Genomic DNA, 69,508 nt, shown 5'->3' on the forward strand with positions numbered 1-69,508 from the left:
TTTGCAATTTATCCATTTCTCATAATGATGTTAAAGATACCAGAACATGGATTCAAAACTCGCATGGCTTTTATACCTCAAAATTTGCTTATTCGTGGTTGTCCCTTAGGAGAATTGGTTTCGGTCCTCATAGGTTATTTTGGAAAATTATTAGGAAGTTAAAAATGCTCTCTAAAATCAAAGTCTTCAGCAGGAGAATTGTCCATAATATTTTATCTAGTTACGACAATATTGCCTGCATCCTTTATAACTTCTTAATAGCTTGTCTAAGATGCAAAAACGGTGATGAAAAGCTTATCCATGCCATGAAATAGTGCCCAAAGGTTTGAGAGATCCTCATGTTCGGTGGGTTAAACAATAGGCTGATTGATGGTACATACGAGTGGTGTATTGACTGGCTGGAAAATGTCCTTTGTGAGCTCGACAAAAAAGCTGCTGCCTACTTTTTTACTCTTCTTTGGAGCTACTGGAATGATAGGAACAAGATGGTCTTTCAGGGTAAGGATGATACGACTATGGTGGTGTGGGAAAGAGTGCAGCCCCTTAGCACAGAGTTCAAAATTTTCAACCTGGCCAACCCTTCTGTTCTCCCTCAAACACCAGTGCATAAAAGCTGGACGAAACCTCCAAATGGTTTTATTAAAATAAATGTTGACGCCACGATTTTGAATGGAAATGTCGAGTACGAGACTATCACCAGAGACCATGATGGATTCATTATCAAGGGTAGTTATGGTTATACAAATAAATACCTGGACGCGATTTGGGTGGAGTTTGAAGCTTTGGTTGAAGGTTTAAATTTGGCTTCAAAGTTGAAAGTGGAAAAGCTTATTTTGGAGTCTGACAATGCAACTTGTAACACCTCATACCCATATCTGACGCCAGGACAGGGTTTTAGGCATTATCGGACTTAAACATAAACATTCATACAAAACTAGGCCATAAAATTTGGGCCAAATCAAATTCATCCAATCACATGCATATCATCCTTTATACAGGCCCAGAGGCCCAAAACATATGGTGGGAGTGGTTCAGGATTAAACCGAAAACTTTTGGAAATTTTACTATACTTAGAAAATTTTCATACTTTGGAGAGTCACACACCCGTGTGGCTTGGGACATGCCCGTTTCTTCAACCTGTGTAACTCTCTGTTTATGACGTCATGCACAATTTGGGGTCACACGGCCAAGTCACACGCCCGTGTCTCGGGACTGTGTCCTTCACACGACTAAGACACATGGCCGTGTCTCTGCCCGTGTGGCCAAGAAAATGGCTATTTACCAAGCCATTTTCCACCCTCATTTTCACACTCACATACACACTTTCAATGGAACTTAACATGACACAATTAAGCTACCAACACAACCATAATCAAGGCTTAAACATACCAAAACAATTATTTATTATTCATAACAAAACTGTCCACTTGAGTCATAGTCACTAAATTATTTATATCTTGAGCTGAAGAACTCTAAATTAAGATCCACTTAATTTTTATGAAACTAGACTCAAGTATGACAGTTTCATAAAATTTTTAGAATTTATGGTTTGGCCAATAAGTATATTTAATTATTCAAATTTGTCCCTGTTTTGTTGTTTAACAGGTTCGACCTTTCTTCACTAACGATTAAGTATTTCTTAGTACGGGATTCAGATGATGTTCCCATTTTTTTTCTATTTAATTTAGACTCATTAAAAAAATTAAACATATAAATTTAAATCCCTAAATATTTTTATACAATTTTTAATGATTTTCCAAAGTCAGAATAGGGGAGCCCAAAATCATTCTGACCTTGTCTCACAAAAATTTAAATATCTCATAAAATAAAATTCTTTTTCTTACATTGTTTCTTCTATGTAAAACTAAACTCAATAAGATTTAGTTTAATATTTTATTCAACCTATAACTCGGTTTCCAAAATTTTTGGTGATTTTTCAAATTTATAATACCGCTGCTATCCAAAACTATTTTAATATCAATTTTACTCTTTCATGATTCCCTTATACTAACTTTCATTAACTTATAAACCACATCATACAATGACATTGGCATAGGCATATGAGTAATTAATATGCTTGCAACCCATTAGCAATATAAGCCAATTTATAAGGCTACATACCAAAATCAAATCCTTATTCTTTACAAGCCAATACATTTGGCCATATCATAATGACACATACACAAAATGACTAAGTCCCTGTACATGCCATAGACTCAAGGGTTTGCGTTCATTTACCCAACATGATAACTTGATAGTGTGATAGAATCTCTGAAGATCTCCAACTCGAGCTAGCTGAATAAATCTATGAGAAGTGGGAAAGAAAAAGGGGTAAGCTATATAGCTTAGTAAGTCCGTATGAAAATAATAGCAACTCGTACAATCATATACCATGTCTAACAATATAAACACAAGTTAACATAAAGTAGCTATAAATCTCAAGTTGTAATGTAATCAATTCCCAATGCTTATTATTTTGATTTACCAACATAATTTCACATAACTTGACTTAATCTAGCAACAATAATATCTCAAATTAATTTGGCCTACAAACCTTTTTCATAAGCATCAATCAACTTAACCATGTATTTATACATTTTACACATAAACCAATAATCACAAGGTTAACTCAAAGTTGCTTTCATAGTTATCACAAACTCATAATATCATGAAGCCATAGGTTATAAACTTTACGTACATACCTGTACCAACTCATAACACAACTCATGCTCATTTTTCTCATTGACTTACCCCTTAGGTCTTTTGTCAAGTTACTCTATAATTCACCCGTTGAACACTTGGAATACTATCAGATACATCAGAATCTTGCACCTAGGTTCCCCATATGTAGCCATCGCTACCTCATATCACATATCACATGTTGCTCGCTTTCGAGCTTCTCACGGGTCTGTCTACAGCAGCTGTCAGGTATCCGTAACACATACCAGACTACCCAGCCATTAGTAAAACATACCAGACCAGAACCCGAAATGCCATAACATGTGTCACATATATCATGAACTCAGACCACAACTCATGAGTTCAGATCACATATTTCCTAGTGACATGTCACTAGTATCCTAAACTATTCCTAAGGTTCAAACGGGATTTCTTTAATTACACGTCTTCGTTGAACTTGTCCAGAGGACCAATCATATAACTCATGATAATGATTAATCACATAATTCTTCATAATGATAATAATAAACATAATCACATTTAAACATGAAATTAAAGCTCATCACAATGTCATCAAGTATCATAAACATATTTTAGATCATATCATTGCATAGCATATTATAAAATCTCATGGTCATTTCCGTAATACCGTACTTCATAGCATTCGCATTTCATTTTAATAATAAGGCATTTATCGCAATTATATCAATTAAACATTTATACATGTATAATTTAATGCTTATTAAACATACGAACTTACCTTGATACCAAAAATGGTGAAAAAGACCTAACCGTCAAATACGCGTTTTTCCCCGTTCTAGGTCTAAATCTCATTTTCCTTGATCTAAAATATCACATTTAGCTTATTTATTAGTCACATTATTCATTGTGACCCAAAAATCATATTATGGAAAAATTATGTTTTTACCCCTAAACTTTGTCATATTTACACTTTTGCCCTTAGGATCGTAAAATGAAATTTATTCAATTTCTTTGTACTTTAAGCCTAGCCGAACCATTTTCATAACTATAACAGCACACAATTTCCACTAGAACACACTTTTACTACATATTTTATAACTTTTACAATTTAGTCCTTTTAAGCATTTTCACCGAAAATCACTTAGCAAAAGTTGTTTCTCCAACCATAAACATGTATAATCTACCATTAAACATCAAAATGCACAAATTTATAACATGTTTCAAACCCTAGACCTTCATCATAACTCAAATAAATGGTAGAAATAGGTAGATCTTGTTACGAGGATTTCAAAAACGTAAAAATCATTAAAAACGGGGCAAGAATAGACTTACAATCGAGCTTGGAAGCTTGGAAAACCCTAGCCATGGTTTCTTCATGTAAAATTCGGCCAAGGAAGAAGATGGACAAGAAATTTTGGCTTTTATTTGTTTTTGATTCATTTTAATTATTAAATGACCAAAATGCTCCTAACTTAAAAATATTCTATTTCACCTATTTCATATCCTTTTTTGTCCAAAAAATTAACCAATGGTCTAATTACCATTTAAGGACCTTAAATTTAAAATTTCATAACAATTGGACACCTCTAACATGTAGAACTCAACTTTTTCAATTTTTACAATTTAGTCCTTTTGACTAAATTGAGTGCCCAAACGTTGAAATTTTTGAACGAAATTTTCAAGAAATCATTTTGTGAAATTCTAGAACATAAAAATATAATAAAAACAAAATTTTCCTTATCGAATTTGTGGTCCCAAAACTACTGTTTCGACAAGGCCCAAAATCGGGCTGTTTCACAACTTTAGTCAACACGGTTAAAAAGAGAGACCATGACATCACCATTTTGGGCTGTTGTGTAAAAAAGGCCTATATGATTTTTAGAAATTTTCACTTGGCCCAAATTAATTGGATCAATCATTGTAGAAATAAGGCTGCTGATTTACTTTGTAATCTAGCCATTAAGGAAAAGTGTAATTTGTTTTTAAATATGGATTATTCTGTGGAAATCCATAATATTTACATTAATGATGCAATAAAATGAGGTTGACCTTAGTGTCATTTTTATAATAAAAAAAGAATGATAAAAGTCTACTTGATGGTCCAAATTTGGTGAGTGAAAATCCATATGAGGTAAAATTGGAGAGTTCTCAAGTAGAAAAAGAAAAAGAAAAACAAGAAAATACCGATACAAAAGTGATGAATGATTATGTTTTAACTAACCCTAAATCAAATTTGTTTAGTGGTGTTTCTTTATTACAGGATTTCAAGGATCCATTGATGGGCTTCCAATTATATTACTCTACCATCGATAGACGATTTTATTTATGGGATGGAGCTAAGTTGAACATTGATACTTCTCCACAAATGCTACAATGTAAGAAAGGTAAGAAAACATTAGAAATTGATTTAAGAAGGCATACTTTGAATGTTTTTTATAAGTATGCTACTGATTTTGTTTATAAAATATTTTCTTACAATATGTTTTCTTGTTGGTCAAATTTTATTAAACCTTGGTCTGAAAGTTCAATTGATTTTATGGGTGTAGGAACCCATTTTTGCTCGGTCCCGTGAAATAAAATAAACAAAAATTTATAAACCAAATTAAATAAATAAAGTGTCCCTGTTAATGTCCAATTTACAATAAACAGGCCTAAAGGCCTGATAACCCAAAGCTCGGTTACATTTTGCAGCCTAATTAGTCTAAACCAAAGTACCCATTAACCCAATACCCTTTTTCACTCGTGACCTAAGAAACTACCCGGTTACACCCATTAAACCTCCTAACCCAACAAATAAACACGGCCCAAAGGGCCCAAACCATTAACAAAATCAGAGGACCTAGGGTTTTCTGAAACCCTAGGCGCCGCAAACACCCCAACACCAGGCCTCATCTTGCGCCGCAATTGGCGTGCCAATCCCTCGTCACCGGGTCTTCACTCGCTTGTAAGAGGAAAGAAACAGCAGAGACAATACAAATATAGCAAGAAATAAAATCAAATATTGTAAATATTATTTTATGTTGATTTTCAGTGGCTATAAAAGCTCGAATCGAAACGATGTAATGGACTACGTTTTCTTACATGCACATATACAATAAAAATCAGGAAAATACAGAGGTGATTTACATCTACAAACCCTGTTTAATCTTTGCTTTAGTTTTGATAATTTCTTATTGGTCTTTCTATGCTAACAATGAAATACACTATCGAAAATCAATTTTTTTTATTATTTATCGAAAGGAAACCCAACTTTTTTGTTTCTTTTGAATCTTTTTATACAAACTATCGTCAAAAAGGGAAAAAGGAATAGATTACCTATGATTTGACTCGAAAAAGAGTGTTTTTGGCTTTCAGGCCACCGTGTGTGGCTGCGCCGATGGTGGCGCATGGGGCGCATGCGGTGGATGCTCGTGGGGCCGAAGGCCTGATGTTAAACCGGAAAAGAGGAGGTTTCAGAGGATTTTCAGAATTTTTTTTTAAAGGACGAAGTTCAAATGTTTTTTTAATAAAAAAATAACTTGTATAATGATATGAAAATGACGTTATTTTTACTTAATTCAATAAGTACCAAAACGACGTCGTTTAGGGCTAGGATCCGCATGTTAACCAGATAACCCGGGGAGGATCCGCGCATTTTCTATCTTTTAAATTAAGTTTATTTCATCCTTAAATTTTGGCCCAGTGATTTTGTTTCGATTTCAACTTCGTCCTTGAGCCCTTTAAAGCGCAAACACTGGAACGGTGCCGTTTTGGGGTTAAGGTATATTTACCCAATAAGCTCCTATGTGTAGCACGCGTTTTCAATTTGGTCCATTATACTCCTATTTTAAATTAAATTCTTTTATTTTAATTTAATCCTTATAATCTAGATTTTAATTCTTCTCACTTATTTAGTTTTTATTTTCCGTTTTATTCCTAATTATTCTAATATATATAAATTATTATTATTTATTACTTATATTATGCTATTTTATTAAATTTTATATCATTTTAAAAATTTGTATGTTATTTCTATATATTATATTTTTTAAAAAGATTTTTTTGGTATATCATAGTTAAATTTCATGTATTATATTTATTTATTAAAAACCCCAATGTATATATTATATATTATTTTACATTTTGTATATTGTATAATATTTTAAAGTAATTTGTTATAAATATAAAATTTTATATCGCTCACTTTTAAATATGTTTTTATTTATAAAATATATATTGATTTGTTATATTATATATTATTTTAAAATTAGTATTTTATATAATATTTAAATTGTTTTATAAAATGTATATTTTTTAAATATTATTACATATGTGTTCCCTATATATGTTTCTTTGTAGTTAAAGTTTTTATAAAATATATGCTTTATTTATTTTATCATAAATTATCTATCTTTGTTTTAGTCATATTTTTTTTAAAAAAAGGCGTGTTTATAGTATATATGTTAATTGTTTGGTATATGTCACCTACCTTATATTATTCTTATATATTTATCTAGTGTTTAAACGTTTATGTTTTATTTTATTCATGTTCATAATATTATGTTTTATGTTTTATATTTTATATTACTTACATTATATGTATAATTTGTCATTTTTTTACGTTAGTGCTAATTTTTAATATGTTGGGTATCTTCTAAGTGAATTGTTTTTATGTAATAATACAACATTTTGGCTCCAATCATTGTTTTAAAAAGTATATTTCATTTCAACCGCCATATTTTATCTAAAAGATTTTTAAGAAATAAGGCAATATTTTGGTGTTTAGAAGTTCGGAAAATAGTGCCCTAACGTGCTGGGTTGCGATTTTCCATTTGATTAAACAACTAAATATCCTTTTGATAAATTTTCAAGATCATGGGATGATTTTGGTTACGAGAGTTTAGAACATCGTGTCCTAATGTGCTGGATGTGATGTTTGTATTCTTTCGAAACAAAAGAATCTCGAGTTTCAACTTAAAGCTCAAAGTTTAAAAAGAGATCATGTTTTAAAAAGCCTTTCAAATTTTCGAAAATTAGGACAATAAATAATCAATTCGGTACCGATTTTGGGTGTTACGAGGGTGCTAATCCTTCCTCGTACGTAATCAACTCCCGAACCCGTTTTCTTGAATTTTCGTAGACCAAAATCAATTTTTAATAAATAAAACGTTTTATAAGGTGATCCAATCACACCTAAAAGGATTGGTGGCAACTCCCTTTTTCGTTTTTCAAAAAGTTAAGCGCTGTTTTTTAAACTCATTAAAAAATGGTTTCGACAATGGGCTTATCTATGTATGTCAAGGTTACTTTTGTTGCATTCTATAGGTTTATTAAAGAACTTTATGCATTTGATCTTGCAACAAAATTTTCTACCTTAGACTTTAAATATGAATTTTTAAATAATAATATTAAACTTCTGAATTTTGATTATTATGTGAAATTATAGACTAATCTTTGGAAATTCTTATGGATGACCATGCATATTCAAAGAAAGTTACAATTTATTTTTTACTTGAACACTTTTGTGGCTAACATTTCTTTGTTTAGTGTTGATACCTTATTTTTAAAGGAGACATCCATGATCAAAGCTAATTTGAAGGATCAAAATAATGTCTTTGATTTTGGAGATAGTTTTGGAGATAGTTTTGGCATTCAAGAAACTTAGGCAAGTAATTTTTTTATTTTATCATTATTTACTCTAATCCTTTTTCTTTTTGTTTAGCTAAAGATTTGGGAATGAATCTTCTTGAGGAAAGGGGAATGATGCGAGTGTCAAGGCCCAAAATCAGGTTCATGAACGTGATGGGCTCAAATTTCCTCAAGGCCCAATAATGATGTTGAAGGCCAAGCAAATCCAAGCAAGATTGAACGAGACTATCCAAGACTTCGTTACCAAGGCACTAGATGCACACATAACCAAAAAAGAAAATCAAGATTCACTTTCTTGTTTTCAAGAAAATCAAGAAACCGAATCTTGGTCCAATTTTGTTGTTTCAGACAATTTCAAGAATTAAGAAAATCAAGATTTAAAATCTTGGAAATCTTGGTCCAAGAAACTGAATTTTGTGGCCAAGGCGCATTGGATTTCATGTACGATCTTGAACGAGCCAATTTTGAGAGCAAACGGATCACAAGACTAGGTTCTTGAAAAATATGGCCTATTAAGTGTCTACAAGCCATCTTGAAGTTTGGAAAGTAATTTAATTGAATAGCAGGAAAAATTATCAAAGTGGCCTAAATTGTAAAATATTTAAACTATAAGTCCAATTTTATTTGAATAGGTGGATCATCATATAAGAATTCAACCAAAGTAATTAATTCCTTTGGCTGAATTCCTATTAAAAGCCAACACTTAGAATTTTTATTTTATTTTATTTGATGAGTTGTCATATTAGTTATTCCATTAGGGTTAGGAAAACTTATTTTGGGGGCCTATAAGTAGCATAAACGTCCACCGTTATAGAAGAGCAATTTATTTTTGTTTTTTTAAAGTTAATAATAATTCTCTTTGAGTTTTTCTTCAAGGATTGCTCTTGGGTTTCTTTTAGAAGCTGTTTTAACAATCTTTTAGGTTATGGGAATCATCTTCAAGATTTTTCTTGCCAAGATATCTTTCTTGGAAGGAATTAGAGCCATTGAAAGGAGTTGTGGATTCCTAATGTTTCCAAGGCTTCTTAGGACATCATCTTCTCTTTTCTAGTCTTAATTTATCGTTTCTTGTTTATTTTTATTTAGTTCTTGTTGTTTTGGCTTACTGATTTTATTGATTTTCATTCTAGGTTAAAATTGTTTTAATAGAGGCATTGTCCTATATTGTTCCATCAAGAAACACATCAAAATTAGGAGTTTTAATCTTTTCTTGCTGTTTCAAACATTCTTACACAAAACAATTTGCTTTTGTTTTTAAAACCACTTCTAACAAATCTGTTTTGTGTTTATTTTTCTAGATCTGGTTGGGGTATTTTCTTGAGGTCCAAGGATGATTTCTTTCCATCCAAGAAACCCTAATTCATTATTTGTTGGACTCTTTACCAGCCGGTTTATCTTTCTTTTGTTTTAATTTCGTTTGATTCTCCTTTGTGACAACTAATTTATTTTCATTGTTTCTCATTTCAATTTACGTTTGTCTAGAATCTAGGTTGAATTCACAACTTAGATAAGCTGCAATCCTATTCTGCATGCGTGTCGTATCATTCCATACAAAAAATGGTATATGGGCTAACTATGGTTGATGTTATTTAGTTGATGATATTTAAACTTGCATATATCATATATGTATGCTAAGAATTGCATACAGAAGAAATAGTAAGTTTGGAATGCTAAGCATGAAATGTAGCTTGTATGTTTGGTAAATTGTCAGTTAAGTTCATTGATTGTTTGGAAGTAAGTTTAATGTATGCCTTGTTTTGGTTCAAGATAAGGTCTTATAGGTTCATAGGGTATAAAATGAAATGAGTAGGTAAGTTGAAATAAAGTTAAATGCCGTAACTGAAATGCTTTTGTGAACAAATGATTTGATTAGGTCTAAATGATGAATATGTAATGAATGTCATGTTAAATGATTGATTAAAATTGTAATAAACTTTTTTGGATGTTTTGGTTAGGTAGAATTGCTGGTTAGGTGTTAATGTTGAAAGGTTTGGTTGGGAGCTATAGGATAGGTACCAAAATGTGGATTTTACCAAAAACAAAGGTCACATCTCGACAACAAACATCCTATGTCGCAATGTCCATCGTAGTAAGTGATGTCGCAATGTTAGTATGCATGAAGTTTTGATGTGACTTACGATGTTGACGACATTATGACGTGAAAATTGTAGGGATGCGACGTCAGCCCGAGATTTTCCAAACTTTATAATTCGGTCTATTTCATGCTTGTGTTAATAAAAGAGCTTTCGTAAGCTCGTATAAGACCTGTAAATGATTGTATAACATAATTTGAATTTGATTAATACTTAATTACATGTGTGAATGATTAAATGTTGCATAATTGACTGCAGCTGCTCTGGCAATGAATGTAGCATCCTTTAGCTCAGACTTGACGATCGGGTCAGGCAAGGGGTGTTACAGAGAGGTTTTTAGAGTAAGATCTTAGGTGGAAAATAATGGTGAATTTGGAATTTAAATGAAAATGAAGGAAGAAAGCAAGAAAAATGAAAGAAAAAAAAGGTATTCTTCCTCTTGTAAGGACACAAGGGGGAAAATAAGCCATTTTTTTATTTTTCTTTTATTTTATTAAGCTATATAAGACATGGCCAAAAGTCAACAAATATAAAAACAAGTAGTTCTAATTTAACCCTTAATTTTAAAATCCCAAATCTATCTCTCATAACTCCTAACACTAGCAAAAAATTGTAATTATAAAATCTAATTATAAACTCTTGTAAATTAACTGAATTACCTCTCTAATGGTAAAATTGTACTTAAACCTTCTTCCTCATAATCACTTATCACTAAGCCCATATTTTACTTAATGAAATTATTACACTTTAGTAATAATTCACTATGTCACACTCCATTATAAAATCATTAATTAATCCAAACTTTATTTTTGAGAATTTATGGTACTCTTCCCAAAATAGTGCCACTTAAAACATCATTAATTTTGAGATGTTACATCTTTTCCCACCCTTATTCAATTTGACACCTTTCTACCCCACTTCAATAAGCTATTTAGATTGAAAAATAAAATTATTCACTATCCCTTCCATCCTTCATCTTTTGCTTATAAATGCTATGCTAATTGTCAACTTCACTTATTAACACACTTACAATTATCATCTCATATCTTGATGTAAGAAAGATGATTGATAAAGTCTATTTCATTTCACCATTCACCTACTTTCATAAGTGGATTACATGTCATGATATTGCTTAGTTAACCTTCCACCACTTTATCACTTAACGATCATATAAATTTCTTTTTTAATTAGTTTCTAACCTTTGCCTCTCATAATATAAATGTCTCTTTTACTTAGATTCTAACATTTGTCTCTCACAACATTGTCCACATGCTTAGGGGAGTAAAATTAGAAGTTTTCACAATTTATTTTACCCTTTAACTATGGTCAAACCACATTCATGTTCTCCAATTCCCTTTCAAATTTCAATTTATACATTTTAACCAACTTTCGTATTTTATTCCCATAGAAGTTCCTCTATTGTATTAATGATAATATTATTCTCAAAACACAAAACTATATCGTTATATTCTCAAAATTATAAATTATTCCAAAATGACAGGTCATGTCCTAAATTAGTATAATTACTAGCATTAGAATTTTGAGAAATTTACATTAGCATATAAAGTGTTTTTTGTACATAAATATAACCTCCACCACATCAATATTGTATAAAGTGCATCATATATGACATGGTATACAAGTATATCCTCTACCAGACTGTATTTCACATAGTGCATATTAATCTCATACTCTCCCATGCCTCATACACAATAATACACAATATTGTTCAATATTCATATTACCATGCCAATCATATCCATATCTATTTTCATCAATTTTACACAACATTATATCCATTCTCATATCAGTTCCCATTAAGAGCACATACACTCTCTTAAAACATTCTATACATAATTCTTAATACATTAGCTCATTTCTTTATCAATTTACTCATTGTGTTCATCCATGGGATCATATATTATATTATCCATCATTTTCCAATTTATTTCAAGACACACATATAACCATTTCAATATGCAAATATAAGCAATCCATTCTTTTAACCAAAAACAACATATTCTCATTTTCCAATAACCATAACAAATACAAATTCACGACATTTCAATTCACCTTATTTTATACACATATTACCAACAAAACTTAACTATTACATTTATCATTTTAACATTTTTTACATATACGCTTTACAATTTTAACACTATTTATATCAACCAATATACATATTTACAAACAACAAAATCAAGTAAAATATGGGGCAAAGGGAATTCATTAATAACTTATAACTTTAGCTCCTAAAATGACACCAAACCTTTAATCTTCTTCGATAAAAAACCTTATATTTTCCTTTTTTTTCCACCAAGTTTCTCTACTTTTTTTCTCTTTCCTTACTTCATTAACTTAACTTTAATACTCAAAACCTAATTCTCTTTACTTTAAAACCAAGCTTCAACTCTTTTAAGTAAATCAATCGGGAGAATTTTTTTATATTTGAAAAGATTGATTAGCATGAGGAACTATGGAGAAATTAAATGAGAAAAATGAAAAATGAAAGAGCACTTACCTTCACTGGTAAGGAAGAATAACAAAGAAAGTTATACTTTTCTCCATGAATTCCAACTAATATTTAATTCAATGGTCAAAATTTCATCTTACATAATTAGTGGAAATCCAAGGGTTGAGATTTAACCTCCTAGTTATCAAATTTCATTAAAAAATATAATATATAATGTCTTTGAAATTCCACTTTACCCCTTGCTTTAATTCCATAACATAATTTAAGCTAAGGCTAATATGTCATTTCTCAATTAATAAAAATATTATTCCCACACAAGCCCCTTAACTTTTCCATTTAAGACCCGATATTATATAGTTTGTATTTCTAAAATTCACTATTCATCTCATAATTAACTACTCATATCTCAAAATAGTATCGTTATGGACAATGGAGTTTTGAAGACATTTTTCCAGATTTAAGGCCTAATTGTGTTACGTTACTAATTTTGAATATATAAATATTGATATTAAAAATGTACATATCATAGTCAATAAAACTTGTGACATATAAAGACCCAAAATTCTCTAAAAAAGAATGGCTAGAAACAATTTGCTTGGTAAAGACTAAACTAAAACAACGAAATTAAAGCCACTCTTCCAATTCTTCTCCATTTATGGAAAGAGAGAGACAGAGACAGAGACAGGACGACAGAGTTCCTCCAAGAGAGGAAAAAAATTAAATCAATAATTAAAGAAAATCCGACTATTTCCCTACCTCCCTCTTCTGCTCGCTAAAGCTTTAACTCTCTTTTTCAACTATTTTTAAGAATTTTCTTTTGCACAATAAACTCTCCAGAATGGTTAGTTGTTGCTTCTTCTTTGTATTTTCCTAAAATATTTTGATGTGTTTGTTTATGTTTAATTGTTGCATTTTATAAATAATTTTTTGTTAGTCAAATAAGATTAATTAATTGAATCTTATAATGCATGTATTGTGTGATAAATCTTCTAAGCTTTTGTCTTGTAATATGGTTTTCTTGAAGCAGGACCAATTGGAAAATGATAAAAAGGAGTTAGTGGAGCGGTTCATGTATGTAGCTGGAGAAGGGTAATTTGATAACTTTTGCAGTTCCACTCCTCCTGGATTACTTTCAATATATTTTTGAATGTATAAGTAGTTTGAAAATTGTTTGCAAAAAAGGTTTATAATCAAAGACAAAAATTAAGGAACAATAGATGTTCGATAGAATAGATAAGATAGTAATGAAAGTAAAAAAATATTGTAGAAAACAGTAGAAATTAAAGATCAAAAAACTTAAATATGTAGCATTGATGTTAATGACTAAAAAGGTTCTAGGTGAGCCTTAACAATTACCCTTGTCATGCCTTTTTTTTGTGGATTTGTAGACTATTACAAGAGAGGAATATTGGTTTTTCATTTTTCTTATTTTCTTTCTAATATCAAATTAGCCTTTTGTTTAAAATCCACTTAATTCAAATATTTTATCATTTGTACCCAAAAATATTATTTTTGTTGCTAGAAATGCTTTAATGTCATCATCATTAGAACAAAATTATTTCCAAAATCTTATCAATGCTAAGTGATAAGTTAAATTATTTATTTATCATCATTTAGGACAAAAATTGAATGCTTTTATAGTTCATAGACCAAGTCATCAAGAGCTTAAAAGTATGAACTTACAAGTTTAAAATAGAAAAATATAAGCTACAAATGTATTTTTAATAATTTTAATTTATATTACACAAAATTAAATTATAAATATAAAAATAAAAAGTTACTTTTGGAGTGTCAATTTAATTTTGCTTAATATAAAAATATGTACAAATGTATATGTTGAACATAAAATTTTATGGTATTCCGTCTTTGCATATATACACAAAGCACATACAAATATGCATGCTCGCATTTATGCATTGGTGCATATATATTCTCAGGTCATGCACTTCATCTGCTTACATAAAATATTCTTTAAAGATTTTTGTTATTTTTTTTAATTATGAATTTTATGAGAATACTTTAAAATCCTACCTTATTATATAGTCCGTTTTGTCAATGGTTCGATTTTATCTTACCAACATGAAAATTTCTTTTTAAGGCAAAATGTATAATTTCTTTATTTTTTTTTTCAAGTTTGTTGCTCAATATGCATTTATTAGGAAGTAGAAAGTTTGATACTGTCATTATTTGACTAATAGAGATAAAGATATTGAAAAGAAAACGATCTAAAATTTAAAAAATTAAGATAATTTCAATCAAACGAGACTATTTTTATGTCAATAACTTCATAGAAAGTGTGATTAGATATACAATTTGTTAAATAGATCAAATTTAGTTTACACAAAAAATTCAATGCTTTTGTTGTCTAAAAAAGAGTGCAAAATCACCTTAAAACACTAAATCTGATATTGAAAATCAAGTTGAGTATACTTGTGATTTGGAATGATCAATATAGATACTTAGTTTTGGTTATTAATATTTTATCTCTTTTAGAGATAAAAGAAATTATGTTCTAGAAAATTATAGTTCCAAAAATAATAATAAAGTTAACTCAAAACAAGTATCAATGTTGCTGTCCTTTATATCTTTTTAGAAGAACAATTCATTTTTAGAATAATAGTTGTTCAGAAAAATCACTATTTGGGAACAACCATATCTAGAACTAATATTTTGAGAACAAGCTTTTAGTTTACAATAGTTGTCATCTAGTGTAGTTATAATTTAAGAATAACTCTTGTTGAGAATAACTAATGTATGTATGAAATAACTCTTGTTTAGAACAACCTTTACTAAGAACAATCATATTAAAAATAATTGATATTTCAAAATGTTAAAATAATATTTATTTAAGAACAACTTTTCTTTACAAACTATTCAAGTTCCAAGAAGAATACTACAGAAAATGTGGAGGTAGTTAAGAGGTTTCCCTTATCCCTTTCCTATAACATTTAATGTGGCTTCCGTTCATTTAGAAACATTATAAACTCTTGCTCACTATTCACCATTATTACTAACTTAAACTATTTTTGATATACCATTAATATATTTGCAACTAAAAGTCTCATTCATTACTCCTATTAAATAGCAAATTTTGTAACTCTCATTCTCCACACCTATAAATGAGTTCCCACAGCTTATTTAGGATATTATACATTTTGAAATTCTATGTTTGAAAACTCTCTAAAGCTCTCTCAACATCCTCCTTTACTCAGCCACGCTTAGCCTTTCTCTATTCTACAAACTATGACCTATTGTTGCATTCAATGTTACAAGGTTTGCTCTAGTATTCCTCTCCATCTACATTCCATTCACTTATTTGTAATGCTTCTCTTTACCAAGGAACACTCTACGATAAATGGATTTAGATATTATAAAAGCTACAACACTTTCTTTAGAGATTTTCTTTAATATACATTTTATATATGTATATATATTATTTCAAATAATAATAGATGTGAGCTTTTCCTTATATTTTAGGATGCAATGGTGAGCTTTATACCTTTCTTTTTAAAGAAAAACCAAAAAGTACTATGTTCTTCCCACCTTTTTATGGAAAAAAAAAACAACATGCAGTTCTCAGTTTCTTAAAGGAAATATAAAAACATGTTCTTCCCACTAATTTTAAGAAATAGAAAAATAGGTCGTTCTCACCTTTTTAGAGAAATAAAGAGCATGTTCTTCCCACTATTTTTAAGAAACACAATAGAGGTCATTCTCCCTTGTTTGCAGAAACAAGGAGCATGCTCTTCCTTTTTTCTAGGAAAGGGTTAAATGTAAAATTAACAGATTAACTTATCCACTTTTCTTAAATTGATACCTATAATTTTTTTGTCTCAAATTAGTATTCGAACTTTTTTTTTTGTCTACTAGTTTGGTAACTGAGGCTAGCACCGTTAAGTCTGAAACAGGTAGTAGTATCTGATAGTGGTATGTGTCATTAGTGACATCACAATGATGTCATTATTTTTCGTTTCTTTCATTTTTCTATTTCATTTTTCCTAGTTTTTACCCTTCCATTTTTCTTTTCACGTTACTGGTAATCCCTCCCCCCTTTTTTCTTTCATTCACCCCCAGTGTCTCTTTTTCTTGCCTCATCGCCTTTGTCAACGTCGTTGTTTCTCTTTTCCAATTCTATGTTATTATAAAAATCTCAACACTTTCAATTTCTAAAAAAGTGCATCATTTTCTTTATAAAAATAAAAAAGGTAAAGTTTCTAGAAATCCAAGAGGATTTTCTTTTATTTTCCTCCACTTTCTCACTAACCAAACAGAAGGAAAAAATCAAAATACAAAGTTTACACCTTTAATCAACCAAAAACGAAAAATGCTCTTTAAATTAAGAACAAAAAAAAGAAGGGATTACCTGAGCAGACAAATCAGCAGCTACATAAATAGCCAATGAAGTATCGCTCTTGATTAAAACAGGCCATGACTTCACCTTTCCTAAATACCACCTAACAAAACCCATCTTCCCGAATGACATTGTTGAAGATGAAAAGGAAGAAGAAAACAAGGAACTGAAAAACAACTAGGTCTCGATGGTTTTTTCCCCAATCTTTATTTGGTTAGAAGATGGTAATCAAATAATGCTTTGAACAAAAAAAAACCCCATGATATAACAATATTATTTTCCACCAGATTTCATGATGTATCAAGGACACAACAAGTTCATTAAAATACTAAAAGAAATGCATTTCTCTGTGTTCTTATAACTTCCAACAATTTCAAGTCTATGAGTTTCCATTATTATTTTACAGGTATAATGTAAAATCTAATTGCATAATCTTAATCTAAATAGACTGAAATAGCAAATATTCAACTACAGAACAACTCTGGCTAGAAAAAAGAAAACAACATATCAGCCACTCAATAGTTCATAACAATAATCTATTGAATATATTAAAATGAGTGATACAATTTGCCAATACTTAAAGCGATATTTGATGGTTGAAGCTAGCAAAATGAACACATATTTGAAAATAGTTGCCATATAGATAGATCTCATTTTCTCTTTCAAAGGTGTCTTTCAGCATTGAAAGGGTTTTCGTGTGGTAGATGAACAATGCCTTTATAACACCACCTATATCACGTCTCCGTTACCGGGTTAAGGATCAAAGTGTTATAGATCCAAACAGAATAATTTTTCTCAATTCAAATTAAGTATTCAATTAATTAATAAACATAAATCATTTTATAGAATAAATATGCACATAGGCCTTAATTCGGGTTTTTGGGGCCTTAAAATTAGTTTAAAAGCAATCGAGGATCAAAATGAATCAAAACATAAATTTTAAGGAAAAGAACTTGAAAAATTGGAAATAGGGGTTACACGGTCGTGTGACACAGACCAGACTGTGTGGGTATTTGAAGTAGAAACACACGGCTATGTCTCAGACCGTGTTTGAAACCATGTAACTCACTTGGCTCACATAGCCATGTCGCAGGTTGTGTGCTAGCCCGTGTAACTCACTAACTTGAGATACATGACCGTGTCTTAACCTGTGTCTCAAACTAGGTGAAACCTATACTAAAAGTAAAAGATCACAGACGACCGTGTGGGATGACTGTGTGGGGCACATGGCCGTATGACAGCCCATGTGCTTCTAAATTAACTTCTTAACAAGATAAAATCAAGCCAAACTTTCCCAATAAGTTACACCTAAAAACACAAACCATCCCATGACAAAACAATCAAACATACATTTAAAACATATCAAAATTAATAACCTAAACTTCTAACTAGTGTACCATTCATAGGAACCTCAATTATAACCAAACATTACCTCAAAACTTTATCTATTAACACACCTCATTTCAACTTTCATAATCAACCACACTATTATCTTCTAACATACTATTAAAATTTACCATGCCACATTACATATTATGATCACAAATACAAAATAACTTTTCATAACTTAGAAATTTCTAATATTAACTTTCATACAACAAAACCTATATACATGCCACAACCTTAAAAAAGATAGAAATGCTACCAAAAGTAGGGGAATAGTGTGAGCTTTTTTGTCTATCCTTCCAGCCGTTCACAATTCTTAACTACAAAATAACATGAGATAAACCAATAAGCTTAATAGCTTAGTGAGATTATTGTGTATAATTTTACTTGACTTGCTTTAAGTAATTTAATCACTTAAAAAATATAATATGAAAATTAAAATTCTAAATTGCATTGCCTATAAGTTTTCAAGTATTTCATCATCATTACAATATATCAATTCCATGTAATCCTTTGTATCTTTTAATCAAGTTCATCAATAATCGGTTCACATATTCAGACCTTATTCCATATTTCAAAGCATTTTAGATACAAAATAGGGACACCAAATTGCAACAAAAGCATGGGTGTACATTCATGGGCACCGTAGTGCTCATAGAGGCATGAGTGTGCAAACAGGAACACTAAGTCAAACAGGGGTACTGAAGTTCAAATTGGAGTACCAAAGTACATACAAGAGTACCAAAGTACAAACAGGGGTACCGAAGTCCATACAAGAGTACCAAAGTGCAAACAGGGGTACCAAAGTCCATACAAGAGTACCAAAGTACAAACAGGGGTACCGAAGTACATACAAGAGTACCGAAGTACATACAAGAGTACCGAAGTACAAACAGGGGTACCGAAGTATAAATAGGGATACCGAAGTACATACAAGAGTACCGAAGTACAAACAGGGGTATCGAAGTACAAATAGGAGTATCGAAGTACATACAGGAGTATTGAAGTACATACAAGAGTACCGAAGCACAAACAGGGTACCAAAATACAAACAGGAGTACCGAAGTACATTCACATATATGTATATATGTATAAATGAATTAACTAAAGATAAAAAAAATATAAAACATAAGCAATTTCATTTACGTATGGAAATATTATAAAGTTACCTACAACACTTCTGATTTAAACATAGAGATCTATTCTGCAATTTTCCCTTTTCCTTGATTTAAGTCTTTTTGGCCTGATTCTTGATCTATATAATAAATAATTGTAATCCATTAATTTTATATACATTTCGCATTCAAAGTAATGCATATGACCTTTAGCTTTTCAATAATTACACATTTTTCCTAAACTTTTATATTCATCACAATTTAGTCCATAATTCATAATTCCCATAATTCAGAATTTGCACAAGAGTGTCTACTAAAGGAATATTGACCTGAAGTTGCTTCAGTGTGTAATAGTTGGTATTGCTTATCCTGCTCATTCTCCCTGAATCTTTGTGAAAAATGTAAGGGAGGAGATACATCTGATTGTGCCGATATGAATGACAATTTGTGGAACTTCTTTGTCTGATGCATCGAAAAGCTCTTTTGATTCAACCTTTTCACTAGAAATCATTTCACTAGTAGTTTAAGATGTAACAGTAAAGTCTATAGTCGATTTAACTGTTTGTTTACAATTCCTAAGCGTGATAGCCTTACAATGTTCTTTCCCCCTTGGATTGGGATTTTCCATGTCACTAGGTACTGTGTCTAGTGGTTAAGTATTTAGATTCGAAGCAAGTTGTCCTAATTGTGCCTCCAACGCCTGAATGGAAGATGAATTCCCTTGCACAATCACTTCTGTGTGAGTCATATGCTCTCGCATTAAAGCCTTAAGAGCAGCTAACGGGTTAGAAGGAGAAGCTTGTGTGTACTATTGTCGTTGATGCTCTGGAGCATGTTGATTCAACATTGAAAAGTGTTGTGATTGTGTTTGATTCTGGTGTGGGTGCATTTGGCTTTGTTGTGGCTGTATCTGAGTGTATTGATTGTAGTTCTACTATTATTAATTGTAATTATCTTGTTTTGAATTATAATTGCTTTGAGTAGATATATTCTCATATCAAAATGTTGCAACATTTTGTCCAGCATTCTGAGTTCTCTAAGACTATTGATTGCGTGTAGAATTATTATAAGAGTTTCCATAAGAATTATTGTTGATGTTACTAACATAAAAGGCATTCTTTGTATGTTGAGGATAATCTTCACAGTTGTGGTTGTCACTGCAAATCCCACAACAAAAGGTAGGAACATCAACTTGTTGAGCGACTTGTATAGGTGCAACGTCACTAGTCCCTTGCATATTTTTTATCATATTTGCAAGAGAAGAATCTTGAGCACTAAGTGCAGATATTGCGTCCAATTCAATAACTCCCGGAGTAGCATTTTCTTGTGCAGCTCTAGAGATAGGGTATTGATAATCATTCTAAGCAATTCTCTCAAGAATTCCAATCGCATCATTATAAGTACAATCCAACAAAGGTCCATTCGCTGATGTGTCGACAAGATTCCTCGTGTGTGAATTCAGCCTATTATAAAAAAATCTCAATTTTTGTTTCCTGTTAAATGACGTGCATGAGACAGTGTCAAAGTAAAGATTTATAACTTAACCATGAGGTGTGAAGATTCTCATCGTCCAGCTGATGATAAGCTATAATATCATTTAGGAGACGAGCATTCATTATTGGCGGGTTAAATCGCAAAACAAACTATGTTGTTAGTGCATTCCAAGAAGTAATTGACCAGGAAGGTAGCCCAAGGAATCATGTATGAGCTCTTCCCTGTAAGGAATAAGGAAATAATTGCATCTTCAAAGCGTCATTAGGAACGCCTTGTTGACTAAAGGAAGCACAAATCAATAAAAATGATTTAAGATGTTCTCATGCATTTTCATGTAACAGCCTATCATATTGCCCATTAGAATTCAGCATTTGAAACATTACTGACTTGAGTTCAAAATGTCCATCTTGGATTGCTAGCCTAATAACTCCCAATTGTAAGTCATCCAAGACAGGTACTACAGAATCTCGTATAGTCCTATTTTGTATTTGAGCATTTTACTGTAACAGTGGGTCATTAGTATTTTGGCTCTGCATCGAGGGTATGACTGCATTGTTTCTTGGCAAAGTTATATTCATTTGTTCTCGAAGTCTCCTCCGAATGGTTCTTTCAATTTTTGGATCAAAATCAGCAATAAACTCTGAATGGCTTCAGGTTATACAACACCTAAAATAAAATGTGCAAATAACGACAAAAAGAAAACCAGTTAGTAGCAACTAAATATTATGAAATAAAAACAAACAAAAATAAACATCAAACAAAGGCCATATCCGACAATGACGCCAAAATTTGATCGGTTGTTTAACGTCACAGCAATAATGTGCAAGCGTACACTGTTGATGTAAGTATAGTAGACATATATGAGTCTATCGGATATCGATCCCACGAGGATGGTTATTTTTTGTCTATCAATGTCTGTGCAATAATTAGATAGGAATGAGATTGTGAATGTAGTTGTCGAAGCAATAACTTGAAAAAAATAAGATAAATTTTGATACTGATAAACTAGGATCCCCAACGTGAATATTCAACAGAATACTAAGTGCTCACAAGGTATAAAAGGATAGGTGATTTTTGATGCATTAAATTACAATGAATATCTTACCAAGCTTAACTTCTATATTTAATCAAAGACTTAAACATGTACATTAGCCACACCTTCCGATGATGGCAATAGAACACTATTAAGAACAAGTGGATTAAATTCCTCTAATCCTTAAGCAACTTCTATTGTCATGCTTGTTAGCTTGAACTGTCATTGCACCTCCTAGTGTCAGTGACCGTAATAAAACTTCCATGCTAAAGACATTCAAACCCAAAGATTAAACCGTAAAAGCAAGATTAAATAAAATAACAATTAACCCACAAATCATGTGTACTTCCATACTAACATGAAATAGAAAGTAATCACTAGCGTTTAGAAAAGAAAAATAAAAAAAACAAGTGGAGAATACTATTCCTAGACAACTCGACTTGAATCTATCTATTCCTTCTTGTGTCGCACTCGGAGCTTCTCGTCAAAAGATAAGCTGCATCCTTTTCACGTTGGCTCACCTGTCAGAGCTTAAGTCACCATAGCCGAAAGCTTTAAGGGATAAGTTGAAGAAAATGATCCAAAAAGCTCTATCCCTTTTTTTTTCTTTTTAGGTGAATATTTATATTTTTCCCCAAATAGCCCAAGTGTCCTTTCATCAAAATCATGCTGCTTCTGTACGTACAAGTTAGTTGTACCAGACTGGACAGCTTACGCATTTTTTTTCTTATCCGGACAATTGACTGGTGCGGTGATAATTCTAGGTGCAATCTGAAATTACTTATGCAGCGACATCAGTACCAAAATATGACAAAATGAAGGGTAAATAAGATAAGATCCACTGAGTCATAAAATGTAAATTACTGAACTGAAAATACTAAAATATGTGCTAAAGATAACCAAAAGGGAACAAATTAATCAATAAGTAGGGAGAAAACATATGTTCTTTCTTGTATTATTAGTATCTCAGCTTCAGTAGCATCCTATCTTCATATTTTCTTTCATCAAACACAACATCCCTGCTCACCATAATTTTCTTAGAAAAGGGGTCATAGATCTTATACCCCTTTTTATTACTGCTATATCCAAGGAATATCCAAGGCTACAATCTTTTCTCGAGTTTGCTTCTTTTCACATGCGGAACATAAAAAAAAAAAGATACAACCAATTACTTTTAAGTGAGAGATTGAAGGTTTGTACTTGAACCATGCTTCAAATGAAGTCTTCTCCTTCACAACCTTGGTTGGAAATCTGTTCAACAGATAGATTGAAGTACTTACTGCTTTAGCCCAAAATTCATTTGATAGCTTGCTTTCAAAAAACTAGCACATCGCTATGTCCATCATAGTCTTGTTTTTCCTTTCACACACTCCATTTTGTTGTGGAGCGTAAATGTTAGTGAGCTGGTGATGGATCTCAGCTTCTTCACAATAGCTTTCGAACTTGTCTGAAGTGTACTCGGTTCATTATCAAACCTGATCATCTTTAGTTTGCTAACTATTTGATTTTCATCCTGTACTTTAAACTTCTAGAAAACTTATGTTGCATCAGTTTTTTTGTTTCAAAAAAAATATTTTTATTCTAAGAGCTTAACAAATTGATACTTAAACTATATCATGATTTCCATATTAGTTTTTTTTTCTCATAAGTGATGCCTCAACTATTTTTTTCCCAAGTTGGTATCTCTGTTAGTCAAACCATTAGTACCTAAAATATACCCTTTTCCCCAAATTGGTACCTAAATTTTGTTTTGGTTACAAGTGGTATCTAAACTATTATTTCTACCCACTTTATACCAAAATGTTATATTCATTAAAAAAGTTCTACCTAAAAATATAAACACTTAATTTTTTTAATTCTTTCTTCCTTTCTTTTATCTTATTTCTCTTTCTTTACCTTTTTTTATTTATTTCCTTTTTTTTCTTAATTCTTCCTTCATAATATCTTTCAGTGTCATGAATGCTCGAAATTCACCCTCCCAAGGTCAAGACCTTGGCAATTAATTTTGTGTTCAAACTTCACCATTTGCTTGCTCAACCTAATGGGATCAAAAATGTTTTTTCATTGATTAAAACCTCTATTTTCAAAATTAGACAGAACTGACCAGTCGACTAGTTCAATTGAGAATCAGTTATAGTATTGGTTCGGAGATTAGGATTGAACTAAGTTAAAAAATTTGGTTGAACCAATTTTTTTATTTTTAATTTTTATTTATTTTTATGAATTTTTTAATAATTTATTTAACCTAGTTAAACAACGACTTAAATCGAGATTTGACAACCTGGCTGGTTCAACCATTGGTCCAGTTCTTAAAACTTTGATTGACTAATAGTTGAACTAACAAACATACCAATTTGAGAGGAAAAATAGTTTAGGTACCAATCGTAACAAAAAAAAAAATTCAAAACTAGAATGGAATATCCAAAAAATATCCATCTAACCAATCGTAATGTAGATAGATTCAAATGTAAGTGCAACACTGACGAAGCAGTAGGCATATCCAAAACTAAAAAAGTCACGTGCAACCCTTAAAGATTACCAGATCTCTCACCCCACTAGATTCAAAAGGCAAATCCTAAAATACCCAAAAAAACACAATGTCTCATTAACACCAATAGAATTAACTATCATCAACCTATAAAAATTAACCAGGAGTCAGGAGACTTCTAGCCAAAATTCCTATAGCATAAAGCCATACTCAATGAAATCCTCCAATCATGCCTTTTAACACAGTCACATAACATGTCAAAGATCTGATTTCAAGAGTGAGGACATCTGCTCTATGCGATCACCATATGAAGATCACCAACACTCAACTAAGGTGTCATTCCAACAATTACAAGCATCCCAAAAGAGCCTAGACTCGCTCAAAACCATGCACAAACCCCATGTTAACGTCCTAAATAGAAACTTCTTGTGCCCAATTGCATTAACACCCACGTTCCACACACACACACAAAAAAAAACAATTACATATTGTTTGAAAAAAATCACCCCACCTAATCTTCTTGTTTCGATTTGGATCGGTTCATGATCACCTCACTCTCATGCCCATCACCTCACAAGCCTAATAATTTCTCTAATTCCCATGCTCTTTCAGCTTCCCTTAAGATTATCTTCTTACTATCTCAAATACTAGAATCTGATAAAGACCGATTTACCACTTGACTAGATTTTAGACTTCGCTTCCTATTAATGTTTTTCTCCATATTGTCTCTCTGTTTTTTTTCCCTTTGACATCAAAACTAGTGTTTTTATCCCTCAATGAAGCTTAGTTTCCGATTGGCACCAATCACCTTCATCGTGTTACTAGAAGCAATTGATAGAGAAATCTAACAAGCCAAATTTCTTTCCATGTTTGTTCATTTTTTTTTTTTGGAATGAGAACATTGACCACCTGACTTTCAACTTATATATATATATATATATATCATTTCAAAGCAAGAAGAAATAAAAATATGGGTTGGAATGTAGTGTATAAATCATTTTAATACCTATAAATATTCTATTTTATATAGCTTCAAAAGGAATGATATTCGATGCACTTTAGTGCATGAGTTTCATTCAGAATTAGTTAATAACAATACAACACCTTATTATTAGGTAAACTAAAAGTAGTGGACGATATATATATAAATACTAAATTTATTTAAATATAAATATTTTTTGGTATCTTCTATATCCATTTTATTATTCATATTTGGAGTGACTGCTTCATTCAACCATGTCTTCTTCAAAGTTAGAATTTGTATTCTCTCTTTGAGAGTGCAATGTACCTTATCGTTACACTCAACACTTATTGATATAATTAAATATTAATTAAAATTATTATTTTTCTTGAGTTTTGAGTTTAGAATTTATGGTTTAGGATTTAAAATTAAATTTTATATTAATTTTTGAGTTTAAGGTTTATGGATTTCACATCGTGTTTCAATTTTGAATTTCAAATATTTTGTTTATGTTAAATAAGTTTATTTATATTTATTTATATATCCCCACTATTTTTTATTTATAAGTAATAAAGTTCCATGTTATTATTCATTAATAGTTAATCAAATATTCACCATGAGATTATATATTTAAACTCAACATAACACATATTCTAGAAATATTATTCTAACATACATAAAATTCATTACTAGAAAAATACAAGTATCATTACTAACGACCTATTTTATGTAATATCAATTGCTTTAAACTTAAACGATAGGAGAGAAGTATAGAAGTCAATATAATGTGTACATTAAGTTAATTATATGAATGATTGATTCATATTAAATATACATACTCATAAAGTTTGTGAAAATTTTGTATGATAAATATATACATAAAATTTTATACTAAAAAAATAAAACTTTAGTTAAATTGGTAAAGTTAAAACTTAAAAATCTTAAAGAATTATGTTCAACTATTGGTTTATATTATATTTTATTGATTTTATTTATAATATAAAAATAATTAAAAAGGAGTTTATAATTTACTCATCACACCAGTCAATTGGACACATACATATTATATAGTATAAATTTGTAAATGGGTTGTATTTAGATCAATTCATTTCAATAACGATAATTTTAAAATTTGAATTTAAAATAAATTCTTAAGGAAGAACTTCACCTCACTTTTCCAACTATTTGTTGGTTGGTAGACTATTTTTTCTAACTCATCATAATGGCTAAACATTTAAGGCATGTTCTGCAGTACTTACAAAAAATACTTTTGGCTTTAAAAGTATTTTTGGAAAAAAAGTTGTGCGAAACAAGTTGCTTTTAGTTGAAATATTTTAACTTTTCAAACTAAAAAGGAGAAGTTAAAATTTTTAACTTTTCTACTCCCAAAAGCACTTTTAGTGCTTAATTACTTTTTCACCCCTCCAATAGCATAGTATTTTCCTTTTTTTTTTCTTGGTGCTTAATTACAAATGTGTTAAAATCATTAATTAAAAAATATTTTTAAAATATTAATTACAAATATTTAATGGTTATATTTAAATATTTAAATATATTCTAATTATATCTTATAAATAATTAATATTTATTGCTTAAAAATATTTAAAATTTATATTCTTATATTAAAATATTAATTATAGTAAATTTTTATATTCTTACTAAAATATAACAATATTAACTAATTTAAATATTATTTAAATGCATATTTGTTACTTAATAATAATATGTCTAAAATAGACATTTATTTCTTAAAAGTACTTTTTAACAGCAATTTAAACAATCAAATTTTAAACTAAACTTTTCAAAAACACTTTTTTACATCACTTTTTAAAAGTACTTTTCAAAAGCATTAGTCTAGTTTAATGTGAAAATCATCTACCATCCTGACATGTTTAGAGAAAATGAATAGAAGGTTGATTTTGGTTGGTTTTGTTAGAGCTTCATAAGGATATTACTTTCTTCATTAATTTGACCTATTTGTAATACTACTCACTGTATCTTCCGATTTATGACAATGCATTTATTTCTAGTTAAAGGTAAATTTTTGCTTTCTGCATTAATGGATGCCGATGGTCACTTTTTCTATTGTTTTCTTCAAGAATTTCATTTACTTCTTTTATTATTATTTAATTCTAGTGAAAAAGTTGCTATTGAATATTTGAACCTCTGTGATTGGGACGTTGAAGCATCTATTGACTATTTCTACGACACTCCGGTTCTTGTTGATGACGCACTTTTGGAAGAGCTTTATAATAGATATAAAGGCAAGTTTTTTCCCAATTTATTGCATTAGGGTGTACGCATTTTCTTTAGGGCCTTTATGGTTATGCACGTCAATAGTGTAAATGGAACATTGATAGACATCACTACTAAATCACTTGAGATAGTGATATATATATGTGATAAAATATAGAAATTCATTTATCTGTTGCTTACTTTCCATTTATCTATACTTGGCTAAATTTAGTAGCTTGTAGGATCCTTTCTAATAAATTACTTATGTTAATGTGTTACACAGATCCCGATATAGATATGATATTGGTTGATGGTATTACTCTACTATGCAATGACCTTGAGGTAATTTTTTAAAAATATCAAATAAGCCATTGATGCCTAACATTTTGTTAACCCCTTTCTCTTTTGTGTTTCTTTTCTATTATTCCATAGACGCATAACATTCTTTCTATTTCAAAATTTGAATATTTTGACAGGTGGATCCCCAAGATATAATTATGGTATGTCTGCACCCTGAAGTACAATCTCTTATGGTAAAAAGGCATTGGTATGAATAAGGTTTTTTGTTTTTTGTTTGCATGTATGTTCTCCTTCTTATCTTACATAGCTATAATTGCTAAAGGTTTTAATGTATTAACAAGGAACTGGACAAGCTCATAGTCCATGATTGCAAGGACATTTTTAATCCATTGATTTTTTTTTAATTAAATTTAGGATTTAATATTAAAAGTTGAGTGCTTTAAAGGATAGGATCTATGGTTTTAGGATATAATATTTTAGCATTTAGGGTTTTTATTTTTTAAAAAATATTAAAATAATTTTATAAATATCTTAAATCTAAAAAATAATAAAATCATCATCACCATCATCTAATCACTTACATTTGTCCATGATTGCATGGACTATTAGCAAAGGGTTTTATAGATCATTCTAATTTAAAGTCTAAATTTATACTAATTATTTCTTATATTATAATTGTATTTTAATAAATATATCATACTTAAAATTTTCTTTTGTCAACATACTAGATAACCAAATGAGACATGAATTTTAAAATTTACATCCTACATAGTTGTACTATTGACAAATGGAGATCAAGATTTTGTCTCTAATGTGGTATAAGAATAGAAAGATATGAATTTTGGTCCATTAATGTTGGGTGTTGTAATTATTTTAGTAGTGTTTGATAAAAATTATGAATGTCTTGGGCATTTGATGTCAAAATATTATGCTAAAAAATTAAGGAAGTTTGGACCCAATACTACAAATAGTTAGAATCTTGTAGCTCTCATGAAATGGAGAAGAAGGATAGTTACAAGTTTTTGTCATTTAATTTCAACATTTTATGGAAAATTATGTTAATATTTTAATAAATTGCAGTTAGTTATCTCATGGCACATGAATGCTTCTACAATGTGTGAATATTCCAAGATGGAGTTTTTACGAGGGTTACAAGAATTAAGGTGGACGTTTGCATCCTTTACTATATCTTCTAAGTTTTAAGTGATATTAAATTCAATGTTTTACCTTCTATAATGAGAAATATTGATAGAAAGATTTACTCTTTCATGGCAGTGTAGATACTGTGGAGAAGTTCCGTGATAAGATTTCATACATTCGCTCTGAGCTGAATGATGAAAGTATGTTTGGCATTCCATGGATATTCAGGAAATTTATTTTAACTTGTCATGCATGAAATGTAGAAGAAGTGAATGAAAAATTTAGCTTACAATGCTTCCATCTTTTTTCAATTTCTCTTTTATTATTTTTAACTCAATTAGTCTTTTAAAAAAGAGTAAAAAAGCTCTCTTTTTTTAATCAAAATGCTTACTAAAAACATTAATTTTTTATTCATTTTGAACAATCTCATTATAAGTTCTAATCATATCTACTCTTTTTGACACAAGTTCTAGAACTACCCATAGCCTCTCCCCAACCCATAAATAAGAGAACAATACACTTCAGTGAACTCCAACACATGTCCTCCTGCATTGGTAATAATGCTCATACCAATCGAGCTAAGACTCAATCGACCATCAACAAATAGTTTAAAATTATAATTATATTTTAAAACAATAAAAATTATAAAAAGTTCATAAAAACTAAAAAAAGACATGAGGTATACATGGATTTTCATACAAGTAGTCATGTTTAAAATTTTAATATTTTAGTCAGTATTTTTGTTAAAAATAGAAATTCGACTCTTTTTAGGATGTTGAGAGCCAAATTGACAAAAGATATAAACATTGAGAACTAAATTTGTGTTTTGCTAGAAATATACTCAAACAATTTACTTCTTTTTTCAAATCATTTAGGTTTATTAATATTTTGTGACTTAGCATATTTTTTTCAAGATTCAAATTTTTTTCTTTGGGTGATTGTAGAAAAGTTTCATGACATATACAACTTTGCATTTAGCTGGGCAAAAGAAAAGGTATTATCTTTTCCTGACAACTATCCCTAATAGTAAGTTTCCTCTAGGAAGAAAGACACTTTAGAGCTGATTGAGTAAATAGTTTTTTAAGTAAACTTCATTTGGATCCATATTACACTTTTTTGGAATGGTTTTTTCTTTATCCATGTTAGCAATAAATCACATGCTTTTTTTATTTAACTTAGTCAAACATATGTTTTGGTAACTAAACTTAGCCTTAGGGTTCAAATTGATACCTAAGGTTTCTTTTGTCCAATTAAATACCGAAACTTAGCCTCAAAGTTAAATTTGATATCTAAAACTTCTTTTTTATTCAAATTATTACTTGAACTTGACTTTCTAATTCAAATTGGTTCAAATAAGTCATAATAAATTTAGACAAAAAAGATAAGTCCAAGGAGCCAATTTCAAGTGAAAAACAGTCTTATGTACTAGTTTATGTACTAGTTTGGACCTTGAAGCGAAAATCAAAAACAAAATGTATATTTACCCATATCTATTTTGTTAGATATATTGCTTGATTTTTAAGTTGTAAAAGAACCATAAAAAATTTGTAAAAAATAATTTTAACCTTTAGATTAATTCTCTAATATTTATATTTAGCAAAAATATATTTTAAGATGTGATTATAATTCTTTTAGAATTTCAATTAGAATGCTAATGTGGTTAAAGTATATATTTCATTGATAATAACTTTATGTAGTTATTAATCTTTTATTATTTATGTTAGGGCCAAAAATCTATGGCATTGGATACTGCAATTGGTATGTGGCGTTTGTTATTTGCTGAGAAGAAGTGTCCTTTGCTTGACCATTGGTGCCAATTTTTACAGGTACTTTTGAAACATAGTGTTCTTTCCATATTATTTTTTGTTAGAAATCTTATTAGAATATGCTATGAGAAATATTTGTTATTGATTCTAGAGAGCTACATCCTAATCCTTAAAGACACTATGAAAGAAAACATCTACCCAAAGTACTACCCTTTATATCATCTCGCAGGACATGACTAACAACCAAGGGAGGACAGTCAAATTTGCATAAACCTGACCATCCATTTACTAGAAAGTTTTGCCATTTAAGTATTCCACCAAATTGCCTTGAAAAACACATGCGCCAGTCATTGACGTTCGTAGAGCTCTTTAATGCTCCTTACAATGGAAATAGAATTCAACTGTACAAAATAATCAAACAATAGTTGAATCACTTCAGAATCACCAAACTAAAAAAAATGAATTGATTATATCATGCATCTTATGCTAAAGTAAGGCCATCATACACAATGGAAAGCACAATTTGAATCACTGTCCACATGCATATGTTCCTATTAAACCCACAATCCACTAACCCTTACTGTCATGAGTCAACCCTGCCAAAGTTTGATTTGTTCTCAACTCCATACCTTCATTCGTATTAACTTTTTTTCAAACATCCTCAGGAGGTTTTCATGCCACCTGTACAACTTGCATTTTCGTTGGCTTATTCTTACAGTCACTGCTACAATGTTCCTAAACCAACCAAAGGGCAATTATATCATCCAAACAAAAGAATCACCAAAGACAATCAAATTTCTCATTTCCATTGCCAACAAATAATCCCAAATAAATTCCATTCGCATTATTCACCGTAAAATTAAAACTATCTTGAACATTATCAATTAACAAATAGATAAATATAGAAAAGAATGTGGTATAGAATGAAAGTGGCAAAACTTTCTTCCATATGAAGCAACAACTTGACAATCTTGCAAAATATGCAAGCTATTTTCCTTCTTGTTACCACAAATAGGACATAAGGGATCGCTATTCATCCCTATACTAAACCATTCAACATTCGTCAATAATTTGTCTCTAAGCACGCACTTCATATTGCATCATCCTTTGTTGTCCTTTATATTTCCACATCATCTTCCAAGCTTTATCCATCGAATCCCAGTTGTCTTTAATGCATCTGTTACATAGAAATATTCAATTTTCAACTCTCTCTAAAAACATATATTCTGCCTTACTAGATACTTCAGTGAGTGACTACTCACGAAATGCAACACAATAACTTAGCTAAGATAGCTTGCAAAATCATTCCACTTCCAAACATAGACAATGTCCTCCATTATATCATTACACAAATAATAATTTCTTAATGGCTCAAACTCGGAATCCATCTATTGATCCAAAATTTTTCATCCTTCTATCACCAATTACCAACACAAACTTTCTCTAAGTTCTTTTCACACTTTTGCCAAAGAACGTTATAAAAATGAACAATTACACTTGTTAATGTGTTTATGGAATCCCTTCCAAAACGTATTAATTATGCAGCATCTACACTCGATAAGCCTTTTCATTTGTAAGAATATTGAATTCCGATATCAATAAGAAAGATCAATTCTACTATCATAATATCTTTCACAAGCCTTCCACTATCAATAGGTTGACATGTCTCCTATTTAACAAGAGATGGCTTCCGCTTTCTCCCAGTAGCTCCAAAGAAAAATCCCTAACCAACTTCTCAATCATATTATAACCTTTCACAAGAATCAATGAAGAATGCTTAAGATAGATTGGAATCTCCGTAAGAACCAACTTCTTTAAAGTAATTTTGCATCTCACCCATTGAATTGCTTTTTAACTTTACCAATAACCAACTAGAAAGTGTCTTTAGTAATCTATCTGTGAAAGAGAGGAATACCCAAGTGCTTGCCAAATACGTAACCATTTGGAAACCGAATTTGCTCTTGGAAATCGTATTCATATTCGCATTAGTATTAGTATTAGGAGAAAAAATAATTGAGTTTTTGATGAATTGATTTTGTCATCTAAATAATGACAAAACTATGGACACCACTTTGGCTTGTTCCAAATCTACCTTGCAAAAGTGGACGAGATTGTGTTCAAAAGAGCGATGAAAGATATGGGACAATATTTTCTCCCTTATTGCATTGTGAATGTTGTGATCTAATCTTTTCATTTCAGGGACAAATAGATAAGATGAGAGAGGGCTGCTTTGCCTTGCCTAATACCATAGAATTTGCATTGATGCGTATGAGATACATTGAAGAACAACTTGGACTATCCATTGAGGAATTCTAGCTTCGTAGAGTATCATCAAGAAAGTCTTATCAAACCCAATTATAAGCTTTCTCTAAATCAACCTTAATGACCATCCACCCTTTTTTTAACAATTATTCACTCAAAGAAAAACTTATTAAGTGGTCAATATGTTATTTGTAATGTTTCATTCAACCACAAAACTAGCATGATTAGGGGAAAATATGTATGACATTATCCTTTCAAGCCTATTAACAATTGCTTTCATAATCACCTTGTAAAGAATCAAACCTAGACTAATAGGTTAGAAATGAAACATGGAATTTGGGTTTGCCACCTTTGGATCAAAACCAACAATGTTTTGTTAAGACTTTAACTTAAGTTTTGTCTTTAAGACACTTATTTCACCATACTAAAAATCAATGCACTAACAATATCCCATTGGCTCTCAAAAAAATGTGCATGCAGACCACACAATCTTGGTGCTTTTAGAGGTACCATATCAAGCAAAGCATGCTTAATTTCCTCGCCTGCTATCTCATACTTCAACACCCTCATATCATATTTTTTGAAAGGCATCCATATAAGGAAAACTTTCTCATTATAATGCCTTCAGCTTGTAAAAGTTACTAAATAAAGAAACAACCTCAACTTTCAATATTTCCTCATCATTGCACCAATCACCATTACCAATCCTCAATACTTCAATTTGATTTTCTTCTACAAGGTAAAGTTTGACTATGAAAGTATTTACCATTTCAATCACTCTGAACCAACCTATCAACTTTAGACTATTGTCTCTACAAAATTTCCTATTGCTCCGAACCCCTTCCAATTTCTCTCGTAAGTCAATATCCAACAAAATCAAATTGCTAGATTTGTAAGTCTCTATAGCTTTCTATATGTCTGTTAATCTCCTAATAACCTTCTGTTAAAATAGATGACGATAATGAAAATAGAATGGTCGCAAAAATAAAGATAAAGTAGAACATACAGATTTTACGTGAAAACCTTTTTTAAAAAAAACCATGGGTAGAGGAGAAGAAATTCACTAATATTGAAAAACGAATGATACAAGAGAAGTTCTGACTACATCTATTTAAAGGTTGAAAAACCTAATTCTAATCAATGTCAAATAGAAGAAGTGTAGTTCTATACGGATTCTACTTGTGCGACATAGTTCGTACCGCGGGGGCCTCCAGTAACATCATCATCTGACAAAAAAGAAGAAGCGATGGCTGCATCACCAGTAATAGTTGAACCTTGTAAAACATATAACTTGACAGTCTTTCTTTGCCCTTTCATCATAATGAGAGAACCCTTGCTAATCTTCAGAACCCCACTTTCAACTGTATACTTGTACCCTTTTGAATCAAGATTACTCAACGAAATCAAATTCCTTTTCAATTTTGGTACATGTCGTACGCCACTAAGTGTTCTGACAACTCCATTGAATATCTTAACTTTGATTATACCAATACCTATGATTTTATATGAAGCATTATTTCCTATCAAAATAACACCTTCAGACACTGTTTCATATGTTGTAAACCAATCCCGATTAGGACTCATATGGAAAGTACAACCAAAACCAATGATCCATTCCTCACTCACTTTAGAGTTGTCGATAGAAGCAACTAGAAGTTCACCATTATTGTATTTTTCTACAACATCAGTTTCACCAGATTATTCTGGTTGTTTTTCCTTTTGATTCGTTGCCTCTTTTTTTTTTTAATCTTGTTCTGCAACTTATAGCACTCAGACTTAATTTTCCTTTTCTTTTTGCAGAATTTACAAGTTTTACCTCTATTTGAAGATCTAGATCTACTCTTAAATTTACTGCGAGGATTTCATTCTTGTGTGCTCCACGATAATCATTAGTATTTCATTCTTGTCTCTCACAAACAATGAGACCCTCTCCTTGAGAGTCAGATCTGGCCACAAGATGCTTTATCTTGCCATACGACATTAAAGAAGCATAGACTTCATCAACTGTACGTGAGAGATTCGCAACTATACAAAATTATATCTCTAAAGGTTGAATAAGACAAGGGCAACGAATAAAGTATAATTAACCCTAAATCTTTTTTATCATACTGAACCTCCATGGCCTCTAGGTCCGAGAGAATTTCTTTAAACACAGTTAAGTTTTTGTGCACAGATGCACATACCTCCAAATGATGAGCATAAAAATGTTGCTTCATATGTAACTTGCTAGTTAAGGTTTTCAACATGCATAAGTGCTACAGCTTTACCCATAATGCAGTGTAGTCTTCTCTTTAAACACGTCCTGTAGAATTTCATTCGACAGATGCAGATGTGATTGCATTAAAGGCTTTTGATCTTTACGTTTCTTCTCTTCTTCCGTCAATGTCAAAGGCATCTTATCTACCCCTAGTAGGGCATCCTCTAAATCCATTTGCGCAAGAACTACCTGCATCTTTACTTACCACAACACGAATCTGGTGTTGTGATCCAATAACAAAATATCATAATTAATTGTCACCATTACCATGATCTAGACAAGCAACCCAAAAAGCTTGGATACTAGTTTATTAAAATAGATGCCAGTAATGGAAATTTAATAATTGCAAAAATAAAGAAAAATAAGAACACATATTTTACATGGAAACCCTTTCTGGAAAAAACCAAAATAAAAAGGAGAAAGAAATTCACTAATATTGAAAAATGAATAATACAAGAGGAGTTTCGATTACATCTATTTAAAGGTTGAAAAATCTTAATCTAATCAATGCCAAATAAAGAAAAATAAGAACAAATAGATCCCCTTATTTTACCACTGTATTTTCTTTAATAAGGATTCGAGTCACACAACTCTAGCGTCTTCCTTTCATGAACATTAATAAAACCAAACACATCTCTATTCCATAGGATAACCATATCAATGAAAATTTCAAACATCTTCTCATATCAATGAAAATTTCAAACATCTTCTCCACACTTTCATCAAGTTCCTAGTTATTTTTTACAAATTGTTTAAAACCATTATGAGCCACCCAACTCAAAAAGGAGTAAAAAAGTCTTGTAGTTTTTTGCCTCTCCTATGACCTATAGTAATAATTAAATATCGATGATCAAACTTCAACTTAGGCAATTGTCGAGTTATCATTGAGAAGACACATCCCACTCCATGCTACAAATTCCATAATCAAGTCTCTAAAAAATTGACCCATGAGTCCATGTGAAATCAATTCCCTTGAAACTCATATCTCACATATTGTGCTAAAAAAAAGACAATCAATTCTCTCATAGAATAGAAACACAAAGGTTTTCAAGTGGGATTTGGGTTTGTTGGAATACATCAGTTTCATTTTATGTGTTTATACAGTCATGGTCTATTTGTTCATACTTGTGCTAAATGTAGCATTGTAGCATATGAATTTTGTCTTTCAATTGTATATGTTATTCATCAATTTGGGTTGCTTCAAATGATTGCTGACGGGCTAGTCTCTCATGGATTGTTGCCAAGGTTTTTAATAATGATTAAGAGGTAAAGCTTACGGTAGAAATAGTTGGTGTACTAAAAACCAAACTTCTCAACAACATTATCAACCTTAATTCTAGTTTTTTTTTCATTAAACAAAAAAAAAATCAAGATTGAGCTCTCTATAGTACTTATTGAATAATTGATCAAATTTGGAGTGTCTATACCTTTATTAATTTTAAATAGTAAAATTTAAATTCATAATCATAACACAGACATGAGGAAGCCTATTCTTACATGATCAAGCTTTTAAGTTGTCATCCTCAAAATCATCTTTGAGCCTTTCTGTTTCATTCTCACCATCCATGACTACATCATCATCATCCATGGCTTTGGTGAGATTTCTTTCAATAAACTCCATTGCATTACTAGTTAAGAGCATCAAGTGACCTTGAATTCATGACTAAATTCATTTTCATGTACACTCTCTTCTTATATGTTCTCATTTAACTATTTATTTCTTAGGAGAAATCGAATAAGATGAGTCTTCAACATGCCTCTGGTTTTCCTCCCATCCATTGCACCTAAAAAGGCCATTTCCTAATTTTTTTTTTTACTTTTTTCATCAATATAAATCGTCAAATGCTTAATCTTGTTGCATTGGGCCTTTAAATTCATTATGTTTGGGATTTCTCTATTAGCTTGGCCTAATGGCACTAGACTCATCCCTTGCTTTTATTTGCACGATCAATCTGTAAGGCCATAATGCCTTTTCCCTTCTTATTTTCCTTTTTCAATGAACCAACTCAATTTGCATTAAAAGGTTATTGCTTTTTTTTGCTCCAATTCTTCTTTTCTTCTCACATGTTTACCAATGTTATCAATAATTTTCCCTTCTTATAAATTCGTAAGACTTTCAAATCTTGAATGACCTATATTCATGCCTTTATTATTGGTTGATTCTCCATTTCGTGTTTGTTCAAGTCTTTAAGAATGATGCTCCACCAACACGCATGGCTTATAACTTTCAATTTCAAATTGACAAGTCTCATGTGGTTTTGGTGCCAACACATAATCTAATGGCTCTTTCTTTTCCTCTAGTCTTGAAATTACAGTACATGCCTATTGCAAATTGCCATATCTACCATATTGGAAAGATAAATTTGGCAACCCTCACACTCCACCCTTTGTAAATACTCTTTAATTCTTGTGGAGTGTGCCTTGCATTTTTTGTCACTTTGCAGACACTTGACACAACCAAAACCAATGTAAGAACGACGTCGCGATGAAGAGGCATGCGACATCAAGATGACGGATGTATTTTCCAAGTAACGCAATCGTGTTTTTTTACAGTCAAGTAGGACTCTTTCTTCTAGTCAAGCTCTGATTACTCCAGGAAAATTTTAGTCATATTAGTTCTTTAATCTGAGCTTATTTAAAGGGTCATTACAATAAAGAAAAATAGTGTGTTCTATGATAACGTTGAATTCAAGAGAAAGTTGTGTGTTCTGGGTTCGGGTTTTGCACAACTATGGTAACTTTTCTCCATCTTGTATTCTTGTTTATTTGCTTATTAGTGAAAAGTCGAATCCTACTTTTTCTTTTTTGTTGTTTATTCAGGTTTTTTAGCCTACTTCTCTATCATGAATATCACGATAATTTCTTCACAAATGTGACACAAAGTAAAGCCGATGTTGCGACGAGGAAACTCAAGATATTGTGACAACGCAATGAATTTCTCATTTACATGAGGCTAAAGGTTCTTTGGAGTAACAAGAGGATATTGAAGTCACTCCAGATCAGTTAGAGACTCCATTTGATTCATAGGTATTTCCTACATCTCAACTATAAAATTATTAGCTAACTCATAACAGGAAGAGATGAGAGATCAAACCACCGTAGAGGTTCTGCCATGGAAATCCAGTGGCGTATGCTCTAAGCATTTCTGAGAGCATTGATTCAGCTGATCCTTTGTATTACTCTAAGGCAGTTCAAGCTTCTGATTCTAGTAAGTATGATAGCTTTGTGTATCTACATAGCTTAGATGGTGGGTCATTTATATATTTACTACTTTATGTTGATGACATGCTGATTGCTGGTACGAACTCATCTAAAATTAATTAGTTAAAGACCATTCTTAACTCTAAGTTCGATATGAAGGATCTTGGTGCAACCAATAAAATTTTGGGGATGGAAATTTCCAAAGATAGACACTCCAGGAAGTTATTATTGTTACATTAGAGGTATATCAAAAAAATACTTGAGTGGTTTACAATGCAAAATTCAAATCTAGACAGTACTCCCTTAGTTGCACACTTAGACTTTTGGCTTTAGATTTGCCATAGATCATGGACAAAGAAAAGTACATGTCCAAGGTTTCCTACTCCAGTGCAGTCGATAGTTGATGTACACAATGGTCTACACTCATCCTAATATTTCACATGCTATTAGTGTTGTGAGTAGATACATGGCTAAACCCGACAAGTTACACTAACAAGAAATTAAGTGGATTCTCAAGTATTTGAGGTGCACATCTAATACTTGTTTGGAGTTTGGGAGAAGTTCAGAGTTTCTAGTTGGCTATGTAGACTCAGATTATGCAAGATATTTAGACCAAAGGACATCTCTCATAGGTTATTTGTTTACTTCAGCAACTACGCTATTAGTTGGAAGACCACACTACAGACCACCATGGCGTTATCAACTATAGAAGTAGAATATATGTCAATCACAAAGGCACAAAGGAAGCCATTTGGTTGAGAGGTCTATTCAGGGAGTTGGTTAATGAAAAAGGAGCGATTGTTTTGCGATTGTCAGACTGTCACTAAGAATCAGATGCTTCATGGATAACGAAGCACATAAACATCAGGTATCACTTTGTTTAGGAGAGGGTTGCAAAATGGGATGTTAAAGTTCATAAGATTAGCACAGAGGATAATCTATCTAATATGATGAATAAGAGTTTTCTTGTTTCCAATTTCAAGCACTACTTAGACTTGGTCAGTATCCTGCAAAGATTCAATTAGGCTCGTGACAGGGCCTAGAAAGAAGGCATGTTAAATACAAGTCAAGGTGGAGATTTGTGGAGTGTGCCTCGCATTTCCAGACACTTTGTAAGCACTTGAAATAACTAGAACAAAAGCAAGGACGGTGTCATGATGACGCGCCGTATTTCCCAAGTAGCGCAACTGTGTTTTTTTACTGCCAAGCAGGACACTTTCTTCCAATGAAATCTAATTACTCCAGGAAAATTTTAGTCAGATTAGTTCGCTAATCTTAGCCTATGTAATTGGTCATTATAATAAAGAAAAATAGAGAATTCTATGAGAACATTGTATTCAAGAGAAATCTGTGTGTTTTGGGTTTAAGGTTTGTACTAGTAGGGTAATTTTTCTCCATATTCTATTCACGTTTATTTGCTTATTAGTGAAAAGCTGGAGCCTTTTTTGCTTGTGGTTTTTTATTCTCTTGGTCATATTGATCAGAGGAGTTTTTTCACATAAATTTGTATATTTGATCTTCTTTATTTTTTCTTTTTCATTATTTATTCAAGTTGATTCCCAATAATTCTCACCTTTAAGATGAGTGGCGTACTCAAATATACACGCTACCAATCATGAAAATTGAACATTTGTTCCATTATTCATCTTACAATTGATTTTGATAATTTGTTCAATAGTCTCCCCAATGGAACAAAACAAGATCATTATTAGTTTTTTGTTTATTCACCAACAAATCCCAACAATCTTATCCAAGCCACCACACTAGGTTAAAATGGCTAAGACATGGAAAACGACAATGTACAAGACTAAATTGTAAGGTACTACCTGTAGACAACCTAAGGCCCTTTTATAACATTCTAGTGTAATCCTTTAACTATCTAAGTCTAGCCATATAATAATCATTTCCCAAGCCCATGAGTTGGACCGATTGTAAAGGATTCCATAAAGCCAAAATCTTTACATAACAGTGTATTATAACCAATTCTCTTTTTTAATAACTTAAATATCACAATTTTGGACATACTTTTCCTAACTAAAAAAATGTACACTTGGGAATTTGATCAACAACATACCATGTAAAACATTTGTTACCACATCCTTATCAACCAAATGAATCATCATTGTTCTCACCCTCATCAGTGATCATATGAATTTCCTTGAATAAGACACTTTCTTATTTTGATACTTCAATTATCATCATGCCCTATAATCAAACCTTTTTATTTTCCTTACTTCAACCCTTATTCGAGCTTGACATTCTCATAGGATCATCATTTCCACCAACACTCATCCTCTTATAACCAGATACAATTTTTTTTGTTAAATTTAAATTTTTGACTTGTTAAAAAATAAGTGAACTCTTTTTTTAAGATAATAAGTTGAATAATTTCAATGGTGAAAATTGGTTGAATATGTAAAAGCATGAGAATATATATCCCATTATTACTCCTTAGAAACAATCAAATTCCTTATGTCAAGGACAAGGAATAAAGCACTAAAATGTTAAAAATATCTTCCTAATCTCTTTTTAATATATAAATAAGATTTAGTACTTCAACCTTTTATTTGATTGATGAAGATATAACTCCACATTCTCAGTTTAATATTGATGAATAGGATTTTTAATGATAATGATTGTAGCCAAATTATCACAAAATACCTTTATTGGTTAAACCTAAACTCTTAAAGTAATTTTTTAGCCATGATCATTCATAAATAGTTAGAGCTAAAGCTTTATGTTTTCCCCCAATATTGCTCTTGGGGAAAAAATTGTTTCTTGCAATATTAAGCTACCAAGTTTGATCTTCAATTTGAAATGAATCTTGCCTAATCATCATTTGAGTATACTTCAACTCCCTTAGTTATTTCTTCTTAAAAGATTATCTGTTCACAACCAGTCACCTTCAAACATAAAAAATATGATAAACTTTTTCAATTTTTTTCAAGAATTGTCTTACAGCACTAACAAGGAAAATTATGTCTTACCTTTTCTAGGACTGATTAATAAGCTTTCCTAAAGGAAAATGACATCTTCTAATATCAAATTTTTTTGTTACTAGTTTCTTTGAAAAAAAAAATTATACTTTTTATTTTATTTGAGTGTTTGCAACCTTGCATCTTGACATCACACTTTATTTAATAAGATGTAATCATCTTGTGAAATATGTAACACCCCATACCCGGCCTAGATGTTAAAACCAAGTCTGGTGAGCTACATCAAAACATCTAAAAAAATCCAACCTTTAATTATATAAAATTTTTCGTCCAAAAAACATTTAAAGCATCTTGAAAAGCCAAGCCTACATCTAAAATTCAAAGAGACAGTAGGATAGTATTAGTTTATTTAAACTATAAAAGTAATCAGAAAGGAGAGATGACCAAGCTCTTGATACACCGAGCCTCCTAAGGCGAGGGGTTACCTAAAATCTAGTTAAGCAAACTGAATGAGTTTAATACTCAGTGTGCAACAGACATAAAATCAAAACAGCAATTTAAATGTAACAGTAATTTCCTAAATTCGAATACAAAATTAGTAATAGAAAATATCCAATATTATAGAAATAGATCAGATAAGACCACAGAATAGATCAGATAAGATTGCAGAACAGATCAGATACAGATCTAGTTTCCTACCCCAATCCACTACACACCATCTCCAACAAACCCAACACACCATATAGGGTATCAAGTACCCATCCAGCCTTACACACCACTGAGTATCGGTATGAAAAATTCCAGAGTAAGTGCAAACTAGCTGCCAGAGTAGTATGCAATGGATCACCAAAATCAGATACAGAACTGCGCCTTCGACACTCAATTCACCAGGTCTTTAACTGCCAACACTTCCTTTTTTTACCATTCCTACCCAATGCAGATGCAAAAGACAGATGTTAAATTTCAAGGTAGTACATACAGTTATCCAGATATAGTTCATAATTGGATAATTTAGATCAGTATCGTTTAACAGTTATTGCATTCATTATACGTACAGAATATCAATTATTCAAGCTTAGAACATGGGATACCAAGTTATAAAGTCTAATTCAGATCATACGAACTTTTCGAAAGGCCTACATTCAATTCGAATGACGCTTACGGTCCTAGAGAAAATTTCAGTACCCTAGCTCACATGCCTGTGTGGATTCATACAGCTTGGGTGTCTAGCCCATGTAGTCCACATGGCCTAGCACACGCCCGTGCAACCCTTCTTATGTCATACACAGTCCATCACAAGACCTAAACACTATCGTGTAGCTCAAAATATTGAGTTACACGGTCTAGCACACGGCCTAACGCATGCCCATGTGACTTAAATCTCACAATAATGCTCAAAAGGCTTGGACACACCCGTGTGACTCTACTTCACAAACAATGAGTTACACGACGTATCACATGGCCTATATGGACTACCACACTATTCTATGGGGTCAATAGCGATGTTTTTTGGCATTCAAAACTTACAGAAATTTGATTTTTCGTTAAACACCTAATATGGGTTTGAGTATAAGCAATCGAAGTGAATCCGAGACCTAAAAAGACAATCTAGCGACCAATTACACAAGTATTTACAACAAAACGCTAAAATTCAAAGTATAAAATAAGTTACGCCAAAAAGTTTCGATGAACCCCCAAACTCAAGGATTCAACCCCTTACCTTTTCAAAACACAGAAATCCATAGAACTACAATGTATGAGGAATGTTGTTCCCACAATCTTCGCCTAAAAAAATACCAAACGAATACTTAAAAAATGAATTCAAGCAATTAAACAAAATCTACTTTGACAAAATGAATGAGCAATACTAACAGAAATTCGCATTAGCTTACGCAATTACTCGGACAATCAAAGACAACCAAATATGGAGTTTTCCCCATCATAACAATAGCAAAATGATGAAAAATTAAAAAGAAATAAGGCAATAAAAGGAAGAATAAAATGGAAGGAAAAGAAGAAAAAGAAACAAAGAAAGAAAATAAGAGGATGAGAATAAAGAGAATGTACAGGAAAGAGGGAGAATTTCAATTAATTAGTTTTAAAAAAAATTACCACACTTAACGGAGTAGTAACAAAAATTATTTCCTTGTTGGACACATAGAGACTCGAACATAGAACTAGAAGGTATACAAAAACTTAACCATCTAAATAGCAAGCTCATTTTTTACACAAATTTATACAAAATTACACTTAAGCCGATAATTCAAGGATAGGGATTAAGTCAATTTAAAACATAATCACAAAACTTCTAATAGTGAGAATCAAATCCCTAACCCCAAACATATAAGCAGAACATTTAACCACAAATATCAAGACTTAATTATTAATAGGCATTAACAAACAACATTCAATTTTTTTAGGCATTATAACTCACTCCTTCGAAAAGAAGTTTTGTCCTCGAAATTTACTTGAATTAAATAGATGAGGGTATTGCTGACGAAATGAATCCTCATGTTCCCAAGTAGCTTCCTCAGTGCCATGATTCCGCCACAAACTCTTAACTAAAAGACCAATTTTCTTTTGCAAGACTTTAACATCTCGCTCCAGGATCTGAACAGGCTCCTCCTTGAAGGTGAGATCGGGTCTCACATCAATCTCCTCAACAGGGACGACGTGAGAAGGGTCAGACTGATACTGTCTCAACATCGTGATGTGGAACAGATCATGAACCTGATCTAACTCAAGAGGTAACTCCAGCTGATAAGTGACAGGTCTAACACGTTTCAGAATACGGTAAGGTCCAATGAACCTCAAGCTCAACTTGCCTTTACATCCAAACCAAAGAACCTTTTTCGACGAGGAAACTTTCAGAAACAATTGATCACCTGCAAAATACTCGATATCTTTTCTCTTTAAATCCACATACAATTTCTGTCAATCAGAAGCTGCCTTAAAGTGGTCTCAAATCAGTTTAACAGTATTCTAAGTTTTAGAAACTAGCTCAGGACCCAAAATCTAACACTCACCTAACTCAATCCAACATAGAAGGGTACGTCACTTACGTTTGTATAGAGCCTTAGAAAGTTCCATTTGAATGTTAGACTAGTAGATATTCCTCCAAACTACCCCAGATGTCAATGACACAGCTCCATAACATATCCTCCAGAATTTGAATCACTAGTTTAGATTGTCCATCAGTCTGAGAATAATATGTAGTACTAAAATCCAATCAAGTACCCAAAGCCCCGTGAAGTTTCTTCCATAATCGAGAAGTAAAACGCATATCTCTATCAGAGATAATCGAAATTGAAACTCTGTGTAGTCTTACAATTTTAGAGACATACAACTTAGCCAGTTTCTGAATCGAATAATCTGTAAGAAATGAGCAGACTTGGTCAATTGATCAACAATGACCCAAACTGAGTCTATCTTAGAGGGCGTCAAAGGCAACCCACTAATGAAGTCCATTATTACACACCAACATTTCCACAGGGGAATCTTAACCAGCTATAGCAGACTAGAAGACAACTGATGCTTAGCCTTAACCTTCTAACATGTCAGACAGTAGGAGATGAAGGTAGTAACCTCTCATTTCAAATGGGGCCACCAATAGAGGTCTCGAAGATCCCTATACATTTTATTTACACTGGGATGCATAACATAAGGGCTATTATGTGTTTCCAATAAAATCTATTGCCTTAACTCAACATCGTTATGCATACAAATCTAACCCCTAAAACACTGAACACTATCACTATTCAATCCGAAATCAGAGGTTTCACCTGTTTCAACCTAACATAAACGCAAAACCAGAAACTCGTCCCTCAGCTCCAATTTGATTAACCCAGGTTAGTTTAACCTGCAACTCAGCTAGCAAACTCTTGTCATTAAACAAACTCAGATGATCAAACATCGCTTTCTGATTGGTCACTACTCTATAACTAAAAGCATCAGCCACAACATTGGCCTTACCAGGATGGTAATCTATCATGCAGCTGTAATCCTTAAGCAATTCAATCCATCTATGTTGCCTAAGGTTTAACTCTTGTTGAGTTAGAAGATACTTTAGGCTCCTGTAGTCGGTGTAGATGATACATCTTCCACCATATAGATAGTGCATCCAGATTTTTAGAGCGACGATAACTGCCGCCAACTCAAGGTCGTTACATAGGATAGTTGCCCTCTTACAACTTAAGGTATCGGGACACATAAGCTACTACCTTACTGTCCTGCATCAAAACATATCCCAAACTGACGTGCGAAGCATAGCTATAGACAACAAACTCCCTACCAGACTTAGGCTATACCAGAACAGGTTCTTGAGTCAAAACGGACTTGAGCTTCTCGAAACTCGCTTATTGCTTATTAGACCATACAAACAGAGTGTTCTTACGTAACAACTTAGTAAAAGGAGCTCCGATAAGAGAAAACCCCTTGATAAACCTTTGCTAGTAGCTTGCCAAACCTAGGAAACTTTGAAGCTCAGACATATGCTTTGGTTGTTTCCACTCGACCACAGCCTCGATTTTCTTGGGATCAACTTGGATCCTATCGGCAGTCACAACATGCCCCAAAAAGTTAACCTCTTGCAACCAGAACTCACACTTGTTAAACTTAGCATACAGTTGTTTCTTAGGGAGTATCTAAAGAACTATTCGAAGATGCTCATATGCTCATTCACATTCTTTGAATAAATCAGGATGTCATCAATAAAGACTACTACAAAACAGTCTAGATATAGCTAAAATACCCGATTCATTAGATCCATAAATGCAGCCGGAGAATTCGTCAATTTGAAAGGTATAACTAGAAACTCGTAATGTCCATAACGAGTCCTAAAAGTAATATTATACACATTGATTTCTTTAACCTAGAGCTGATGGTACCCAGAACAAAGACTAATTTTAGAGAATACAGATGCCTCGTAGAACTGATCAAACAAGTCATCGATCCTCAGAAGCGTGTATTTATTCTTTACGATCAACTTATTCAGCTGACGATAATCTATACACATTCTCATCAATCCATCCTTTTTCTTGACAAATAGAATCGGTGCCCCCCACGGAGACACATTCAGTTAAATGAACTCACGATCTAGAAGTTCTTGAAGTTGAGCCTTTAGCACCCTAAGCTTATTCGGTGCCATATGATAAGGAGCTATAGATATAGGAGCAGTACCCGGTAACAGTTCTATGCCAAACTCAACCTCTCAATCCTGAGGTAGCCCCGAAAACTCCTCAAGGAAAACAATTGAAAAGCCTTTTACAATTCTAATATCTTTAACAGAGAGCTCTGTAGAACCAGAATTAGATACAAAGGCTAGGCATGCCTCATACTCTTTTCGAATAACTTTTCAGCTACAAGAGTAGTGATTATGTTAGAGAGGTAATCTCAATGCTCACCGATCATAATGAACTCGCTATTCTTATCAGACCTCATAGTAACCCTCTTAGAGGCAAAATCTAAGCTGACCCGATGTTCCACGAGCCAATCCATTCTCAAAATCAGATCAAACTCTCCAAATGGAAATTCCATCAGGTTAGTTGGAAATATCACACCCTAAATCTCTAACGGAACTTGTCTATAAACTTTGCTAACTCATATCAACTGGCCCAAGGGACTGATTACAGAAATCTCTCTAATACGATATACCTAAGTTCACAGATATAGTACTAGATACAAATGAATGTTTAGACTCAATATTAATAAGAGCAAAGTATGGAATAATAAGAAATAAAGAACATACCCCATATAATGTCAACGTCATATCTATCCTACCAGTGCCTTATCGTGTACACAAGAGTAGGCTATCATTCTTCAGTCTAAACAGCACCTCTGCCCAATGTTCGCTGACCTCTACCAGAATCATTACCTCTTGGTCGTTCCATGGCCCCATGTGGCTATTGAGCTATCAGAGGTTGAACGGGACCTGGAGCTGGAGCCTGTGTAAGTGCTTGCACCTGATCAAATCGTTAAGGACAGTTTTGAACACGGTGGTCCATCGATTCATACCGAGGACAAGCCCCTATCTTTCTCTAGCACTCGCCCGGATGGTGCCTCGCACAGTTGCTATAGGTCTAAATCTCAATTGATGCAGCTGGAGCCTCAGTCCTTGAAGGCCAATCAAACCTTGCTCGTTTCTTTGAGTACTGAACAGAATTACAGGGACCCAATTCCCCCTTAACCTTATTCTGGCCTCTCTCCCGGCCTTTCCTCTCGTTCTCAGTACGCTTAACCTCTTTTGCTATCTTTACCTTGTCAACCAAAGCTGCAAACACTTGCTCCCACTGAGGAGCTATCAAAACTCTTAGATCATACCACAGACCTTCCTCAAACCATACACTCTTATCATAGTCGGTCACAGCTAGTGCTCAAGCATACCTGCTCAATCTCAAAAACTCAACCTCATACTCAGCCACAGATCTCTCACTTTGAACTAAACTCATAAAGTCGTGCCTATGGGCATCCACATAACTCGCCCCCACATACTTATTTTGGAAGATAATCTTAAAGGAATCCTAGGTATTCTATTCGAGCTGAGTGCCCTGTTCAGTGGTCAACCACCACTAATAAACCTCATCTCTTAGAAGAGACATGATACCCCTCAATTTTTGAGAAGTAGTGCAGTTGATGTCGTTCATAATGCACTCAGTGGCATCCAACCAATACTTGGCCACCGTAGGGGCAACTCCAGTGACACCCCTAAACAGCTCAGCACCATTCGATCAAAGTCGTTTAGTGACCAACCCTCGATCTTGAGATCCAGAAGGAGTCCTAATGACCCTTTCTAAAACTCGCAGTATGGCTTAGGATAGTACATCGTCCCAAGCAGTAGGAGTTTGAGACCCAGTCTCAACAATAGGAGTACTATCGACTTATTAATATCAATATTAGGCAGACTGCCCATTAAGGAAAACTTATCTCGAGCTCTCCCTCAGCGCCCACAGACACCACGTCTATGCCCACTACGTGAACTCATGCTATCATTGTATCTACAATGTCAAAAATGCTCAAATTAGTCCAGAGTCCTTATCAGATTCCTTATGACAATTCATAATAGAATACTTAACTAAACAACAGAATCAAACATCATAGCATGTTCAACTTAATGGTATAACTAAGCAAGAATACTTACAGGTTTAACATCATAACTCAATCTTTTACAAAATTAGTTATCAGAGTTTTTGAATCAAAGTTTCATTTAAAACACATTTTTATCAAAGCAAAAGCCGAAAAAACACAACCCAAGTGTTATAAACCTGACTCTGATACTACTAAATGTAACACCCCATATCCAGCCTAGACATTAAGACCAAGTATGGAGAGCTACATCAAAACATATAAGAAAATCCAACCTTTGATTATATAAAATCTATCGTCCGAAAAACATTCAAAGCATCTTCAAAAGAAAAACTTAAAACTAAAATTCAAAGAGAAAGTACGATAGTATTAGTTTATTTAAACTATAAAAGTAATTAGAAAGGAGAGATGGCCGAGCTCTTGATACATCGAGCCTCCTAAGACGAGGGGCTACCTAAAATCCAATTAAGCAAACGAAATGAGTTTAATACTTCATATGTAACAGACATAAAATCAAAACTACAATTTAAATATAACAATAATTTCCCAAATTTAGATACATAACAAGTAATAGAAAATATCCAGTATTATAGCAACAGATCAGATAAGATCACAGAATATATTAGATAAGATCACAGAACAGATTAGATACAGATGCAGTTTCCTACCCCCATCCGCTACACATAATCTTTGACCAACCCAACACACCATATCAGGTATCAACACCACTTAGTGTCGGTACGGTACATTCTAGAGTAAGTGCAGGCTAGCTGCTAGAATAATATGCAATGGATCGTCAGATTCAGATACAAAATTGTGGCCTAGCCACTCAATTCAGTAGGTCCTTAACTACCAACACTTCCTTCTTTACCGTTCCCACCAAAAGCAAATGCAAAATACAAATGTCAGATCTTAAGGTAGTACATACAGTTATCTAGATACAATTCATAATCAGATAATTCATATCAGTATCATTTAACGGTCATAACATTCATTATACGTACATAATATCAATTATTCAAGCTCAGAACATTGGATACCAAGTTATATAGTCTAATTCAGATCATATAGACCCTTCAGAAAGCCTACGTTTGATTCAAATAACGCTTACAGCCTTAGAGAAAATTTCAGTATCTTGGCCCACACACCTATGTGGATTCACATGGCCTAAGAGTCTGGCCTGTGTGGTACATATAGCCTAGCACATGCACGTGCATCCCTTCTTAGTTTACACACGTTATGTCACACGACCTGGCACACGGCCGTGTGGCTCAAAATAGTGAGTTACACAATTTATCAAACAACCAAGTGCATGCCAGTGTGACTCAAATCTCACAATGTCGCTTACATAGCCTGGACATATGCTCGTTTCCTTAGCTTGTGTGACTCTACTACACAAACATTGAGTTACACGACCTATCACACGACCGTGTGGCATTAACAGGCATGGTTTTCGACGTTCAAAACTTGCAGAAATTTGGGTTTTCGTTACACACCTGATAAAAATTTGATGTATAAGCAACCGAGGTGAATCCGAGGCCTAAAAACGATAATCCAGTGACGAATTACACAATTATTCATAACAAAATGCTAAAACTCAAAGTACAAAATCAAGTTACATCAAAAAGTTTTGGCAAACCCCCAAACTTAAATATTCAACCCCTTACCTTCACAAAACACAAAAATCCACAAAACTAGAACTTTTGAAGAATGTTTTTCCCATGATCTTTGCCTAAAAGAAGACTAAACGAACACTTTAACAAAGAAAACAAGAAATTACGTAAAGTCCACTATGACAAAATGAACGAACAATACTAACATAAATTCACATCAACTTATGCAATTATTTTGACAATCGAAGACAACGAAATACGAAGTTTTCCCCATTGTAACAATAGCAAAATGAAAAAAAAATAAAAAGAAATAAAGCAATAAAAGGAAGAATAAAATGAAAGGAAAAGAAGAAGAGAAAGAAAGAAAAATAAGAGGAAGAGAAAAAGGAAAACTTATAGGAAAGAGGAAGAGTTTCAATTAATTGGTTTTCAAAAAAATAACACACTTAACGAAGTAGTAACAAAAATTATTTTCTTATTGGACACACAGAGACTTGAACACAAAACCAGAAGGTACACAAAAACTTAACCATCGAACCAACAAGCTCATTCTTGACATAAAATTATACAGAATTAAACTTAAGTTAATAGTTCAAGGATATGTATTAAGTCAATTTAAAACATAATCACAAAACTTCTAATAGTGAGAATTGAACCCTTGACCCTAAACATATAAGAAGAACACTTAACCACATATACTAAGACTTAATTATTGACAGATGTTAATAGACAAACATTCAAATTGTTGGGGCGTTACAAAACTGACAATAATATTTTCAACATAAACTATGATAAGAGAAACTTTCCTATTAGAAAAATATTTTATGAACATGGTTCGATCAACTTGACCTTAAGAATACTCATGTTTCTTGGTTACCTTCGTAAACATATCAAACTATGTTTTAAGAAATTGCTTGAGACCATATAAAAACTTTAAAAGCTTAAAAACCTTATTTGCATTGCCTCTTATCTCAAAGAAATTTTTAGCTTAAATGTTTGGTTCATGATCTTTAAACATTTTCTCAAACAAATAGGAATGTTCTTTTTTTTTTTGTTCGTCCAAAAGAAGATTTTATTAGCAAAAGAGTATTATTAAAGAGAAAAAGATAAACAATAAATAAATGCTAAACCTAAACAATGAAATAACAACTCTATAAGCTAAACCAAAGAATGAAATGACAACATTATAGCATTTTTAGACAACCAACAAGCCAAAAAAATGTTATAACCAAGCTGAAAACAACTCTAGTCTGGTAGCTTCACCCTTCCTAGCATAATTGTGAATTTATTCTTGCCTTTGCACATGATTGAAAAGTTAGCATCTGCAATTCGATTAGCAGAATTATCAATTTCAAAATAGCACTTCCAAAAAAGCCAATGCATACTCTCTTTGTTTTCAATTCATGCAATACATGCTCACATTCAGCTCTTTCCTCGTCAACTCACACAATTAAATTCAACAACAACACACCATTGTTCTTTGTCATTCCAAAATATTAACTCAAGGTTCATCTATAATTTATTTTTCGCATTAAGCGACCTGGTGATAAACATTACACATACAAAACATGAAGTTCTCCACTCATTAACATCAACTAACAATTAAAAGTTATCCACAAAAATAGATCACTCCTCCATGAAATATTTCATATATAAAATCGTTATCAAACTTTCAAATGGACCCTTAATTGGAAACCACTCCTAATCAAAATTAAAATCGAGACACATTGTTTGTTTCTTAAAATCATCACACTGAGTAAGCTTATTTTCTTGCACTAACACAATTTTAATGTTGAGATCTAAAAATTGTTTTCTTAGAAATTTCTCTTTTAAACTTGAACATGCCCATCTCACATTCCAATACAATATTCTCATCCTAGCTCCGTTAATGCCCCTAATCACTAAATTACCATGAAACTAAACCCTGCAAATTGTGATAAATCAAATAAAAAATTTCAAAAAATAAATCACAAAAAACCCTTCACACCTTTCACCAAGAGGATAACAATAGAGTAAGATAATAAATGAAAACAAAAAAATAGAGTTTTCAATTAACAAATGATACTTTTAGCTCGATGACCTTATAAGAAATATAAATTTTAATATAGTCATGTAACGCCCCCGTCCCCGAGACCATCGTCGGAGTCGAGCACGAAGTGTTACTAAACTTAATTCATCAATTAAACAACTTAAACAACTTATTACCAACCATGCATGACAACCAAACATATCCACATCACCAATATCAAACATAACATAAATAACTAGATTTATAAGTCAAAATCATTAGCTCACTAAAGGCCAATATATTTGGCCAAATTATAATAACACATGTTATAAAATTAGGTCCCTATACATGCCACTCACTTGATAATTCTAGCATATGTGTTTATACTGTCAAGGTGTTGGCTTGATAGTGTGATGCTGCCTCCGACGGTCTCCAACCCTAAGCTAACCTGACAACACTAAAAGAAATGGAAAGGAGGGGGTAAGCTTTATGCTTACTAAGCTCACATGAAATAATAATAAGCAATTTACTAACATGCTTCCCACAATAAAACTAACTTATTTGTACATTTACACATGTTCTGGTTAAGCTGTTTTCTTGAGTAATAGTCACTAAATCATTTATATTTAGAGCTACGAAACTCCAAATTAAGATCCGTAATTTTCCCAAAAACTAGACTCATATATCTTTTCACCATAAAATTTTAAGAATTTTTGGTCCAGCAAATAAGTACAGTTTATTATTCAAATTATCCCCTGTTTCGTTGTTTAACAGCTTCAACCTTTCTTCACTAAAATTTATTTATCTCATAGTAAAAAACTCGGATGATGTTCTCGTTTGTTTTTTTTTAAAATTAGACTCATCCAATATTCTAGGCATATAAATTATACCCCAAAATTATTTTTATATAATTTTTAACAATTTTTCCAAGTCAGAACAGGGGATCTTGAATTCATTCAGACATTGTCTCACAAGAATTCAAATATCACATAATATGGAATTCTTTTGCTTCCCCTGTTTGTTTTATGTGAAAATAGACTCAATAAACTTTAATTACATATTTTATTTGAAATTTAATTCAACTTCCACAATTTTTGGTAAATTTTCAAATTCATGCACTGCTGCTGTCCAACACTGTTTTACTACTAAAGTTCACTTTTGCACAATTTCACTTAATCCATTCCATTTTACCGAGGTTCGCTCAAATATCGAGCATATTGCTCATAAATTTAAATAAACATATACTTGCACTTGTTCATCACATAATCACTTTCACATTTATTTTCACTTAATCGATTTCCCGTTAAACTCATCGAATAATAACATATACACAATTGCCTGTACATTTTCTCATTTCCACACTTGTAGCCGAAGCTATCTGGTACGCATAGTAGCCTGCACTTAGTACTACACATGCGACTAATTATCCGGTACACGTAGTAGCCTGCACTTAGTACTACACACGTGATCGAAGTTATCAGCACGCATAGTAGCTCGCACTTAGTACTACACATGCGACCAACAACTGGTACACGTAGTAGCTCGCACTTAGTGCTACACACGTGACCTCACAATAGCTCATTTGTATCGTTTCTATTCAAGGTTCAATCGGGAAATTCCTCACTTTTCAACATTTTATTAAATTGTCCGTAATCAATTTAAATTCATAATTTACATCAAATAACCATTTGATAGGCAGCCACATTTCATATGATATCAAAATATATTAACATAAAAAGAATCGATAGATTATTTATATACGAACTTACTTGAAGTGTCGATCTCACTATCCATAGTACCAATTGTCCATTCATAGGATAATAAGACACAACTCAAATAGCAAATCAGCTTTTAAGAATTTACATAACATAAATCACATATTTCATATATCACTTGTCATGTATCATCATATTCTTGCATTCAATGTAACATTCTTTCATGTCATATTTCTACATCATAAACACCATTCCATCAACTTTTCCAATATATTAAATCATACAATATATGCAATAATAGTAAGAAATATAATTCAAACATAACATTGCATTATTATTATCATACGAACTTACCTCGATACAAAATATTAGCAATCGAGCCTATTCCTTGTAAACTTTGTTTTTCCCTCGATCACGACTTAAATCTCGTTTCTCTAGATCTATAATACCAAATTAATTTATTTAATACATACATTCATCAAAACGGCCTTTAATACGAACTTTGGAAAAATTACCATTTTGCCCCTAAACTTTTGCATAATTACTCTTTTGCCCCTAGGCTCGGGAATTAAACTTCATCTCTTTTTCTTATGTTTTATGACATGCTGATCATTTTTCCCTTCTATGACAACATCAAATTCTCACTCTAACATGCACTTATGACTATTAGGTATTTTTACCGATTAAGCCCTTTTACTCGTTTTCACTTAAAACTGAGTAGCACAAGTTGTCTAACATAATTTAAAACCTCATATTCTATCATAAAACACCAAAATACACAAATTTCACCTATGGGTATTTTTCCAAATACTGAACCCTAGGTTTAATTATTGCTAGCATAAGCTTAATCAAGTTACGAGATTCCAAAATGTAAAGAACTTGAAAACTGGGCTAGAATGGACTTACTATTGAGCTTGGAAAGCTTGAAAACCCTAGCCATGGCTTCCCCATGCTAATTTTGGCCTCCATATGGAGAAGATGACCATTTTGTGTTATTTTTCCCATTTTATTTCATTTAATATACAAATGACCAAAATGCCCTTACTACTAAACTTTCAAAAAAAATTCCATCCATGTCCAATTTTTGTCCACAAACTTAAAAATGGTCTAATTTCCATTTAAGGACCTTTGATTTAAAAAATCATAACAATTAAACACTTTTAACATGTAAAACTCAACTTTTGCACTTTTTACAATTTAGTCCTTTTGACGAAATTAAGTGCCCAAACGTCGAAATTTTTTAACGAAATTTTCATGAAATCATTCCGTGAAATCATAGACCATAAAAATATAATAAAAATGAAATTTTCCTCGTCGAATTTGTGGTCCCGAAACCACTGTTCCGACTAAGCCTAAAATCAGGATGTTACAAGTCATTAGCAATAATATAAATTTTAAAAAGTCTTATGTAGATTATCTAGACTTGGTTTGGTATCATTTCTCTATTCAAAAATTATGTGTTCCTCTATTTTTTCATGATCCTTTCTTCTTTGATAAATAATAATCACTTTATAAACTATAGGTTACCTGTAGACAAAAATAGATGTGCTAGTGTTTGGCTTGAATTGTAAAAGTGTTTTTGGAAGGGTTACTAAACTAGCTTAGGGGGATAAGCTGATTTTTTTGGAGGGGTGATTGGCATGGCTTTAGTTAGGATGAAATTGTTAAGCTTTGATTTTAAAAGAGTTTAGGAGTCGAGGTAAAAGAAACAACCTTGTATAACTGAATTCTGCCATTGAATGAAAGTTTTTCAGTAATATGTTTGTTTTTTTATAAAATGTAACATCCATAAAAGTGTAGAGTTTTATATTGATACGGAAGTAATACTCGCCTTTTAGGATCTAAGAAAGAGACATTAGTTGCCTTTAGTTCAAGCTTGCTTCGATGTTGTTGTTGTTTATGAACATATGAGATACTCCAAAATGCTTTTGATAGAAAAGATGAGACGGTTCTAGTATTTGAGCAAGAGAGAAGATTTTGACACAAACTTACTTTAAAAGGTTTGGGAATAGTTTTTCTTTTTTGAAAAAATTGGTTTGGCAACTTCAAGATGTAGTCTATCTTTTTAACCTTGCCACCTCATTTTCTTTAGGTATGTCAACACATAAACTTTGATACACTTTTCTTGATCCATTAAATTTCATCAAGTATAAAATAGAATTGAAGTAATCGTTGACATTATTTTATTGAAAAAAACTTTATCTTTTTTCTAAAATTTTGTTCAGATCAAGTTCTTGAAATTTTTGAAGATGATGATTGCCTTTGGTTTTTCTTTCAAGTATAAGAAAACATCAATAATGAAACATACCAACAAGTAGTCAAGATATTTTAATCTCAAGAGAATCCCATATGTCACTATTAATCATTTCAAAAGGATGAGATGTTTTTGTAGCCTTGCATTGAAACACTATTGCTAGAATTAAGTGACCCAAGTCCTTATTAAAATAAAATACAGTGGTAAAATAAAATAAAAGTAAAATCCATATAGAACTACACTTCTTTTATTTTATTTTAGAATAATGTTTTTAAACCACATTAAACTTCATCTATTTGATATTGATTAGAATAAGGTGTTTCAATCTTACAACACTCATTCTATTAGAATATGGTTTTACAAGCCTATAAATAGACATAGTCTACTTCTTTTGTAATCATTTGAACTTGACATAGTAAATTATCTTCTCCTGTGCCCATGGTTTTTTCCGAAAGGGTTTCCACGTAAAAATCTATGTGTTCTTTATTTTTTCTTTCTCTTTTCTTTGCGATACATTGTCATTATCGATGTTCTATTTTTCCACAACTATTTTCTACATGAAAAATGTCGAGATCAATCTTTTAAAATATTTGAAATTGGCATGGACCTTATATATAGTTCATAATATAATTCAAAAACTCCTCAAGATCAATGCCATAAAGAATGTTGGGATCAATCCTTTTAAATATTTGAAATTGGCATGGACATAACATATAGTTCATAACATAATTACATTATTATTGGTGGATCAAACAGGAAAAATTGGAGTTGACACACTTTTTGCAATCTGAGCTTATTCTCTAGGATTATTAAGATCGTAAAAAGAAGATATTTCTTAGCTTTGTCGACTATCCTTCCCAATTTCAAGTAACATAATTCATAGTAATTCGGGGGAAAAATCATTGACACAATTGAAATCATTGGTGAGTTTGTGAACAAGCAAAATTTTCGCTAACCTCACCTTACAATTAGCATATTGGTAATAATTGTTGGTCCCATTGTTATCACTTTAGACATTGAACTATTAGTACCAAATCATGATATGTAGGTATTGAGTAGTGTATCTTTACTCATTGTATGACAATACATCTTGAGTTCACTATCAATGAGTTATGCTTTTGCATTTAGTTAAATAAAGCCATAAGAAAATAAACTATTTGCACAACAAAAACATGTTCCTATGGTATTTTAGATAGGACTTGGACAGGAGGATAATGCTTGATGGATGAAAATGTTCTCTAAATAAAATCATTTCTTTTTATTGAAAAGTGTGGTTTCAACAAATATTTTTTCCTATATTCTTCGTTAAGCTTGTTAGGCTTCCATCTAATTTATTTTCATAATTAAAAATTTCTTGAATATATAAAAGCATAGCTATAAGTTTATCACTAATCTTGCTTAATTCATAACAACAAACTCTTTATTTAAACAATAAACTACAAAATCGAAGTTTAATTGCTAAAAAGGAAAATGCTTATCTTTAGTCTTTAGTGATTAACTTCATTATTCTAAATCCTAAAGAAAAAAACTTACTGATAAACTTGTTTATTCTAAATAATAAGAATGAGGTATAATATTTATTGTTTAAATACAAAATTTTGAAATTACAACTAAGTTATAGTTATATCAATAGCTCCAATAATCAAAATAAGAATCACAAATGAATAATTCATGATAAAACTCAAATTTTAATGGTAAGATCTTAGACTTTTTTCTACCAATGGTCTAATGTTTTTATTTATTTTTGAGGGAAAGAATGTTGTATCGTAAATTCTTTTTAATGATTATCATAGTAGGAATAATATCATTGGCATAAACTTAGTATCCATAACTTTCATTAAAAAACAAGGTGGTTCATTTATTTATTTCTTTGTTTAATAAAAGAAGATTTTGCATTGATGATAAGTTCAACCGCATTACATTTATACTTGATACAAATATTAGATCCTATAAAGTCAATGACTGATGTAGGTTCACTAACAATTATGTGATAAAAGAAATGGCAAAAATGAAAGGATTTACTATCTTTTGAATCATTAGTATTTATGCCTTGGTGGATCTTTCTTGTTTAATTGCATTGGTCTCTACTTTAATTGTTGTCTAATTGCATTTTATGCTATGATGCCACTTGAACAGACTCGACATAATAAAGCAATTTCAAGGGACACATGGTCTCAACTTTTGGAGTTTTTTAATGTAAGTTAAAAGCACCTCTTAATATTCCTCTTTCCATATGCAATTTGAATAAATTGTATTCTATCATCAATGGTACAGTCTATTGAAAACTTTATACTACCAGATCACTGTGTTGCTCTGACTTTTAAGATGAGTGATATACATATAGTTATGTTGTTTAACGTTCATGCTAATATCAGAAAATGATATAAACCTAAGAGAATAGATCATCAAAATTCAAAACCTATAATATGAAATACTAAGAAAACTAGTCAAGGGTACTTGGATTCATTTTTCCTTCAAAAATTACCATTGAGATTAAGTAGATGCTTTTTCATTTTATCACCAACCAAGGCATGGATAAACATCACTTCTCTTTGATCCAAAAGAATTCCATCTTTGTCTCTCGTTGACTCCTCCCATTTTACCCTTTAATTTAGCAAACAAAAATGATTTTCCAATTAGAGAACAAACTATTGATTGTTTCAGAGGGAATATGATGTTTCGATGCACATTAATGGAACATTTGAGTTTGAGCAATAGAACTTCTAAATAGGTTGTTATAGACAACATTTGCTTCATTTATTTGAAATGTATGTGTTTTCTTCTCTCTGTTTTTTTACTACTTACTCATATAAATGGCATATGTTTTCACAATATTGAAAAATACTACTTATAATTATCTTGTAGAAAGTAGATACTGGACTAGAAAATTATGATGCTGAAGGTGCTTGGCCCTATCTTATCGATGAATTCGTGGAATACTTGAACGAGAATGGCATCAATCATTCAAAGATGGAATGAAAGGAGTGTTGGTTTATATATTATTCAGGAATTTTTACAATCAATTGTTATATTAATTAATATGGGTTTAAAGTTGTAAATAAACTTAGTGTTCCATGAATTGTTTCTAATTAATTTGATTTTTACTAATTAATCAAGCTGATTATGAATGAAATTTTATGGTTTGTTCATTAAAAGAACAAAGCTCAAACTACACCTTCAATTATTGATGTTTATGAATTAAATTACTTAAAACTATTTTTATATTGTTTCTTTTGGGTAATAATATAATTAAAATTATTAGTGTTTTATTTTATCTTTAATAATATAGTAAATAATATTGCTAATTAACTATTATATATAAAACTAAAATATTTAATTATAGATTATTCTTGAATAAATTTTAATTTGTAACAAATATATATATATATATTTGATATAAAAATAAATAAAGCTTTGGTTGAAATGGTAAAATAAAATATTAAAGACCATAGTGTCTTAGATTTGAATCTTATCATAAGTATATTTTTCTAGATTTTATATAAAAATATAAAAGATTGGAGAACCCTTGTAGCTTATTTGTTCTTTTATAAAATGATTGTGTATTTAGTAATTTTCTAACTAAGTTGAGACTCGGTTGATTGGTGATACTAATTTATTAAGGTATTTAAATGGGTTTTTTACCCAAATAATTAATTAGAAAAAATGTATAGAAAACAGAATAATTACGAAAATAGGCATTTGCTATAGTGTTCAGACAATGCCGCCTGACATATTGCCGGCGCCAAATTAAAATGTGATGATCTAAAAACTCCAAGGACCTTATATGTAAATTTTCCTTTTTAACTAGCAGCTGAAAATACCTTTGAAGGGTGCCACCTAACAGTCCGGTGGCATCAAATTTTAAAAGGGTAAATTGCACCCTAAACCTTTTATTTATTATTCATTTTTATTCTCCTTTAATACCAAAAATAGATTGACCTCTAATCGATTAGTCTAAAATATTTTTCTACCAAAAAGTATTTTTGTAAGTAAGTCGATTCCAACTCAAATAAATTTTATTTATTTTTCAAAAATATTTTATTGTTCAAATTATGTTTGACATAACAATTAACGGTTTATAGTAGTTTTCTTTTGTTCTCATTATATTTGGAAACTATAAATTTAACTAATAATTATAATTTATAAATAATAAGATTTTTCTAAAGTTTTTATAATTATAATTTTATATCGTGTCCGTAAATCAAATTGATAATAAAATTATAAATATTTTAAAATATATATAATTTATTTCAGTTGGAATCGGCTTACTAACAATGTTACTTTTTGGTAGAAAAACTTTTTAGACTAATTGATAAGAGGCTAATCTATTTTTTGTGTTAAAAGAGGATAAAAACAATAATAAATAAGGGGGTTTAGGGTGCAATTTATCCTTTTAAAGTTTGGTGTTGTCATACTGTCAAGCGGCACCCTTTGAAGTGTTTTTTCAGCACCTAATTAAAATGGGAAATTTGCATATAAGGTCCTTGGAGTTTTTAGATCTTCAAATTTTAGTTTGGTGCTGCCAATATGTCAGGTGGCACCGTCAAAACATTGTAACAAATGCTTATTTTCGTAATTATTTTGTTTTCTATACCTTTTTATAAATAATTGTTTTTTTATATTATTTGGGAAAAAACCCTAGTTAAATAATAGTATAGATATAGATAATAAACGATATTTATAATTTATTAATTTATATAAAAAACTAAAAACTATGTATAATTATTTATATCTTGAATAAATTTTAATTATTAGATAATATTTTGGATTATAGATTTTATATAAATATATATAAAATAAAAATCCTTGTAGTATATTTATTATTTTGTAAAATGATTGGATATTTAACAATTTCTTCATCAGGTTGGGATCTAGTTGATGGGTAATGCTAACTTAATTTAATACTTAAATAATAGTATAAATAATAAATAATGTTTATATTATTTATGGAAAAAAGCATTCAATATTTTGGATTATATGTTCATTGATGCAGGTTTTCGAAACCTTCTTTTTTGCAAAAATGGGGTCGTCGACTTTGATTTTGAAAATGAAAACAAAAAAAGGGAGTCGCCACCAATCTTTTTTGTTTAGGTGTGATCGGATCACCTCGTAATTTGATTGTTTTAATAAAATATTTTGTTTTACTAAAATAGCGATTTTGGTCTACGAAATTCGAGAAAACGGGTTCGGGAGTCGGTTACGTACGAGGAAGGATTAGCACCCTCGTAAAACCAAAATTGATACCTAATTGATTAATTAATGTCTTAATGTCGAAAGTTGTAAATCCATAAAGAATTTAAAAATACAATCCTCTTTCTTTATTAATGCTAATTTTACAATAAAAAATGTTTGATAAATCGAAGCGGGTGCTAGAGACCTTCTTGTCCCGAAGTAATAAAATGTCACATCCAGTACGTTAGGATACAACATTTTAAACCCTCGAGAATAAGCTTGTCTTTTGATTTTCAAAACTCATGCATTTTAATTTTAAAAGGATATTCGGTCATTTGGGTCAAAAGAGAAAAATCGAAACCCAGTACGTTAGGGCACAATCTCTCGAATTTCCAAACGTGAAATATTGCTCCCCTTTTTTATTTAAAGTCATGTATTTTGATTTGAAAGAATATTTGGCTTTTTTAGGTTCAACGGAAAATCGAAACCCCATAAATTAGGGTACGATTTCTTGAATTCCCAAAATATGAAATATTGCTTATTGTTAAAATTTTAATTTCACGAGTTTGGGTAAAAATATATAATATTTAAAATGATATACGAATGAAATGTAGTATTAGCGAAAGGCAATAATGAATACATTAACAAAACAACGCATAAGAATCATAAAATGTACACTATTTAACATTAACAAGAGCCATCAAGAGATAAATAAAATAGGCAACAACAATGATGATAGCAGCCATACACAACAAATAAAGAATAATGCTACTCAAATAATGGAGGCATAGAAACAACTACACAAATCAATACAAGTGAGAAATAATTTGTAAAATACCGAAAATAAAGAATCAAGTTAAAGTAAAATAAAATTGAGGATATAATTTATAACAAAATATGTAAACAAATAATGATGGTAATAAAAGCAAGTAAAATAAATAAAATGCATAATAAAAGAGAAATAAATCAATTTGAAATATTTAAAAAGCAAAGAACAATAGATAAATAGATAAATAATAAGTAAAATAATAAATGATAATAAAGATAAATTAAAAAAGGGCCAAGAAGGACAAAATTAAATGAGCGAAGACCTGGAATTAAAATGAACTTGAGGGCCTAAATTAAAATAAAATGAATGTCTAAAGGATTAAAATGTAATTTAGAGGATTTAAAAATAATAATATTAATAATGATGATGGTAATATTAATAATAATAATAACAAATACAAATAATAAATATTCTAAAAAATAATATTAAATTATTTAATATAATAATAATAACTTAAATGTAAACACAATATATATATATATATATATAATAATGATAATAATAATAGTAATACAATAGTAATAATAATAATAATAATAATAATAATAATAATAATAATAATAATAATAATAATAACAAAATAGTAATAATAATGGTAATAAAAATAATAGTAATAGTAATAATAATAATAATAAATGGTAATAATAATATTAATATTAATAATAAAAGCAAAATTAATTAATTTTAATAAAAAATAGCAAAATAACTAAAAGGGACTAAATTGAATTTAAAATAGAAATTGGGCAAATCCAAAATAAATATAAAAAAAAGGACCAATTTGCATGCTTGAATAACGAGGGACCAAAAGGAAAATTATTCCTCCCATCCAAAACGCACAGTTGTAGTAGGGACTAAATTGGAAATGTAATAAACTACTGGGCGAAAATTAAAAAAATAAAAACTTAATTGCAAAATAATAAAAAAAGCGGAAGGGCTAAAAGCGCAATTAGCCCTTCCGATTAAAAAACATGCGGATCCTAGGCTAGAGCGAGTTAGGTCAGACGAACCATTAGTAAAACGACGCGGTTTTGGCACTTAAATGGCCTAGGTGAAACGACGGCATTTTACACACGGTATATAAGCCCAAAACTTTTTTTAAACCTTCATTTTAACCCTTCTTCCAAAAAAACCCAGAAATTTTGCTCTCCCATTTTCTCTCTCAGCCCCATGTCTGGCCATGGACTCCGGTCACCAGCCACTGCGCCCGCCGCCGGTCACCTACAGCGACGCCGCCGGTCACCTACAACGACACCGCCGTTCATGGTGGCTGGAGAAAGCCGAAACTTTCCCTTTTGTCCCTTCGACCCTCCTAAATCCAAATCTAGGCCCGAAACCTCGAAAAAAATAACAAACACCCAAAAACTTCTAGAAACCTCTCGGTTTCCAACCACCGATCCTTGGCGGTGGCTTCCTCAACTACTCACGGTGAAGAAAACCAGAACACTAGGTGAGTTCTCTTTTTTCTTTTATTATTTCACCTTTAAAATGAAAATAGAAAATAGAAAATAGAAAGAAAATACCAAAATATGAGAGAAATCAAAATAACATATATCTAAAAAGAACACCTTTTGTTTTCGATTTCTTTGTGTTTCAAATCTCTGTATATATTTTTTTTGTATTTGATATTTCGTATGTGTATATTACAATGTTTTGGTGGCCTTTATAGCCGAAAGAAGAATACAAAATTTCTTTCGTATGTGTATATTACAATGTTTTGGTGGCCTTTATAGCCGAAAGAAGAATACAAAATTCCTTTCTTGGTGTGCTATTGTCTTGGCATTTGTTTACAGGTACGGAGGTATGGAGGCCGTACAGGCATGTCGACGTGGAGGCGCGAGTGACTGTGACGCTGGAGGCTACTGCGGCGCAAAGTAGATGGGGCTAGGGTTTGTTTGGCTAAACCTAAGTTTAAGTTTTGGGCCATTAGGCCTGTTGCTATTGTTGGGCCTTATGTTTTATTATTTTTGGGTATTGGGTTGTTTTGTAACTTTTTGGGCTAGTAACTTTAGCTTGGGTTTGTATGGACTGGACTTATTTTATTTTGGTTTAGTCTCTGTTTTTTCTTTTTGTTTTTTAGTCTATGTCAAAATTGGCCTATTACATAGTTGAGAATATTATAGTCGAGCAAGTGATGATTGATCTTATGGCCGTTGAACGAGGACATTTGATATGATGAAAAGATGTCATTTTCCAAAGATTTTAATTGGTTGAGATGTGATTTAAATATTTTGTATTAAAAATTTTAGTTTATTTTCTTTGAAATGTAAATTTCCTTAAGAGTTACATTCATGTAATCATGATGTGAGAAAACCATACTTCTTAGTTTAATTCAAACATTTGCTAATAATAAAGACTATTAAAAATATTATTAAATTTTTAATTCAAATATTTGTTAATAATAAAAGTAATGAAAAAATTTAAAATACAATAATATTATTTTTATTAAGGTAATGTTGTAAAATACCATTACATTCCCTGGAAAGTGTCGATGTAACACTTCTTACCCGTCCTGACGATTGGTACAAAAATGAGATGCTACAGTGATACTTTCAAACTTATACAAAATTGAACTATTATTAAAATAGACTTTCTATGACATATTCTTGTTCTTAAAAGAAATCTATCGCATTTGGAAGATCTAGAGTTAGTTTGAAATTATTTTTAAGACATCAAATACTGATGGGGACAAGTCCCGAGCACATTTCATAATGAAAGCCTCAAAAACCCTTAAGAAATCAAAGTTGAGAACAATTTAATGAAATAAAAAAATTTAGGTAAAATGAATTTGAAGCTTTATGAACCTTTTTAAAATAATTTAAAAACACTTTTTTAGGTTATTAGAGGTGTTCGGGGTTAATTCCGAGTCACTAGAAGTCAAAACGAATCAAAATAGTGTAGTGAGAGACAATTTGGTGCATGATGTTATGGCATTGTATACTATGCAGCATTACATTTCCTATCATCATGACATCACTCTTTGTATGCTCAATGTTGTGACATTGCAAATGACGATTCAACGATGCCACTCTATATAAGCTTAGTGACGCGACATTGTAGCAAAGCAGCCCAAAAACACTTGAAAGCATCCTTAAACATCATCAAATAACACCATTGAGTTCTGAATAACTTTAAAACATTATCAAGCATATTTAGCCTCAAATTCATTTAAAAAACATGTTTAAATTATACCAAACATCAAAACTTAATTGGAACTAATTGAAAGTTTCATAAACATTACAAAATGACACTAAGTTTATAATTTAAGAGTAAACACACTTAGTCTATGTATATGTCATTACAAAATTTTCTAATACAAAATAATACAAACTAAAATCACTATGCCATTCCAATCTCGTATTATGATGTGATCTTTCGAAGACACTATCTCTAGCTTCTTGAGAGGGACTTTTACCTACACGTTTAAACCACAAACGTGTTAAGCTGGTAGAGCTTAGTAAGTACACTAAGACATCATACTTCATTGTTCTTTATATTTAATATTGAGTCTTTTTATAAATTAAAAGTTTCACCTTGACTAAGCCATTTACAACTCACCAATTCTTTAGCTTATTGTTCATATGATGCTTATTTTTCATTGATGATTACATAGCTTCCTTTATTACAAAATTTATGGCTATGACAAGTATGTTCATTTCACTTGTTTGTCACATAACACTTCAATGTTAAAATTATTATTTCTCTTATTCAAAGTATTAATGAAATCAATGGTGTAACACCCTTAAATGACCTGTTCGTTAAGTTTGGATATGGAGTGTCACAATTGAACCTGTTTGATCTAATACTTTAATCAGTTAATTCGTCAAATGACTTTATTACTATATTTCGAATGTTTCTTATAGTAAGATCCTGAAACCAAACTTAATTTGACTACCTTGAAATTCTAATGGAACTACTTCATTACAATATATCTAACCCCGAGGCAAAGCCTCTAAAATTACCCCTTCTTATGTGCATGACACCATGTCGACGATGATCCTCGATCGAACACGGTCTGTCTTGGTCCATCCACAAGTTTTTTACTCAACCATGAGTCTTGTAGACATAAGCCAAAATCTTCTAAGTTCGAAAGAATTTAGCGAGTTTCTTTACTGCATTATTCAAAACTAGACCCTATTTTGCAGGGGTAGTAAATGAAAAAAAACTACACATGTTTAACTCCCTGATCGTTTGGGGTTATTTCTCTTAATCTAAAATGGTGGTCTTTGATTCATTTCCCAAGCTTATCTATTGGCAAATAGATCATCATGCGATATTCCCCTGATCGGTCTTATATTCATTCAACTAGTTTGGGTGGTTTCTCAAATATTTTGCCCTAACTGCGGACTATGTCCTTTCTTCACATACATTGTTTCTTTCATTTATTCCCTGTACAAGATAGCCATCTACTCATAACTTTTATGTTATATCCTTATTTACAAGTTGATGATCAATTACCAGTATGGATCCTCTTTTCCACTATGTATCTATAAAGTTATTCTCCTAAACTTCCACCCTAAGCACCCTTTGGATATGTCTTCCTTGGTGAACATTCCAAATCTGACTAGTCCTTGGCGGACTCATTTTCTTACTGTAGTCTTAAAGGACTTGCTAACCTCCCGTCAATCAGGTCAACTAATGAAGACCCATGCCATTCTTGCAAACTAAATCTCATTTCACCCTACACTCGAGTTGAAAAGTTGGTTGGATTACTTCCTCGTAATTTGCCCAATATGCAATACCTTGATTTTAAGATATAACATGTTCATCTGCAGTCGACCGTTTGGGCCTATAGCATCCAATAAAATATTATCTAAGCGACCATTCGAGTCTACAATTTCTCTTACATGATTGTTCCCCACAGAACTAACTCTATGGTGTTTATACTTGCAATAGACTCCCCTCAAAGAGGAATAGTCTTGACAAACATAATTTTCACTTGGATAATCCTTATTAGCAACTCTTCCTATCCTTAGGTTTCAACTAACCTCTCATTACTGATTACACTATCTAGAGTATATACATTTGTGCCTTTTTGTATAAACTATGGTTTTATCGAAGCCTTATGTTAGGAGTAAATCTCTCATTACTCTTCCAAGACCTTATTCTAACATATCGAGTTTCTTTGAGCACTTTCTGGCGGTTTTTAATGGTGGAACCTTACCTACGATCCACAGATAAATTCCCTTGTGTTTGCCTATATACAAGACATTATCGATACAACATTACCAAAACTGATTCTAGCTGAGTTACCACTATATGCCTTATCGACTTCCTTTCTTACCATTTTGGCAAAATTTTCCCATTTATAATGATTTTTCCATTTTGACAGATTCTTCAAACCCGTTGGCTAGCTATCGCTTATCAACACTTGCAATTTTCCTTGCTTGTGTGATTTTTCTATAATCACCGTCCTGTTGAACTACCCCATTTTTATTGTCCCAGTGGACTATCCTTTGTTTACCGTCCTAGCGAACTACCTCGTGTTTATTGTCTCGACGGACTTCATATACTCCATAGCAGAGCTATGGTCTTACACCTAAAATCCACATTTTTACTATCCCGTTAGACTACCCCGTGTGTACTGTCCCGACAGGCTACCCTGTTTTCACTATCCCGATGGATTATACTAGTTGCCATAGCCGAGCTATGGTCTTACACTTTAAGTCCCCATGTTTAATGTCCTGGCGGACTTCCCCTTGTATATTGTCCCAACAGACTACCCCGTGTTTACTGTCCCAGCGAACTATACTAGATGTTATAGTTGAGCTATGGTTTTACATCTTAAACCTCTTTGAGGTGTCGTCCTGAAGGACCTTACCGTCACCATGGTGTCGTCTTATAAAGTCCACAGACCGCTATCGTAATGTTTCTCTATGGAACCTACAAACCATTGTCATAGTGCTGCTCTGGCGAGCCAGTCGATATCTTTTCATCTCATATCGAATCTTGATGCTTGAACACTGCAGTGTCCCCTCCGCAAGGCTTAGGGCTTCACATATCACGTTTTGCATCCAACAACACCAGATTGCAGAATTTAATAAAAATTTCATTTCCTTATCCATCTACCCATTCCTCCATTCCTCCACTTCTAACATTGATGCTTGAACACCATAGTTTCCCCTCCAAAAGACTCAGAGCTTTGCACATCATGTTTTGCACCTAGCAACATCGGATTACGGAATCTAACATAAATTCCACTTCCCTATTCATCTGCCAAAACCTATTTCATCTTCAATAATTTTTCCCTTCGTACTCCACCATTATAAACATGTAATACAAGCATTTTTTAAACATATTATCATGGAGTATGATACTTTATAGGCATAGAATTATAATTATTTCATGCATATCATAATACATTGGAGGATGCTCATGAATCTACACAACTTGTACATGCATAGCAAATTTCAATCAACAAAGACCATAAATCATCTCAAAACTCTCTCTAAACTCAACACAAATTCATGTTGTCATACAACATCCTAGGAATGGATTTGGAAACTCACCTGATGCTTTTTTGCTTTATTAGCTTAGCTTTTCTGAACATCAGAGCTTTCATTCTCTTAGCAGATAAGCATGACAACCAAAGTCATAAATTAAACTTAACATTCCAGCTTAAAAAGGCAATTTCTAAAAACATGCAGAGCCCCTTAAAGGTTATAAAAATTCTTAACTTTATTTCTTAAAATTTATGAACATAGAAGGATTAGAACCTTACCAGCTCATTGGATTCCTTACTTTTTCGACTCAAACCTCATGATCATCGTTCCATGCATAGCTTCTTATAATTATCTCTTCTTCAAAGCAACCAAAGAAGAAGATGAAGAAGAGAAGAAAATAATGCAGAATTTAGAAGAATTCCCCCGAGAATTCACTTCTTAGCTATTTACAACCCTTCATGCACGATCTATAACCTTATCAAAACCATCCATTGGTAATCATTTTGTCTCCCACAACCAAACTAGTTGGTTCTCATCCAACCGAACCAAAATTGTATCCAAATCAGTCTCTAAATTTTCCTAATTTTTCAATAGAAGCCTCCAACTTACATTTT

At 31.6% G+C, this 69,508-nt stretch overlaps 1 protein-coding gene across 1 annotated transcript; it reads left to right on the forward strand.

Moving 5' to 3' along the window:
• Positions 1 to 27,745: 27,745 nt before the first annotated feature.
• On the forward strand, positions 27,746 to 59,432 carry LOC108451587 (uncharacterized). The gene is made up of 9 exons (XM_017749262.1): positions 27,746 to 27,950; positions 28,205 to 28,263; positions 28,398 to 28,421; positions 29,302 to 29,384; positions 29,497 to 29,561; positions 30,306 to 30,355; positions 31,086 to 31,187; positions 58,590 to 58,649; positions 59,319 to 59,432. The coding sequence occupies exons 1-9, from the start codon at positions 27,746 to 27,748 to the stop codon at positions 59,430 to 59,432; spliced, it is 762 nt and encodes a 253-aa protein (XP_017604751.1).
• Positions 59,433 to 69,508: the final 10,076 nt, after the last annotated feature.

This window comes from Gossypium arboreum, chromosome 5 (genome assembly GCF_025698485.1).
Source record: "Gossypium arboreum isolate Shixiya-1 chromosome 5, ASM2569848v2, whole genome shotgun sequence".
Taxonomy (NCBI): Eukaryota; Viridiplantae; Streptophyta; class Magnoliopsida; order Malvales; family Malvaceae; genus Gossypium; species Gossypium arboreum.

Excerpts from the sequence above, each read along its gene's own strand:
- LOC108451587 (XM_017749262.1), top strand. The coding sequence starts at position 27,746 with ATGGATGCCGATGGTCACTTTTTCTATTGTTTTCTTCAAGAATTTCAT. Across the intron at positions 28,264-28,397 it reads TACTATGCAATGACCTTGAG|GTGGATCCCCAAGATATAAT; the intron begins GTAATTTTTTAA and ends ATATTTTGACAG. Across the intron at positions 28,422-29,301 it reads ATCCCCAAGATATAATTATG|TTAGTTATCTCATGGCACAT; the intron begins GTATGTCTGCAC and ends AATAAATTGCAG.